Here is a 56,730-nt window from a genome sequence, read left to right on the forward strand (position 1 = left end):
TTATTACCTGGACAGAGGTAAGTCAATTATTACCTGGACAGAGGTAAGTCAATTATTACCTGGACAGAGGTAAGTCAATTATTACCTGGACAGAGGTAAGTCAATTTCCCATATTTTTACAAAAAATGGATATATGGATCTTTTTCTGAGACTCTTTCCATGACTGTAGACAGTCATAATGCATTAACCTTACCTCTATCAAATGATCCATAAAGGGACCAACTGAGAATACTTCTAAAATACTTTGTACTCCCCTTACATACATCTACATGTGAGTTGTTTAAGTTGCATATCATTATCACTTTATCAAATCTGTAGTAATCAATTATACACACACATTAAAACATGTTAAATTATATATTCACAGAATCCATATATAACGTTAGAAATCTTAGGTACTCACATCAACCACTCCATGTGTGTTTTCAACGTCTCTCCATTACCACAAAGTTTCAGCTGTGCAACCAAACTCCCAGTAGAACCCCAAAAAACATCTGGTCTTCAAGGACAGGCGGGGATCCAATCTGTGTGGTCTAGTGGAGTACGGCATCCCCAGCTGCATCTAATGCAACTCCCTTGCACGGTTAACCTAGATTACCCCGGGAACAATCAGCAAAATTAAGATGATCATCGCATCCTAGTCGCCAAATGGCTTTACTATGATGGCGACATTGAGATTAAGTGGGTTAAAATAGTCCTAGAAGTGACACAGGGTGCTGAATTTTGAGACTTTAGCAAGCCTTCTTTTTCATATTCAAAATCTGATTTATAGAATTTCCACGTGGTCTATATTAAACATGTTAATGCACAATTTCTACTTAAAATATTAAAGGGACACAAGGCACTCGTTTTGTGGAACGACTCACACTGTCACCCAAGTTTCCCAATTGACTCACATTCCTCCTGTCAATCCAGTCAGACCAGAACCTGTCCTTGAGAGCAGACTTCCCAATTACATTGTTGATTAGAGATCAGCATTTGGCAACCATCTCAAATGGATGCACAATGTTACTTTGTTAAATAAATTCTAGATATACAATTAAATAATCATCTTCAGACTGTCACTAACTTTTAAGTCATCATTGCCTGCAACAGATATATTTCTCTCATAAACGGTCTTGCCTGCTACAATGACATTAATGTGTCCATCCATCCATTCCCAAGGGTAGAGAAGTGGACATTAGTATGTAGGGGCAAAAGGAGGAGTATGTGGCCCTAACAGCAGCAATGGATGGAGGGCCATTGGTAATCTCTCCTGGAAGCATCTGGTACATCTGCTCACCAGCTGTATAAATGTCCTTCTCTGGCCTCCAGGGCTGTGTTTCACCTGGCCTTCCCCTGCTCAGCCTCCACAGTGATCTTCTGTTGAATCTGACAATTAATCTTAATGGTTGTACAGTCGTCTCAAATAAAACTGTGAAGGACCTCGGCGTTACTCTGGACCCTGATCTCTCTTTTGAAGAACATATCAAGACCATTTCGAGGACAGCTTTTTTCCATCTACGTAATATTGCAAAAATCAGAAACTTTCTGGCCAAAAATGATGCAGAAAAATTAATCCATGCTTTTGTCACTTCTAGGTTAGACTACTGCAATGCTCTACCTTCCGGCTACCCGGATAAAGCACTAAATAAACTTCAGTTAGTGCTAAATACGGCTGCTAGAATCCTGACTAGAACCAAAAAATTTGATCATATTACTCCAGTGCTAGTCTCTCTACACTGGCTTCCTGTCAAAGCAAGGGCTGATTTCAAGGTTTTACTGCTAACCTACAAAGCATTACATGGGCTTGCTCCTACCTATCTCTCTGATTTGGTCCTGCCATACATACCTACACGTACGCTACGGTCACAAGATGCAGGCCTCCTAATTGTCCTTAGAATTTCTAAGCAAACAGCTGGAGCCAGGGCTTTCTCCTATAGAGCTCCATTTTTATGGAACGGTCTGCCTACCCATGTCAGAGACGCAAACTCGGTCTCAACCTTTAAGTCTTTACTGAAGACTCATCTCTTCAGTGGGTCATATGATTGAGTGTAGTCTGGCCCAGAAGTGGGAAGGTGAACGGAAAGGCTCTGGAGCAACGAACCGCCCTTAATGTCTCTGCCTGGCCAGTTCCCCTCTTTCCACTGGGATTCTCTGCCTCTAACCCTATTACAGGGGCTGAGTCACTGGCTTACTGGGGCTCTCTCATGCCGTCCCTGCAGGGGGTGCGTCACCTGAGTGGGTTGATTCACTGTTGTGGTCATCCTGTCTGGGTTGGCACCCCCCTTGGGTTGTGCAGTGGCGGAGATCTTTGTGGGCTATACTCAGCCTTGTCTCAGGATGGTAAGTTGGTGGTTGAAGATATCGCTCTAGTGGTGTGGGGGCTGTGCTTTGGCAAAGTGGGTGGGGTTATATCCTTCCTATTTGGCCCTGTCCGGGGGTGTCCTCGGATGGGGCCACAGTGTCTCCTGACCCCTCCTGTCTCAGCCTCCAGTATTTATGCTGCAGTAGTTTGTGTCGGGGGGCTAGGGTCAGTTTGTTATATCTGGAGTACTTCTCCTGTCCTATTCGGTGTCCTGTGTGAATCTAAGTGTGCGTTCTCTAATTCTCTACTTCTTTCTTTCTCTCTCTCGGAGGACCTGAGCCCTAGGACCATGCCCCAGGACTACCTGACATGATGACTCCTTGCTGTCCCCAGTCCACCTGGCCATGCTGCTGCTCCAGTTTCAACTGACCTGAGCCCTAGGACCATGCCCCAGGACTACCTGACATGATGACTCCTTGCTGTCCCCAGTCCACCTGGCCATGCTGCTGCTCCAGTTTCAACTGTTCTGCCTTACTATTATTTGACCATGCTGGTCATTTATGAACATTTGAACATCTTGGCCATGTTCTGTTATAATCTCCACCCGGCACAGCCAGAAGAGGACTGGCCACCCCACATAGCCTGGTTCCTCTCTAGGTTTCTTCCTAGGTTTTGGCCTTTCTAGGGAGTTTTTCCTAGCCACCGTGCTTCTATACCTGCATTGCTTGCTGTTTGGGGTTTTAGGCTGGGTTTCTGTACAGCACTTTGAGATATCAGCTGATGTACGAAGGGCTATATAAATAACATTTGATTTGATTTGATCTCTGCATACATGTGCTCCTGATGGGCACTCCTCTTATTATGGAACTTCCTCTGACTTTACATCTTAATTCTTCTGTTTGTTGGGATTTGGGTGTGGGTGGTGTGTGTTCGGTCGGGGCCTGTGGCCGTCAGTCTGTATACACCATCCTGGGTCCTGGGGGGCCTTCAGGTGCAGTGCTGCTCTGTGTCTTGATCTTTCTCTGTGGAAGAGCAGGGAGCTCTGGCAGGTAACTCATGAGGTTGGTCTGGCTGGCCCCCGGTGACTAAGTGTATCTTTCTGGGCTTTGGCTTAGCAGTACAATCTACCTGGAATATACAGCATAGATAGACTGTATTCTTACACTAACTTAAGTTCTCTTTGATCTCAGTGGATTCAACCTGCAGACATATGTAAGCAATAAAGGCCTACAATGCTTTTGCAATAGCAATATTTCAACATTTAAAAAATAAAACTTTAACCCTATCCCCCAACAAACACACAATGTAATTCCATCATTTTTCTGATGCTTGGGTTTTGGAGGCTCATTGTGTTTAACTCTGTCTCCAGGCAGGGGTAGAGTCTTGGAGGATGGCCGTTTGGAGTTACTAGCATTTGGAGGCTGGCCGGCAGGGTCACTCAATGTGCTGGGATGATGTTGGAAGGCAGGTTAACTGTCCTCAGTTGGTTTTAGATGAGTACTACTGTTCATGTGTGGGGGGTTATTCAGCAACACACCATGATTAGGGTTCATGGGTTGTCTTTTGGGGGAATAAAAGTTTGGTATAATTAGCCCCGTCCGTTGATACTAACAACAACAAGTAGATGAAAGGGGAGAATGTTTAGTCAAAAACATGTCAATTCACTTACGTATGTATCCACAACAGTGTTCAAAGATTCAGCTCAGTGTGCTGTACCCTGACCACTGTGTGTGTATGCCATATCAAACCAACTCAATTCAAGCCTATAGGATACCTGTGTGTGTACAAAATGAACAATATGGTAGTTTACGGAATCAACTATAATTCCTCACCTGTCCACAAGCTACAGTCAGCATCTCATTGAAAGGCATGACAGGCACCCTGCAGTGAAAGTTCACCAGGTCTTGCAGCACGTCGATCCTGAAGTGCCTGCAGTGATCAGTGGCACTAGAAAAAAACAAAATAAGGAAGTGGAGAAGGACTTTAAACTACACTGGTGAATAGAACAGGGGCCTGTCAGTGGGTAATAGGTGTGACCATGGTGTAGAATCAGATAAGATACAAGCTATGGAAACAGAACACAACTAATTTGCTCATGTGCCTATTGTTAACATTTCTTTGCCTGCCTATTTATAGAAATGCCATTCTTCATGTTTCAGCTGAACAAACAACCAGTCTAATGACACCTCGCCTGGAAGTGTCTCTAATGTACAGAGGCGTACCGATAGGAGAGCGTGTATCCTATCCTGCTTTCACTTACTCTGAACAGGAAGTCTGTGGGCTTGGAAAGGATCATTTCCTCAGCAACCCTGCAGCGAATAGACACGGCCATGATAGTACAGACTTCGGTTTTAACTCACTTAACTGAAGAATATACAGCATGCAATGTCACAGAACACTACCATTCAGTGCCCTACTGTAATACAATAACAATAGTCATGAGGCATATATCGTACACTCCAGGCCACACATTTTTTGTTGTTTTGGATTTATGAAGGTATTTTTGTATTTACATTGGTCTCATCTAGACTTGGTTGCTATGGCTGGTAAGCAATGAGTGCATTTCAATGACAGAGACAATTTGAGAACTTACTTCCTAGAAATAATGCCATGGAACCATTCTAGAACTATCCCATTCTTGATTACACAGTCACGTTGGAACTCTGAACCAGGAAAGGGCATCATGTCTTCCCTGAGTCTGTGTTCTGTTCATACCCTCAGTTGTGTCCTGGAAAAATAATGAATGTTGGGAATCAACCCCAATTTCTATTGCCAATTCGACAGGTCAAATGCTGCTGGGTTTTTCACGCTCAGTAATTTCCAATGTGTATCAAGAATTGTCCACCACCCAAAGGACACCCAGCCAACTTGACACAACTGGGAAGCATTGGAGTCAACATGGGCCAGCATCCCGGTAGAACGCTTTCAACACCTTGCAGAGTCCCTGCCCGACGAATTAAGTTCTGAGGGCATAAAGAGGTGCAACTCAATATGAAGGTGTTCCTAATGCTTTGTACACTCAGTGTACAGTCGTGGCCAAAAGCTTTGAGAATGACACAAATATTAATTTTCAAAGTCTGCTGCCTCAGTTTGTATGATGGCAATTTGCATATACTCCAGAACGTTATGAAGAGTGATCAGATGAATTGCAATTAATTGCAAAGTCCCTCTTTGCCATGTAAATTAACTGAATCGCCAAAAAACATTTCCACTGCATTTCAGCCCTGCCACAAAAGGACCAGCTGACATCATGTTAGTGATTCTCTCGTTAACACAGGTGTGAGTGTTGAAGAGGACAAGGCTGGAGATCACTCTGTCATGCTGCTTGAGTTTGAATAACAGACTGGAAGCTTCAAAAGGAGGGTGGTGCTTGGAATCATTGTTCTTCCTCTGTCAATCATGGTTACCTGCAAGGAAACACGCGCCGTCATCATTGCTTTGCACAAAAAGGGCTTCACAGGCAAGGATATTGCTGCCAGTAAGATTGCACCTAAACCAACCATTTATCGGATCATCAGGAACTTCAAGGAGAGCGGTTCAATTGTTGTGAAGAAGGCTTCAGGGCGCCCAAGAAAGTCCAGCAAGTGCCAGGACCGTCTCCTAAAGGTGATTCAGCTGCGGGATCGGGGCAGCACCAGTACAGAGCTTGCTCAGGAATGGCAGTAGGCAGGCGTGAGTGCATCTGCACGCACAGTGAGGCGAAGACTTTTGGAGGATGGCCTAGTGTCAAGAAGGGCAGCAAAGAAGCCACTTCTCTCCAGGAAAAACATCAGGGACAGACTGATATTCTGCAAAAGGTACAGGGATTGGACTGCTGAGGACTGGGGTAAAGTCATTTTCTCTGATGAATCCCCTTTCCGATTGTTTGGGGCATCTGGGAAAAAGCTTGTCCGGAGAAGACAAGGTGAGCACTTACCATCAGTCTTGTGTCATGCCAACAGTAAAGCATCCTGAGATCATTCATGTGTGGGGTTGCTTCTCAGCCAAGGGAGTGGGCTCACTCACAATTTTGCCTAAGAACACAGCCATGAATAAAGAATGGTACCAACACATCCTCCGAGAGTAACTTCTCCCAAACATCCAGGAACAGTTTGGTGATGAACAATACCTTTTCCAGCATGATGGAGCACCTTGCCATAAGGCAAAAGTGATAACTAAGTGGCTCGGGGGAACAAAACATCGATATTTTGGGTCAATGGCCAGGACACTCCCCAGACCTTAATCCCATTGAGAACTTGTGGTCAATCCTCAAGAGGCAGGTGGACAAACAAAAACCCACAAATTCTGACAAACTCTAAGCATTGATAATGCAAGAATGGGCTGCCATCAGTCAGGATGTGGCCCAGAAGTTAATTGACAGCCTGCCAGGGATTGCAGAGGTCTTGAAAAAAAAGGGTCAACACTGTAAATATTGACTTTGCATCAACTCCTTTTAATTGTCAATAAAAGCCTTTGACACGTATGAAATTCTTGTAATTATACAGTATTCCATAGTAACATATGACAAAAATATCTAAAGTCACTGAAGCAGCAAACTTTGGAAATGAATATTTGTGTCATTTTCAAAACTTTTGGCCACGACTGTACGTACATACCACATTGAAAGCTATATTTATAGGATATGAAAATCATTACATTTTACTCTGGTATCCGTATGCAAATATTATTTTAACGGAGGCAAAAACCTGATACAGCGACAAATAGGCATACAAATTTATACAAGGCAGAAGGTTACTTAATACAAAAACAAAAGGAGGGTGGTTGGACAGGGTAAATGGGTGGGCATATAACATGAATGTCTATCAACCCAAAGTTTGCATGTTTGAATCTCATCACAGACAACTTTAGCAGTTTAGCAACTACTGACAACTGTTTAACTACTTTTCAACTACTTAGCATGTTAACTAACCCTTTAACTTCTAGATGCACCCATCCCGTTAGCGGGATCATTTTCGTTAACATCCGCTGAATTGCAGAGCGCCAAATTAAATGACTAAAAATATTTAATTTTCATAATCACAAGTGCAATATAGCAAAACACAGTTTAGCTTGTTGATAATCCACCTGGCGGTGGATGTCAGATTTCAAAAAAGCTTTTCAGCGAAAGCATACCAAGCGTTTATATAAGGACATCTCTCTCAGCAGACAAAACATTACAAACAGCTAGCAGCAAAGTAGATTGGTCACAAAAGTCAGAAAAGCAATAAAATTAATCGCTTACCTTTGATGCTCTTCGGATGTTTGCACTCACGAGACTCCCAGTTACACAATACATTTTCCTTTTGTTTCATAAAGATTATTTTAAAATCCAAAAACCTCCATTTGGTTGGCGCGTTATGTTCAGAAATCCATAGGCTCAAGCGGTCACGACGGGGCAGACGAAAATTCCAAATAGTATCCGTAAAGTTCGTAGAAACATGTCAAACCTTTTTTATAATCAATCCTCAGGTTGTTTTTACAATGTATAACCGACAATATTTCAACCGGACTGTAGCTTCTTCAATAGGAGAGAAAGAGAAAATGTCTGCTCCACTCTGTTGGCGCATGCAAAACGCTGCTGGCACCCAGCCATCCAGTGACGCGATGTGATCTTTCTCGCTAATTATTGAAAATAAAAGGCTGAAACTATGTCTAAAGACTGTTCACACCATGTGGAAGCCATAGGGAAAGGAATGTGGTTGATATCCCTTTAAATGGAGGGAAGGCATGCAATGGAACAGGGAGCTTTCAGGAAAAACAGCACGTCCGGGTTGGATTTTCCTCAGGTTTCCGCCTGCAATATCAGTTATGTTATACTCACAGACAATATGTTGACAGTTTTGGAAACTTTACGTGTTTTCTATCCTAATCTGACAATTATATGCATATTCTAGGCCTGAGAAATAGGCAGTTTCATTTGGGTACATTTTTCATCCAAACATCAAAATACTGCCCCCTACACTCAAGAGGTTAACCTAGCTTCTAACCCTAAACCCAAGCGTAGCTAACGTTAGTTACCTAGCAAACGTTTAGCGGCCCAAAGTTTGCAATTTCGAATCTCATCAAGGACAAATTTAGCTGATTAGCAACTACATACTACTTTTTTAGCTACTATGAAATTACTTAGCATGTTAGCTAACCCTTCCTCCCCTAACCCTCTTACCCAACTCCTAACCTTAACTCCCCCAGTGTTTCTCAATTTGTTATCATGACCCCAAGGGGTGCACGTTTTGTTTAATTCCCAGGTTTTGGGAACAGAAAACTGTATTGAGATCAAATGTTTAATCAATGAGAAAATTTGCAGAATGTCAGCCAAAATCCATCTCTTTTCCATCTTCTCCCATTTTCCATCTTCTCCCATACACACAGTCCCATTCCTCTTACTACCATATTTGGTAGTGAGTGGAAACGGCAAGTGGACACTTCACATTTAAATATCCAGTGAAATATCTCGTGGTTCTGTGTCCTTGGTATTACAGCTTTATCAAGCTATTTTGTTTAAAAAAAAATGTTAATATGAATTCCATATAGGATTAGGCCTATTCAATATACATTGATAACATTTGATTAAGATTCATTCAAAAATGTCTGACAAAAAAATGTAGCAAGTTAAAATAATCTCATTTTAATAAATCAAAAGGACACATCTACAAACATGTAGATCAATTCAACAAGATTTATGAAAGTAGGTAACAGTAAAATGTATTTCTTATTTACAATTGTTTTCAAAATGTGATTTTTCTCCTCCATTTAACCCATAATCAACTATGAAATCCAAATTGTCTTGAACATGGAATGCTAATTATATGTTCAAAGAAAAGTAATTTATAAACTGAAATATGTACAAATAGTTCCACCAGAAGGAAAATAAACCTTCATAATAACTGGTATTCTGAAACATTTGACAGACCTTTGTAAAGGTCCTAAAAGATACAACAGTCCGACAAACTGACTGTGCCCCACCCATTGGAATTGAATTATTTTATGTCCTCTCGTGTAAAACACGAGGACAAATAAAATAATTCAATTCCAATGGCAATTTACTTCATTGTCACAACTAGAGAAACAATTTGTGATAATTCATGGGGAAGTCACTGTTGTTCCTTTGCTATGATTTAACATGTGCTCCATTCCCTATAGATTTGCATTGAGAAAAGCAAGTTCAAGGTGACAAAAAAAAGTAGAACAGAAAGCTATACAAGAATGATCCTTTGCACATTTCTAATCTCAAAGAGAAGCTCTTCTTCAAGTCAAATATTAAAAGCCTCAAGAGGTCCAACAGTCTCATGATGAATAGTTCCAAAGCCCATTATATCAAGCATCAGGTGAAAATAAGCCACTTCTGTTGCGAAGTCACTTTCCTCCAGCCATCCATTTAACATCGACACACTGAAGGCGACTTAAATTAAGTCTTGAGGATAGAATCTGTACTGTAGAATATCGCAACTCATTCATCATAAATCATTTGGTCTTTCATGACAATGGAGAATTATTGAAAAGTGCATAATCAAGAGCAGGCTTTCTACAAGGGCACTTTCATACTTGGATGTTTTTTTTCTCCACTCTGACTACACATTCTCTTGCTTGTAACATTTTAGTCCATTGCCATGTCACTACAGTGGTATGCCGATGTCTTGCTTCGAATACAGTACGCAATGCAAATACCTTCAACTCAAAACACTCCAAAATAGATTGTGGTCTTAATACTGGCACATCAAAAAACCAACATTTGGGCCTTGGCGTTAAATTAGGACAAACAGATACCGCTCTTGACTAAAGAAGGGGAGCGGCGATAAGGACACTAGTGACCATCAAAATGACTAACCAGAATCAGAACCCTTACCTTAGCGGCCATGCATTCATATAATCTCCGTCCAGCCAGAAGAGTACTGGACATCCCACAGAGCCTGGTTCCTCTCTAGTTCTGATATTTCTAGGGAGTTTTTCATAGCCACCACACTTCTACATCTGTATTGTTTGCAGTTTTAGGCTGGGTTTCTATTTAAGCGCTTTGACATCTGCTTAGGTAAAGAAAATATTTAGAAATAAATACATTTGATTAAGCCTAACCTAATTTGAACCAATTCTTCAATTAAATATCAGTTTGCAGGTCAGGAGTGTCCTTGTAGCCTTTTCCCTAAAGAAGCAGCAGGAATGGTTCTGGAATGTCACAGCATATTGATAAATCAACAGAAAAAAAGAACATGGTAATAAACCTGGAAATTAATATTCATGGCATTTGTTTCACCATACAGTAGGTTGACATTATTCAATTGAGTTCTTATAGGCAGCCTACTTTGGCGCAATTGTCACAAATGTTGTCACAAATACTGACAAGCATGAAAACAGCTTACAAAAGTCAAAGGCCACACAAACCTACATGGTATTACAGTATCACAATTAAAACAACCAGTTAAAAAAAAGGAATAGGCTGAGCGGCTGGAATTTGAAAAGGGTGCTCAAGAAGTTAAAACATGACATCAAGCAATTACCACCCAAAGGACTATAGCTCTATTTCAATGGTCTCTACATCATACATAACGTGAATATTTGGGGCAATGAGGTGCTCACAATTTTTGGGGGTGGAGTGGTATAAGATTAAACACATTCTGGATGCCAAAACTAAAAATATGGTAAACGTATGCATTCATTTGTTAGATTGCAATTCATTTCCTAACTAGACTGATGTTATTGTGGAACAGATGATTTTAACTTCTAGCCTCTGGAACAATTCTGGAATGTAATAGTTCTAATGAATACTGATATTCCTATACAAGGGACTGGAATAAGACATACTTTTGCAAATTGCAAGATGTGCAGCCAATTTCACTACTAAAGTGCAAGAGTACACATTAAAACAGGGTTCAACTCAATGTGCAGTTGCCGGCACATAAAATTGTTCTAACACACAGTTTGCAAACCTTGTGCATAAAAATAATCTGAACTACATAATGGTAAATACTGAACACAGATGAAAATTTTCCAGGTATGTCGTTAAGATGGTATGTCTTTACTGTTAACATTAAGACTAACACTTCAGAACTGTATTATATTATCTTAAGGAAATAAGTGGCTTTCTGGTCTATTTGTTGGATGGCAAAAGGGGATTTAAGGTAGAATACAGACAATCACTAATTTGATCAAGGAAAAACAAGATGCATAGATGACACATTTGGAATAAATCTCCATAGTAGCTAGATGACGCAGAAGTCAATCTCACAGAAGATGTATGATGGTTAACTAGTCTTATCATGGAATTAAGCCACTGCTTTTAAGGATAAGGTCAATCCATGTTGAGACAAAACCTCACAAAGGATCAACTTTGGCAGCAGTACGACCACAGAGCAACATACAGTATCTGTGACAACCGTTGCAGAGAACAGAGAGAGGAGAGGGTGAGCAGAAACCTAAGTGTAATTACGAGAGACGATATAAGAGCATGATGGTACAGAAGAGTGCCTGGTATAGAGATCTCAATCTAAAGCCCATCCAACAACACTGATTGATACACCTGACCAATGATAGCTACAGTTTGTAAACTGGGGGCACATGGTGAAGCAGAAAAAAACAAAGCCCAAAGAGGCCTGGGATATCAGGAATGAGAACAGGGCGAAAGAGGAAAGCTCTGAGCAAGTCCAGTTCTGTCCAGCTGTGGACAATGGTCAGATCGTTGTCCTCACAGGAGGGTGCAGCGGAAGAAACTGCTCTTCTTGGGCTGTTCTGTGATCTTCACACCATGACTGCTGCCCTGAGGATTGTTGCCCTCCTGGAACACACACACAGTCAGAACACACACACACACACACAATACCGCATCTAAAATAGATTTGCACATAACACACACACACACACTTACCAGTTTCTTGTCCATTTTCGCCTTGATGTCTCTGGCAAGGGTCATAAATGCCTGAAATTTCAAGGGGGGGGAAAAAAAGACAGGACAAATTAAGATCAAATAGACAAAACAATGTGCAGTCTCTTTCAACCTAACAGAACAACAATTACTGTACAGCCATTGTTGTTTTTTAACTGCTGAGAATTAGTGAACTCACATTCTCCACGTTGATATTGGCCTTTGCACTGGTCTCCATAAACTTGATACCGTACTCCAACGACAACTGCCAAAGGTCAGTAAAAAGGGACGCACAAAATATACTCAGCGAACATTGACAGTAGCTCAATCACAAGTCTACATCTGTAGATACTCAAGATGTGAGTCATTGATTATAATTATTGATAATAGCCTACATAACATTTACTGATCCCCCACCTTCTCACATCAGTCTTTGGACAACTGTCACTCAGCAAACATGGACAGTAGCACAAAACATCTACTGTATAGTAAGTTTGATATCAGTCAGGTAGTTTGATATTTTTCATTTCCTGATCAGTGATGATCACCCACCTGCTCCCCTCTGTCTTTGGACACCTGTCGCTTGTCATTGACGTCACACTTGTTTCCCAGAACCATCTTCTCCACGTCAGCAGAGGCATGCTGGACAGGAAGACAGAAGGTTAGCAATTACATTGCATGATCACTTTCAGAAAAACGTACAGACTTCAAAGATATACCGTGCATTCGGAAAGTATTCAGCCTAGGGTCAACCGATTATGATTTTTCAACGCCGAAACAGATTGGAGGACCAAAAAAAAGCCGATACTGATTAAAATCGGCAGAGTTAAAAAATATATATATATTTTTTTGTAATAATGACAATTACAACAATACTGAACGAACACTTATTTTAACTTAATATAATACATTAATAAAATCAATATAGCCTCAAATAAATAATGAAACATGTTCAATTTGGTTTAAATAATGCAAAAACAAAACGTTGGAGAAGAAAGTAAAAGTGCAATATGTGCCATGCAAAAAAGCTACGTTTAAGTTCCTTGCTCAGAACATATGAAATCTGGTGGTTCCTTTTAACATGAGTCTCCAATATTCCATGGTATGATGTTTTAGGTTGTAGTTATAGGAATTATAGGACTATTTATCTCTATACCATTTGTATTTCATATACATTTGACTATTGGATGTTCTTATAGGCACTTTAGTATTGCCAGTGTAACAGTATAGCTTCGGTCCCTCTCCTCGCCCCAACCTGGGCTTGAACCAGGAACACGTCGACAGACATCCTCGAAGCATCGTTACCCATCACCCCACAAAAGCAGAGCAAGGGGAGCAACTACTTCACTGTCTCAGAGCGAGTGACGTCACCGATTGAAACGCTATTAGCGCGCACCCCGCTGACTAGCTAGCCATTTCACATCGGTTACACCAGCCTATTCTTGTGAGTTGATAGGCTTGAAGTCATAAACAGCGCAATGCTTGAAGCACAGCGAAGAGCTACTGGCAAACGCACGCAAGTGCTGTTTGAATGAATGCTTACGAGCCTGCTGCTGCCTACCACCGCTCAGACTGCTCTATCAAATCATAGACTTAATTATAACATAATAACACACAGAAATACGAGCCTTAGGTCATTAATATGGTCAAATCGGGAAACTATCATTTAGAAAACAAAACGTGTATTCTTTCAGTGAAATATGGAACCATTCGGTATTTTATCTAACGGGTGGCATCCATAAGTCTAAATATTCCTGTTACATTGCACAACCTTCAATGTTATGTCCTAATTAGGTAAAATTTGGGCAAATTAGTTCGTAATGAGCCAGGCGGCCCACACTGTTGCATATACCCTGACTGCGAGCAACGAACGCAAGAGAAGTGACAATTTCCCTAGTTTAATATTGCCTGTTAACCTGGATTTCTTTTAACTAAATATGCAGGTTAAAAAAAAATACTTCTGTGTATTGATTTTAAGAAAGGCATTGATGTTTATGGTTAGGTCCATCCGTGCAACAATTGTGCTTTTTTTGCAGATGCGCTTTAGTTGACTCATCCCCAGTTTGGAGAGGTTGGAAGTCTTTATTGGGAAGAAACAGTCTTCACACAGTTTGCAACGAGCCAGAAGGCCCAAACTGCTGCATATACCCTGAATCTGTTGCACAGCACTCAAGAGAAGTGACAATTTCTCTAGTTAAGTCATTATTTTAGCAGGCAATATTAACTAAATATGCAAGTTTAAAAATATATACTTGTGTATTGATTTTAGGAAAGGCGTTTATGGTTAGGTACACATTGGTGCAACGATAGTGCTTTTTTCACAAATGCACTTGTTAAATCACCCGTTTGGCGAAGTAGGCTATGATTCAATGATAAATTAACAGGCACCACATCGATTATATGCAAGACAAGCTAGATAAACTAGTAATATCATCATCCATGTGTAGTTAACTAGTGATTATGTTAAGATCGTTTTTTATAAGATATGTTTAATGCTAGCTAGCGCCTTACTTTGGCTCCTTGCTGCACTCGCATAACAGGTAGTCAGCCTTCCACGCAGTCTCCTTGTGGAGTGCAATGTAATCGGCCATGATCGGTGTCCAAAAATGCTGATTACCAATTGTTATGAAAACTTGAAATCGGCCCCAATTAAAATTAATCGGCCAACCTCTAATTCAGACCCCTTGACTTTGTACACATTCTCTTATGTTACAGCCTTATTCTAAAATAGTTTTTTTTTTATTCCCCTCAATCTACACACAAGACCCCATAATGACAAAACAAGAACAGGTTTAGACATTTTAGCAATTTAATTAAAATAAACGGAAATATCACATTTACGTAAGTATTCAGACTCTTTACTCAGAACTTTGTTGAAGCACCATCGGCGGAAATTACTGCCTCGAGTCTTCTTGGGTACAACGCTACAAGCTTGGCACACCTGTATTTGGGGAGTTTCTCCCATTATTCTCTGCTGGTGCTCTCAAGCTCTGTCAGGTTGGATGGGGAGCATTGCTGAACAGCTATTTTCAGGTCTCTCCAGAGATGTTAGATCAGGTTCAAGTCCGGGCCACTAAAGGACATTGAGACTAGTCCCGAAACCACTCCTGCGTGGTCTTAGCTGTCTGCTCAGGGTAGTTGTCCTGTTCGAAGTTGAACCTTTGCCCCCAATCTAAGTTCCTGAACGCTCAGTTTATCTTTTACTTGATCCCGACTCGTCTCCCAGTCCCTGCCGCTGAAAACATCCCCACATCATGATGCTGCCACCACCATGCTTCACTGTAGGGATGGTGCCAGGTTTCCTCCAGATGTGATGCTTGGCATTCAGGCCAAATAGTTTCATCAGACCAGAGAACCACGTTTCTCATGGTCTGAGATTCCTTTAGGTTCCTTTTACTGAAGAGTGGCTTCTGCCTGGCCACTACATAAAAGGCCTGATTGGTGGAGAGCTGCAGAGATGGTTGTCCTTCTGGAAGGTTCTCCCATCTCCACAGAGAAACTCTGGAGCTCTGTCAGAGTGACCATCGGGTTCTTGGTCACTTCCCTGACCAAGGCACTTCTCCCCCTATTGCTCAGTTTGGCCGGACGGCCAGCTCTAGGAAGAGTCTTGGTGGTTCCAAACTTCTTCCATTTAAGAATGATGGAGGCCACTGTGTTCTTGGGGACCTTCAATGCTGCAGACATTTTTTGGTACCCTTCCCCAGATCTGTGCCTTGACACAATCCTGTCTTGGAGCTCTACAGGAAATTCCTTCGACCTCACGGCTTGGTTTTTGCTCTGACATGCACTGTCAACTGTGGGACCTTATATAGACAGGTGTGTGCCTTTCCAAATCATGTCAAATCAATTGAATTTACCACAGATGAACTCCAATCAAGGATGATCAATGGAAACAGGATGCACCTGATGTCATTTGAGTCTCATAGTAAAGGGTCTGAATATTTAGCAGGTATTGGCCATATACCATAAATCCCGAGGTGGCGTATTGTTATTATAAACCGTTTACCAACGTAATTAGAGTAGTAAAAATAAATGTTTTGTCATACCCGTGGTATATGGTCTGATATACCACGGCTGTCAGCCAATCAGCATTCAGGGATCGAACCACCCAGTTTATAATGGCCAATATACCATGGCAGTGTTTTGTAGCAGTGGGGGTTAATGGGGTCCGGGGTCCTCATTTGATCATTTTTTAATGTAGAGTGACTGAGAAGCTCAGCTCTGGTGACTTTTTTAAAAAGGACATTCTACTCCAAAATGAATTGAAATAAAATCATGCTGACACCATCTCAAATATAATTTCCACCTCCAGGAATGATTCCAATAACATATCGCTAAAAATATGGTGTTACAATTATTTTAACATATTGAACCATGCATATAGCCTATGCATGGTCAATATTATTAGATATTAGTGGAGGAAAATAATTGAGAGTTACATATCTTGATATTATATTTCACAATATATTGTATAGTTTTGACAACGTAGCAATACTATTTCTGCGCTAGTTGGATGTACCTGCACCAAAACTCCAATATTATTCCTTCATAGCTTGTTTCTCCATCTTTTTAAATAGGGAGACAATTTATTTTCAGCACTTCCATGACTGATCAAACCGTGTTTTTTCACGGCTGTCCCTTGTCCCTCTGCAGCAGACATATGGTGAGTAATATGTTTGGAATGTCAAATCACAAAAAAATCAGCTTCGAATCGCAATAGTTATTGTATCGGTGATAATAATCTTGCTCAACTAAAAACCTTAACTCCTGATTACCCATGATTGTATTATGAATTGTTGTGCATTGACTGCTTGTCAGAATGCATGTTTCCCTCCTTATGGCAATCGCAACTCGAATGCACCTTGAGATAAATATTTATCTAGCATAGAACACATAACAAGCTGACTAGGTAAATTGATAAACTATTTTACTTATGGGGTCTGTTTTTTCTGGAAATTACTTGTTTTGTTTGCAGGGAAAAAGTAAATGTGGACTGTTCTAGCATCTTTAAAGTGAAATATTTTTGACTGTAGTGGAAACACTACCACGGCTAAGGGCTGATCTTAGGCACCACGTGACATAAAATGCTGTTTCAGCAAATAAGCATCCAGGAACCAAACTACTATAATTTCTGAATTACCTCCTCTATATTCCTTATCCAGTTTTTGATGTTGTCAAACGACTTCTCATTGGTGATGTCATAGACCAACATGATGCCCTGGGGAGAAAAACAGACTTGGTAAACAACAACCACTTTAACAATGAATGTCAGATACTAACATCCTGTTAAACTTAAGACTTGTACACCTCAGTAAAAAGCGAATTGTTACGAAGGGCCTGAACAGGAATCCAGTGCGATTTTACACCTCCCATGAATGATCTCAGGTATGTAGTGCTCAATAAAAATAATAAATAAGTGACTCAAACTAGTGTGCAATCTAGGCCTAACACAAATTGATCGCCATTAATGTCTCTGAATAATATTTTTTTCTTATCTAAACTACATTCTCATCAACGGTAGTTGATATACTTTAAAGTAAAAATACTTTAAAGTACTGCTTAAGTCGTTTTTTGGAGCAACTGTACTTTATACTTGACAACTTTTACTCCACTACATTCCAAAAGAAAGTAATGTACTTTTTACTCCTTACATTTTCCCTGGCACGCAAAAGTACTAGCTACATTTTGAATGCTTAGGAAAATTGTCTAATTCACGCACTTATCAAGAGAACATCCCTGGTCATCCCTACTGCCTCTGATCTGGCAGATTCACTTAACACAAATGCTTTGTTTGTAAATTATGTCTGAGTGTTGAAATGTGTCCAGGCTATCCATACATTTTAAAAATAAAATAAAATCAAGCCATCTGGTTTACTTAATATAAGGAATTTGAAATTATTAATACTTTTACTTTTGATATTTAAGTATATTTTATCGATAACATTTACTTTTGATACTTAAGTACATTTAAAACCAAATACTTTTAGACTTTTATCAAAGTAGTATTTTACTGGGTGACTTTCACTTGAGTCATTGTCTTTTTAAAAAGGTATCTTTACTCTTATTCAAGTATCTTACTGATTCTCATGTAGGTATATGTGCTTTGTAGTACATTTGCAAAATTTGTGAGAGGGGCATAGTAAAGCAAAGCGACTGACCATGGCTCCTCTGTAGTATGCCGTTGTGATTGTTCGAAACCGCTCCTGGCCAGCAGTGTCCCTGGGAGAGAACAACACAATGAGATCCTTTCATTCCCATCCCTGATTTTAACCCACTTGTAGAATTATAGGCCAATTGTGATCATTCCCAATGTGCACTTTTTCAAGACATCATTTCAGAGACATTCTGTGAAGTCAAAGGGCTGTCTTACCATATCTGTAGCTTGATCTTCTTACCATCTAGTTCTACAGTTCTAATTTTAAAGTCAATACCTGAAACAGGAATAGAAAAAGTGAGACAATTATTGCACTTCTTCTACCCACTTAAAATGTGATTTCACTATTGTCTAACCACAGAGCTCCAAATGACAAAGGATCATTGAAACACAACCATTTGAGTTGAATGTATTTTGTAGGCCTACAGAACTGTTTATGCACAAGTGGCAAAACCAGACTGGATTCAACATTTGCTTGAAGGCTAGCTAGTAATTATTTGGATTATATCATGTCCAGAGAGTTCTGTCTAGGGAGGCCCAAATTTTTAGATGATGCTGCAGGCCACACACAGGAAGTGCACAACTTCGATTTGAGCGATGGCTTGTCTAATGTAAATGGCTGCATAACTTCAGGGAAGACCTCCCCAACATGTATCTACTAAAACGTACCTTTCTGTAATGTTACAGTGACTGGTTTGAACTAGCAAAGTCGCTCATGTGTTGCTTGCTGGGAAGTGAACTTCACTGTTATCTAACGTTAGCGAGCTAAGCTATCTAATGAGTCAGTAAGCTTGTTCTTGCTCACTTGACAGCTAACGTTAGTTAGCTAAGGAGTCAGGTGACGTCGCCTGCTAAAATCTCATGAAAATATCAATTTGAGGAATGTTGGGGATGCTGTAGTGCTGGTTTTATTGCCAAGCGAGCAGTTTGAAAAGCCGGTTAAATTAACTAGCAAGCTAGTCCTGAATGCTAACAAAATAAGCTAGCTAGCCAGCTAACTTTAGCTAACTAGCGTTAGCATGACAGGATGGGCGCACACTATTATTGCTGCTAACTAGCTACCCGTCATACGGTATAACTTTTCTAACCAGAAAACTTACGAAATTCACATACCTATTGTGGAGATAAATGTTGAGTTAAAGGCATCTTCTGAAAACCTGAACAACACACACGTCTTTCCGACGCCAGAATCGCCGATTAACAGTAGTTTAAACAAGTAATCGTATGTCTTCGCCATATTATTAGCAATTGCGGAAATCCCGCCCGGTAGTTGTGCAAAGAGATACGTTACTGCTTTACTCGATTTACTGGACCAGTGATTGGACAAACAACATTTCACTCTTGACTGCTCTGTATCCGTGAATTACCCGCTGTCAATCAAAAGGGTAACGTCAGCTGATTGTGCTCTTGAAGTCAATGTCCCACCCATGAAAATGTGATCCCACCATTATCTTCTCATCTTAACAACGATATCAGTCTGCAAAGGAGTGCTGTAATATTCTAATCAAAGTTGAAAGTACAGTGCCAGTGAGTGAAATAACAATAACCAAGAGAAGCAATGTCGGTAAGTGGTTTTTCTTTGCTCATGCGAGGATTTCTTTGGAATAGCCAGTCAAATACTGTACAACGTGTACATGTTTATTGGTGGTCTTGTTTTGACCATGAACATTGAAGTTAGTAGCTAATAGTGCTGCGCTATTAGTACTTTGAGGTTGCTTCGGTTTCAGTTCGATTATAAAAAAATTATCATGGTTTTCGGTTTTGATCCTTTTTTTTTTTTACATGAAATGCAATATGAAATAATAGCATTACAATGATTTTAGACCATTGTAATGGAAATTCCAAAGTCAAGTAGTAAACATTCATTTGTCAAAACATTGAAAATGTTGCTTTGTCTCTCAGTTCCACATGAGGTAGATATCAATATAAAATAAGAAAATACAATGAAATACAATATTTCCGGTGTGTATATTACTTTTTATTAAATGAGATTATTCGTTTTAATATCATAATAATATTTTCTCTGCTAAGGCAGTAACAGTCAGCCGGTGGGATCTTGGTTTCAAAGAATTTCGTATTTTTCTGTTATGAATTCTATCTAGGTGGCTAACGTTAGGCTTAAGGTTAAGTTTAGGAGTCATGTTTAAAGGGGTAGGGATAGCAGACATGTTAAGTAGTTATAAAGTAGCTAAAAAAGTAGTAAGTCGTTTTAAATTAAAAAACGTCAAGTTGTCCGTGATGAGATTTGAACTCGCAACCTTTGGATTGCTAAGACCTTCGCATTATATACGGCCACCCACTAAAACCGGACTAAATGAATTCAAGTAATTGACCGACGTTGCAAATAACCAGAAAATATGTCGGTTAATCGCTCAGTACTGGCTAATGATTCAGTCAATTTCAGCAATAAGTTATGAATACTATGATTTGGTTTAAAACATGACCATTTAGCAAATATAAAATAGTGCCTGTTCTGGGAATGGAATACATGCCCGGGCAAGCCTCAGAAATAGTTAAGCTGCAGTTCTTGTATCAGACATGAGAGGGTGCCCTTGACTTATTTCCCCCTTCAGATGGTTTTATATTTTTTTAATGGTTCTAATGGTGTGAGCTGTGAAAACAAATATTTTTATACATTAATCCATATTGCAGCTCACTAAGGACCTAATGCACCCTACTTTGGAGGCTGAGAGGCAAAGACACAAGAAGAAGAGGTTGGTTCAGAGTCCCAACTCCTACTTCATGGATGTAAAATGCCCTGGTGAGTATTAAGGATGTAGTTTACATCAACTGCCCAAACTATTTACATGTAGTGTTCACACTATTATTAAATTAGCTTTCCAATTTCCTGATCTATAAGAATTATAATTTACAACACAAAAAAATAAAGCATGAAAATAAATAAAGCATTTACAAAGGATTATTAAGGTTACAGAAAACATATTTGTTTTAAACTTTATTCCAGGCTGCTACAGGATCACCACAGTGTTCAGTCATGCCCAGAGAGTGGTGCCCTGTGGCGGCTGCTCCTTCGTCCTGTGCCAGCCCAGAGGGGGGAAATGCCGCCTCACTGAGGGTAAGAAGACTGTTGCACAATCACATTGCTCAAGTACTTATACAGTAGCATAGGCCCATATCAGTGTAGAGCTCTATCGAATATCTACTGATTTTTGACTTTACCAGTCCCTTTCTCACCCCTATACAGGCTGCTCCTTCAGAAGAAAGCAACGCTGAGTGAGACTTCAGTAGTGAGCTTTCAACTGTGATAGTTGTAAATTGTGGACCATGGATGTTTTGTAAATTATTACATTATATGGAATGGGGATTATTCAGCTGAGCTGATTGGCAGTGTTTCGTCCTTATGATATAAACAGATTACAATATTGTTCAGATACAATATGCCTTTTTGTAATGAATAGGTATAATATACTGTATTCTGAAGTGGTTTGTCTGTGTTTGACATTTCTATTTTTCTTACTAAATAATACATTAAATAATCTCTTGAGCCAGGTTGTGTAAAAATTTATTAGACTGAAAGCTGGAAAAGTGAATGAATCATTTCAACACAGACTCAGTCAAATAAGGATGAGAAGCCTTGATTGATTACCTTCACAGACAACAATAAAACCTTTTGACGGTTCACCTTCTGTGGTTTGTGTATTCTTTGATTTCGAGAGTTCCCCTGACTGAAAGTTTTGTAAAACTGGAGCAATACATCAATAACTAACATTATTCTACTATATACAATAAGTATCCATGTTTTATTACCTTGATTGAGGCCCCAGTGGTGCTTTTTTTGGTTTAACTTTTAAATATGCTACCACCACAATATAATACCAGGATTATGATTTTACACCTAGGCTAGGCAGCCAAATGCAGAGCTGGGATAGTGGCAGGCATGTCAGGCCATAGTGGAAAGGAGGTGCTATGAAGCTGCATGTTCAGCATATGGTGGCACTTTAAGACCATACAGATAATAGGTTAGGTCAGAAGAGGAGTTGTAGTTCCTTGAAAGATTTGTGTAGAATACTCTTTTCACATAAAAAATGATTTTTTAAATTCGCTTTGGCAATCCCTCCACCTGAATGATAGTCACAGTATTTTAGCACCACCAGTAGCACCACAGACATGTTCACCATCGTTTCCATGAGTCTTCCTCTAGTGTCAATGACCATGTTAACACACACATATACACCAAAGGTAGAATATTGGCTCATTTTTAAAAGGCACAGTCCAACCTGTGGATATGTTCACATACATTGTGCATGCACTAAATTACCATGTCAGTTGGTAAAAGCTGATTCCTGTCAACTGTTTGCAAAATAACTCTCGGTGGAGCTCATTAATCATACATAAATGAAGGCCATACATATAACACAACCTATTTCAAAACATGCTTTTGAGTGCACATGTCAAATATGAGTTGTTTTTTTCTATTCTTGACTCATTGGTTTAAAAAACAAAGGGTACAAGTTAAGTTAATCCCCTTTCGCTGAATAAGACTTTACAGCTCAAAATGTGGAATGAAATGTAATATTTATGGAATGTTGCAAGACTTTTATCTTCCTCCTCATCTTTATAAGCTGTTGAGCTCTTGCAGTGTTTGATCCAGGACTTGATGCATTCCCAGGTTCTCTTCTTTGGCTCCTGCTAATTTTTCTAAAAAATAAATAAAATAAAGACATATTGAAGACATATAGAATGAAACCACACATGACAGGACCATCATACAGTTGATTAATATGAATTCATTCTCCTTAGGTTTGGTAAACAATATTCTACACAGAATCCAAAGCCATTCCTATACAGGATGTACAACTGCTGCTTCCTCGCCACTGTGCTTCTACATCTGCATTTCTTGCTGTTTAGGGTTTTAGGCCAAGTTTCTGTATATCACTTTGACATCAGCTGAGGGCTTTATAAATACATTTGATTGATATTACATACTGTAACTGCTGTGGTCGTGTTAAGTTGTTCAATATGCAAAACAACCACACTAAAGAACACTACCCAAAACAAAAGGCAGATTTGCATTTATAAAACTGATGACAGTAATGTATGGAGTTGAGCGACAAATGTTATGTAAAAAGGATGTGAGGGACACTCAGTGTGAATGCATGCCACACTCCATAAATTCTCACCTTCTTAAAACAGTTGTTTATCCTATTATAAAGATTGTAATATCAAAACTATTTAATTAAAGAAGGATAGTTGAGATAGTTAGCTTTTAATGAGTTTCATTACACAGTGAGATGGACAGAAGGCACAGAGAAAAGGAGAAAGGGTATTTCAGGAGGCTAACCCCAGGACACAATAGCCTAAAGTGGGAAGGGTGAGAGGACAGACACCCTGGAGGGACAGGCATCCTGGAGGGACAGACATCCTGGAGGCAGCAGGAGGCCGGCAGAAAGAAATGTCTACAAGGAGGTCATGTCATTGAGCTCCTCGCTGATAGCCTTGTACTTCAGCTTCTGAGTGTAAAGTTCATCTGGAGGTCAAAGGGCAGCAGGAAGTAGCACAGGTAAGGCAAAAGGAAATCAGCAGCCGAGAGAGGTGGAGGACAGGACAGGGAATCAAAAAGGAAATGGTGGCAAAAAGAGAGGGAAGAGAAAGAGAGGACAGGTCAGTGGATGCAAAAGAGAAAAGTCATACAGTATAAAAATGAAAGAAGAGAATATGCCAGAAAGATAAGACATCTTAGTCTACCTGTGAGCATTCTAAAATTGAAATATGTTGCAAATCTTTTTTTGCGGGGGGGCAAGAGATGACTACCTTAAGCATTTAAGCCTATTTCAAGGTTTCCATAAACGGACTTCATACCGGTAAACCCATTTCATGTGGCTCTAGGACCAAAAATGCTGATCTTAAAGGAATTTGAGCACTCTGTTCTTAGTGCAGACATCAGACACCAAAATAGGTGCTCTTTGGTTAGTAGAAAATGGGCCTACATATTTCTTTACACTGGAGACCAAGGCAGTGTGTTTTATTAGCTTGTCTGAGAAGTTTCCATACGTTTGGCAGGGTACCCTTTCTTCTAGAGAAATATTTCCAGCTAGTTGAATTTTTGTATTTTTAACTGGGACCATGTCAATGTGAAACTGTGCATAATAAGATGATGTTTCATTGCTCAGGGAGAGGATTAAATATCCAGACCTCTTGACGTTCTCTTCTATCGAAATGCCATAGAGCAGTTTGCAACAGCGTTTTTAGCACTCATACCTTCCAGGTCATCAATGAACTTTTCCAGTTTGGCCACTGTCCTCTCTGCAAACTCTGCACGAGTCTCAGCCTGAGGGACACACAGGGAGGAGGGTGTCAGAACAGGACGCCGTTTTGACATGGAGCAAATTGGCTTACTACTGTAGGAACTAAGAATCCAATAAGCTGCCAGCAGCTGCTTACCTCCTTCAGCTTGTCACTAAGAACCTTGATCTCCTCCTCATACTTGTCCTCTTTTTCTGAGTACTGTCAAAAAACAACGACAAAGTCTATTCCAGGCAAGCTCTGAAATCTTGAACATGTCAGACCATTCATCTCAAAGACAGAAACGAGTACAGAAACAGACAGACATGAAAGTGCATAGACAGCGATGATCTTGCGGCACTGTTTGTCAACCATGCTTTGCTGTAATACAACTAGGGTTGCAAAGGGAGGGTATATTACTGGAAACTTTCTAAGTTTAAAAGTAAACTACCAACATTTTGGTATATTTCAATGTTTTTATCACAAACATTTTGTGGCCCTTTTGGGTACTTAAGATTATCACAGGTGTCTGTAATAATCTCTTAGCTCTGTATGGCCTCATCACATGTAAAATATATTAAATAATTAAATAAGATGATTTTAAAATAAAAAATTGAATGACAAAGATGTAAAACATTATCCTAAATGTAAAACATCAACTTCTTGAATACCATTGGTGTTTAATAGGAGGGTTTCAACATGAACTATCCTTCATCTTTTTACAAACCTTTATTTATTTTACTATGTCAATATGTATTTGCTAATTTTTTGGCGTCAAACTAGTGACAGTTGTGAAAAATGTCAATAGTTGGAAGAGTTGCAGAATTAATTGAAAATAATGCCAGTGTTGATTAGATGCTTTTTTCATTAATTTGGCCATTTTCTCTTGAACCATATGGTCTATCTAATAAGAAAATACCAAAATTCCGATACATATTTTCTGTTAATTACCAAAATGACTAATTACCAAAATTACCAACTTTTGTAAATTACAGGTAGCTTTGCAACCCTAAATACAACTCTTCAGGTTTGATAAACTGGCTGTGTGTTAGCATGGGTATAAGGAACACATCGTGCTGTGATGCCAACCATGAGAAGGGCAGTGATTTAAACAGCACCGGGCAACTGCTTAAGTGGCTGAGGGAGATTCATGTGGCGTGACTGGCACTAAGCTGGCTAGGTAGGAATGCAGAGTCTGTTTTGGTCCAGGGCTATTACACCTTCCTGTTCCATCAACATTATCAGAATGAAATCAACATCCAATTTGTCAGGTGACACCAGGATCTTTGTTCAGATGTCTTTGAAGATAAAAGTGTGTCAGGTAGTGATTATACTAAAAATAACTCTGCTATGTCAACTAATGATTTGGGACTGACTTAAGTGGATGCACTTACCCAAAACATGCAGATATCCAGAATAAGTTTTTTTAAAATTATGTATTTGAATTGGGACTGGTGATTTACACTGCACTTAAACGGAGTTTGCACACATCAGTAGTTGGCTGTATTTACTTGTATGATGTAATAGTATGCACACTGACCTTCTCAGATGAGGCTTCTAGGGATTTTAGGTTGTTGGTCACATTTTTCAACTCCTCCTCCAGATCACTGCATTTACTACCGGGGAATAAAGGAAGAAAAGTACTTAGCATTGGCATCTCAATACTTAGATACACAATACTGGAAGGATCTTCACATGTTCATTTCAAGAACCTTTGTTTACCCTCTTATTTTAGTGTAGGAGGCGTGTGCTGCACTTACAGTTCTGAGACCTCGGCCCTCTCCTCAGCTCTCTCCAGTTCTCCCTCAAGGATTACCAGCTTACGGGCCACCTAAGGTAGAGAGATAAACATGTTAGTGGAACAGTATGAGTATGTTAAGGGATACTTCTATGAATGGATTATACCCCAGACAGAACAAACTCTATGGGACCATGTGAAGTCTCACCTCCTCGTATTTGCGGTCGGCCTCCTCAGCGATGTGTTTGGCCTCCTTTAGCTGCATCTCCTGCATCTCCATCTTCTCCTCGTCCTTGGAGGCCCGGTTCTCGATCACCTTCATGCCTCTGATAGGACAGGACACACAGTAATGTCAGCAACACCCAAGATACAATCAATTTCAAGTATCATTTACACAGCCCACCCAATATGGAGGCACATTGAATGGTTTTACACATTCAAGATGGCTTTCCGGAAATATCGCTTTCAGTACGCTATTGAAGGGGCTGGCAATGGACATGGCATCAAAACCTATAACAATAAATAAAAAATGTCAAAGCAAGTCACATGTGCCTGGTACTATCGAATGGAAAATGGCATACACAGTGCATTTGGAAAGTATTCAGACCCCTTGACTGTTTCCACATTTTGTTACATTACAGTGTTATTCGAAAACAAATGAAGTAGTTTTTTTTCTCCCCTTAAACTACACACAATACCCCATCATTTATTTAACTAGGCAAGTCAGTGAAGAACAAATTCTTATTTACAATGACAGCCTTGACAAAGCAAAAACAGGTTTTTAGACATTTTAGCAAATGTATTAAAAATAACAAACTGGAATATCACATTTACATACGTTTTCAGACCCTTTACTCAGTACTTTGTTGAAGCACCTTTGGCAGAGATTACAGTCTCAAGTCTTCTTGGGTATGACACTACAAGCTTGGCACACCTGTATTTGGTGACTTTCTCCCCTTCTTCTCTGCAGATTGGCTGGGGAGTGTTCCTGTACAGCTCTTTTCAGGTCTCTCCAGAGATGTTCGATTGGGTTCAAGTCCGGGCTCTGGCTGGGCCACTCAAGGACATTCAGAGACTTGTCCCAAAGCCACTCCTGCATGGTCTTGGCTTTGTGTATAGGGTTGGTGTCACAGTCTTAAGTCCTGAGTGCTCTGGAGCAGGTGATCATCAAGGATCTCTCTGTACTTTGCACCGTTCATCTTTCTCTCGATCCTGACTAGTCTCCCAGTCTCTGCTGCTGAAAAACATTCCCACAGCATGATGCTGCCACAACCATGTTTCACCGTAGGGACGATCCCAGGTTTCCTCCAGACATGACACTTGGCATTCAGGCTTCATCAGTCCAGAGATTTTTGTTTCTCATGGTCATAGAGCCTTTAAGTGCCTTTTGGAAAACTCCTAGCGGGCTATCATCTGCCTTTTAGGAGTGGCTTCCGTCTGGGCACTCTACTATAAAGGCCTGATTGTGGAGTGCTGTATAGATTTTTGTCCTTCAGGAATATTCTACTATGGGACCTTATATATACACAGGTGTGTCTCTTTCCAAATCATGTCCAATCAATTAAATTTATCACAGATGGACTCCAATCTAGTTGTAAAAACATCTGAAGGATGATCAATGGAAAGAGGATACACCTAAGCTCAATTACAAGTCTCATAGCAAAGTGTCTGAATACTTATGTAAATAAGGTATTTCTATTTTTTATTTTTAATACATTTGCAAAAATGTCTAAAAACCTGTTTTTGCTTTGTCATTAAGGGGTATTGTGTGTAGATTGAAGAGGAAAAATATTTATTTAATCCATTTCAGAATAAGGCTGTAACGTAACGAAATGTGGAAAAAGTCAAGGGGTCTGAATACTTTCCGAATGCACTGTAAATATAAAGATTAAAAGGTGAAAGATTATAAATACGTCCGTTTCTGTGGCTGGCTGGTACTGACCTCTCGCTCTCATCCGCAGCCTTCTCTGCCTCCTCCAGTTTCTGCAGCGCAGTGGCCAGCCTCTCCTGGGCCCGGTCCAACTCCTCCTCCACCAGCTGGATCCTGCGGTTCAGACCCGCCACATCACCCTCCGCCTGGGAGAAGAGAGGGGGATGAGGTCAAAGGTTACACATATCAGGGTCACACTGACACAGTAATGTGTTGTACTAGAAAGAAGCACATCCTGCTAAGAGGATGTTCCCTGGATGGTACCCTCACATGGTCTCCTATCATTGCTATGCAGATGACACTCAACTACTTTTCTCCTTCTACCTTCCGACACACAGGTGGCGACACTCATCTCTGCGTGCTTGGTAGATATCTCAGCTTAGATGTCAGCCCACCACCTCAAGCTCAACCTTGACAAGAAGGTGCTGCTCTTCATTCCGGAGAAGACCAGCCCGCTCAAAGACCTCTCCTTCCAGATTGACAACTCCACAATGGTCCCCCTTCCAGAATGCAGAGAACCTTGGGAGTAACCATGGACAACACCCTGTCGTTCTTTGCAAACATCAAAACAGTGACTCGCTCATGCAGGTTCATGCTCTACAACATCCAAAGAGTACGATCCTAGCTCACACAGGAAGTGGCGCAGGTCGTAATCCAGGCACTTGTCATCTCTCGCCTGGGCTACTGCAACTTGCAATTGGCTGGGCTCCCCGCTTGTTCCATTAAACCCCTACAACTTATCCAGAACGCTACTGCCCACCTGGTGTTCAACCTTCCCAAGTTCTCCCATATCAACCACTTCTCCGCACACTGCAAAAATGCCTTTTGTGAACTAACATTTGATCTTGACTTCCTTTCCTCCCCTTACTACCTCGGACTTTGCTGATAGCTACTTTATTGAGGAAAAATGGACTTAATATGACTGTGATGAGATTGTCCCACCTAGTTATTTTAAGATGAATGCACTAATGAGCTGTAAGTTACTCTGTATAAGAGTGTCTGCTAAATGTAAATGCTAATGTAATGGAAGCCTTCATATGGGGGGGTAAAGACATCCTCAGTCACCCATAACCATGTGTCAGGATCCAACGACAGGGGAGTACACAAAGAGCCCATATCCTCTTCATGGTCCCTTTCCTATAGTAAAATTACCAAATCGCCCTGTAGTGGCCTCATGGGTGAAATTATATTAATATTTTTCAGAATTTTGTAATTAAACAGAAAGTCCGGTGTTTCTATGTCGGTTTTGTTATATTTCAGTGTTCTGTGATGTATATAAAGTGTAATATTGGGATGTAAACTCAAAATGTAATACATTTCAACTCTATATCTGACATGGTACAGTTGCCTTAATTTGTTTAAGTCAATAACCATATGTGTAAGGTGTATACATTCAAAATAGATTTGTTTAAGACTAACAAGAAACACTCTGTGTGACCCTGATTTAGCCCACTGCAGTAAAAGGTCAAGCCAAGGCAATCTATTTGGCTGAGTTCTTGGATGTAAAATTAGTCATGCATTCAGTGTCTAAATAATTAATAACTCATTTACAAAGTGAATTGGAGACAGATGGAAACATTCAAATGGATAGAAGCAAGAGTCTTAAAGTCAGTAGGTTTAATGATGAATGAGCATCAAACATAACTACTGATTCCATTCAGTGGAATCCATTTGATTTGATTTAAGACAAAATAAGTGGGTCACATGATGGATTTTTTGGGGGATCCTCTTTACTTGATAAACAATCCCGTTTCGTAGAAAGCAAACAGAAAATCAAACCTTTATTCCCTCTCTCAGTCCATAAGCATATCCACCTCCCAGGGAGTAGGCCTAATATAGAAACACAGATTTCAGACAAATACAATGGAAGCTCTCCAGCCAACTCTGACTCAGGTCTTACTACTACTACTTCTCACACAGTTCAATACAGCACCCACAGGCCTGCCCTTGGCTGACCATGTCCAGACCCAGCGTACACAACTAGGCCTCAGGCCTAGAGCCTGGAAGAGAAGCTCTACAGAGATAGAGATGGGGGTTACTGTTGGAAAGTGAGGCATAGAGAGAGCTAACAGAGGACAGAGGAAAAGGGCAATTAGGATTTATTTGTGCAGAGTGAGTGCCATTCCATTCTCTCATGGGCTGGATATTTCAGCTCTGCTCTGGGATGGCTGTGGGAGAGACATGGCTTCCTGCTCTGCTCAGGGCCTGGCGGTTAGTCAGCACTCTCCTTTCTATGCCTCTCTTTTGCTTTCTCCCGATCTATCTTTCAGGCCTGACTGACACCCCCCCACCCCCTCTCCCTAGTTAATATGTGCTTAGCATGTGCTTAGAGAGGCAGTGGAAGCGGGCAGGAAATGTCCATTAAATGAATGATAGATCAACAGCCAGCCAGCTAAAAGTCAATTGAATCCAACGAGACACTGAGCGTTTTCTAAACTGGTGCATAAACTGACCACAAAATGAATCATTGTGGATAATACATCTTCCCCTAACTTCTTTATGGGGTTGTATGGACATCAGATCAACTGCCAGACAGTTTGAAAGAAATGAGGCCTGAAAAAACAGATACAGTTATAAGGCAATTGTCTGGAGAAAGCCTCCACACATAAACAAACATCAATTCTATTCATGAGCGCAGGTCAGTTAGGTATGCATGTCTGTATGTGGCTATGAAACTCGTTCTGATACAGACAGGCAGGCAGTTAGCAATAGAACCACAATTGCTACCTGAACAGTTGAATGGCTGTTGTGTTGACCAAAAAAATCAGCAGCATAGAAATATTTTTACTAGCGGATTTACCACTAAAACAATGAGCGATAGAGTTGAGGCACTAGTTTATAATGGCTATCTAACATCAGACGTTGATTATCATGTGGGGAAATCTCCCCCAGACAATTCTCTGTGTGTTTTAAAGCTTGCTTGTCCATCTACAGATGTAGGATCTTAATTTGATCACCCTGTTGCAGGATAACTTTTCTGCAATGCAGGAAATTTAAAAGTTCTAGTGTATTTGAGGTTTTAAAAGGATTCAGACAAAAATCTGCATAATAATTTACATTTCCTATTTCTGCAGGATTATTTTCCTGCTATAGCAAACTGGCTCAAATAAAGATCCTACATCGTTATATAGTATGTTCCAAAGGTAAATAATTCAGCCATGTCAAGGGAACCAGGCATTCTTCTTCGAGATGCATGATGATGTAAGGTGGACAGTTTTTAACATCTCGTCCCGTGTTTTATGATTCTTGCATTCAAAAATTGAAGTCTCTCAGAGTTGGTTGGAAAAGCATATTGTTAGTTAGATTATTTACTGTGTAGCTGAACGATGGACCAGGCCCATACCATATGGATGGTCGCTAAGGAATACTCTGGAGACCTGAAAAGTACCACAAAGAAAAGTATGCAAATATCATAGCTAATTACCAACTATCTGTCATAACAACTTACAGTCACACCCTATACAGTACATGAGCACATTCCTGTTATTTAGACGAAAATGTAAAGACCCTATTTGAGAGAAAGGAAATGGAGTCGGTTTAAAGGGGAAAATGGTAGAAAACGGACAGGAAACCAATCCACACTACATCCTGACCTTCCTCCCTCCCCTCTTTCTCTCACAGTCAGTTCAGGGTCAGAGGAGAGTGCTTTCTCTTTCTCCCTCTTTCTCTCTCCCTTTCTCTCCCTCCATTCTCTCTCTCGCCTTTTCCCTAGCCATGCCCTTCCGTAGTCAAATAGCATTCTCTGGCTGCCTGAGACACACACCTTATATGGTAAAACATACTCGAGAGAATGTTTGTGGTGCAGTGCCAAGACGATGTTAGAGAGCGCACGCACACACCACACACACACACACACACACACACACACACACACACACACACACACACACACACACACACACACACACACACACACACACACACACACACACACACAAAAAGAGACACACATAGGAAAAAAATGCTAGGAAAAGGAAAGACACCAAGCTAAGGAGGTGCTCTGTTAGTGCTTCCTCTCTCACATATAAATAAGAGGATCCAATTATGAATGGAAGATAGAAAATGTCTAGTGAGAAACTCAACAGACTAAAGTTATGCTAATGGAATGTCTATTATTATGTCATGGCATTAAATACATCAACAATAGTGCATAGAATGAAAAGCGTATCAGTAGTGACAAATGTAGGATCTTTATTATTGTGTGGATAATAATTAATTACATTTTTGTTGGGGTCGATTCCTTTTTTTGGAAGGGAAAATCAGATCTGAAATTTCAACGTGTAAATTACAAACTTCAGAAGCTTTTTTAACTCCATTAGCTTCTATATATCTGCTGTACCAGCTGACTGTGTTCTGTTGTATTGAGGCCGTTTGAGTCTAGCTGGCAGCTCATGACACAACGAAGCCCCACTGACACTAATAACCCACTGCCACAGCATCCTTATCAAGCGCCAGCAGCTCACTACAATACGCTTGATATTCCACCAGCATCTGGAGCGCTAACTCGCTGAATCGCTCACTTTGTCCCCTGCTCTGGACAAAGTTCTATCTCCCTCCCTGTGGCCACGCGACCAGCTTTCTTTACGCTTTGGAGACTTTATATCAATACCAGAGCCTTTTCATTGGCTGTGATTATGTAAATGCTGAGCCAAAGATGACAGGGATATACCATTTAGCGTGTAATTTTTTTATCCAAAGGGACTTACAACAGTGACAGAATACATTTTCGTATTGATGGCCCCAGCGGGAATCGAACCCAAGACCCTGGCGTCACTAATGCCATTCTCTTATGAATTGACTAACTAAGAACGAAGGAGGTGAGAGTGAGACATGCATTCATTATAAAACACATGCCTGTTGTCACTCTCATCCTGAAGAGTCATAAGCATTGAGAGGGAGCGAGGGCTACTGCACATCAGGAATCTAATTATTGCTTCATTTGAGGACAGTGGTGTAATGAAGAGCATAAGGATTGGGTTTCTATGGAAGTGTTCCAGGCTGGAGCTGTGTTATAGTGCTGGTCCAGTCCTGTTGTGATCCCATCTGTTAACAGAGACTTGACATACAAAGACAGCCTCATATAACTAGGCATTTCAGGAGGAGATATGTAAACATCAGCCATGTGCTTCTAATGCAGTGCCACAAGCCTTTTCAATGCAAATAGTACACTAAATGAACAGAGTGGTCAACTCCATCGTATTTCAGCCACATTCAGACCCTGTCCTGTTCCTCATCCTGACTTAAGCCAGCTTCAGAGTAGGGATGGCTCACTGATTTGTTTATGGGTCTGAGAACATGTGCAAAACAAAAGCCCTGTGCTTCAGCAGGGTCTCGGTTGCTAGCCAACACCAGGAAGTAGTGCCGGTATGCAAATAAGAAAGTGAAAGCTCAATTGGGTCTTAGACTGGAGAGTTAAGTACCAGCAGGTAAAGTAAACATTCTGCCTGTGAAACTATTTACTGGTTTATATATTATGCTGGTCTAAAGCAGTGGACAAGCTTAGGCCTGTCACTATGCGTGGCAGTGGGATCCCTGGTCAACACTAAGTACAAGCCAACATCCACTCCCTCAAATACTGTACTTTTAAGTTCCAAGGGAGGGCTCTGTGCCCAATGAATGCCAAAATGTATTACTGTTAAACTTAAATTTGAATAGTCGTGATACTCCCATGGGGAAAGTCCAAAGTTAGATCTTTTTTTTCTTCTTCAGTGGAACCAGGAAGTCATTCTTTCCGTAGCATGCAATGCATCATGGTGCTATTTGTGGCAGGAAACCAGTGGCTAATTACCAGACAGGCCAGTCAACAAATCTAGACCTATTTGGCATTCACTACGGTATATTTACGTGGCTGTCAAAAACATACAGATCTAAGCAAACAAATGTTATTTAAAACTTGGTGAGAGGGATAGACTGCCCAGCTAGCACATTTGTTTCCTTGGAAGTTGTGGGAACGTCCGTTTTTGGTTTCCCATTGGTTCTGGGAACAAAGCCATAAGTATCCTGACCAGTAAAACTGAATGTTTTTGGGGCCTTCTGAGTGACGCAGTGGTCTAAGGCACTGCATCGCAGGGTTTGGCCGGGGGGTCTTTACTTGGCTCATCGTGCTCTAACAACTCCTTGTGGTGTGCCGGGCGCCTGCAGGCTGACCTTGGTCGTCAGTTGAATGCCGTTTCCTCCAACACATTGGCGCAGCTGGCAGGTGTTAAGGAGCGCGTTTTGGTGGGCCATGTTTCGGAGAACGCATGACTCGACCTTTGCTTCTCCCAAGCGGGTTGGGGAGTTGCAGCGAAGTGACAAGATCATATTTGGATATCACGAAATTGGGAAGAAAAAGGGGGTAAAATAAAAATATATTTTTATGTTCTAAGGACGGAAGTGAACATTCAAAGGAAACAAGCACTCATTAAGATCAGGTGTGGCCAACACACCTGAACACACTTAACAAGATAGAGGAGAGAGAGTTTTGTCGATGCGGAGAATGGATTGTATACATTATTATTAAAACGTTCTCTGAACGTTACTAAAGTTTTCATGTCAATGGTCTTAACGTTCTGAGAACAGAATGTATGTTTTTGTATTCTTAGAAGTTCTCTGAATGTTATTAAAGTTCTCTTGTGGTTTTTATGTAAAGTTTTCTTAACGTTCTCGGAACAATTTGAGAACATGACTTTAAATACAACCATGAGAACACCTGTAGGAAACGTTATGCTGAAGTACGGAAATTCCGACAGACGAACGTTGTTTCTTAAGGGTCTAGAACATTACCAAATTTTAAATGAAATGTAACCATGTTTGAACTTTTAGGAAACGTCCTGTTAAAGTAATGAAATACAAAGAAAATACATTTTTGTCAAGTTCCTTAAATGTGCTGAGAATGTTCCAAAGCCATGTAACTATCCAGCACCATTCCCAGAAAGTTATGTTAAGCTTCTATGCTAAATAACCATAGGACAACCATGCTCATATGGTTCTCAGAATGTTATACGCTAGCTGGGTGTGGTCTGCTCTTTACACTTTTATAATAAGTGATTATAAATATCACATTATTCTAGAGAAGTCTTTTGATAAGAAATATTTGCAGCACCAAAGTCAGTAGCCAACTTCATATAGCAACTGGGTTCTCTTTTAGACCCCCCAGATAATCAGGATGTGTCTGTATCACAGAGTCCAGGCCTGGGAGAAATGTCCAGCATCTGCTTATCTTCCTGCTGATGTGGGCTGAAGCTGCGGCACAGGAAGTGTCGGAGTGGAGCCGACAGGCAGTATCCTGGGCCTGTTCCTCAGGGGCAGGGAGTAGAGAGAAGCTGTGTCTAACCACTGATACTGGGTCAGATACTGTTTCATCCCCCTAATGGTTAAGGCTAGGACTGGGGGGTAGGGTCATCTGATCCTAGCTCCGTGGTTTGGAGCACTATGGTTTATATCGAGCCAGAGGCAGTCCCTCCAGGAAGGAAGCTAGCTCCGCTTGGGATAGATATCATCCCTCTCCTCTACATACATAGAATATGGATAATAATCTGAAGTAGGCCTAGAACCTCCAACCTAATCTAAATACTGTACATACTGTGAGAACTGTTGATATGAATATATAGAACCTCAATGAAGCACATCTTGTTTTTGTGACCAACTTTTTATTTTGTTTTGACATTCCTTTTTCAGAGGGGGTTTACAAGTACAAAAACAATCAAACAAAATGCATACAAAGATAAACCTGACCCATTCCCCCCTTAGTCCCCATCCACTCGCCCTCATCCTCCCTCCCCACCCGGAAACCATGCTTCCCATCCTGAAGAAAGCATGCATGCTTCCCACCCCTTCCCTTCCCATCCCATCCCATCCCACCCAGCAACCAAGGTTGCTTATCAGTTCATCTCCCTCCCATCCATCCCCTGAGTCTCCTCTTAGAGACTCTCACCTTACCACCCCTGTCCAGTGGGCCTGAATACTAAGAAAGCAACAAAAGTCAAAATAAATATATATTGTATAATTGGTCTGTATGTGTGGGGCTTTACCTGAGATTGTTTTTTACAACGTCAAGTATTTCTTGATAATCATTCCATGGTGGTTCAACAAAGGCAGAGGGTGTTGTGTGAAGTTAAGTTACGCCTTGCAAGACAAGAATGCCACTTCACTCCAAAATAACATCAAGACATTCATTTTAGGCCAATAGTCTCCATGTTTAAACTATTCAAAAGAAGATTCATTACCTCAAGAAAGATAACAATGTTCCCTCTTTTGTGCAGCTTGTTCCAATGAAAGAGTTTGTTGTGCCAAGAAATCACCCTGGTTTGCCCCAATTATTCACACATGGGCCCATACACCCTTGAGGTTAGCCACACAAGTGCTTACTCAAGACTCAACCACTTCAAGTCTTTTCATCCTTGAACACAGACTAATGGCTTGAGCTTGAAGGGATAGTTTGGTATTTTGGCAATGAAGCCCTTTATCTACTTCCCCAGAGTCAGATGAACTTGTGGATACCATTTTTATGCCTATGCGTGCAGTTTGAAGGAAGTTGCTATCTAGCGTTTGCGATAGCGCAATGACTGGGAACTTTTGTGAATTACAAACTCCAGAAGCCTTTTTAACTCCTAGCCATTAGCTTCTATATATCTGCTGTACCAGCTGACTGTGTTCTTCCAGTCATAGCGCTAATGTTAGTTATCATTGGTTTGTGAAACTTCCTTTAACTTTTTTCATGCTTGAGTGACATAAAAATGGTATTCACGAGTTTATCTGACTCTGGGGAAGTAGATAAATGGCTTCATTGACAAAATCCCAAACTATCCCTTTAAGAGGTACATTTCAAATGCTTTGAGGCTGAGAAGACCGACATGATGTAAGGTCTGATTCTGTGACTGAAGAAACTGTGAATGTAATAGCAGCCAGGTTGCAGACTTGGGGTCAGTTCAGGGGATGAAATGAAAATGCATCCCCCACCATGCCTGGTTTTTAAGCTTCTCACAGACCCACTATGGCCTCCCTGCTGTCCAATCATGAGTCAGTACTCATGTCCATTGAGCCCTGAGGTTCTGTCTCTTCTATATGCATCACCATATGTCAATGAATGCTGCCTCTCTACAAGGCCTATATCTGACAACAACTACCAAGAAGCCATTCGCACACATTTACATCCTGGGCCTCTCGTGGAGGACAATGCTATCCATCAAACATCCATTTCACATCCCTCTTTCTTTTGCTTCCTTTGATGGATTGCACTGAAATGAAGGGGAACTCCCTCCTTTAGCCAGATCCTCTCATTACCTCACCTCTTGCTGCTTTCCCAATCAAGACCTGACAGCTCAATCTCTCTACTCTTATTAGGCCCCCCACAAGTAGCCATTTAATGATTCTATTGCAAATATGTTTTGATGATTCAGACATATTTCAAAAGCAACAGCATTTGAAATACTTTTTGAACCATACAGCTATTTTACAAGAAACTAAAGTTTGTGCTGGCCCTCCAGATTGACCAATTTTCTATACTAACATCTTGTTCCAGCATTAGACTCATACAAACCTAAATCGGGCCTTATTATTAAGCCTAGCCTAGTTACAGCGTACTCCTTTATAATGAAAAGGAAATGTCCAAAGAGAGGAAAGGACCATATATTTAGGTCTTGAAAATATGTCAATAGTGGATGGTCTAAGACAAAGATGGATGATTCCTACTGTAGCACACATCTGATGATTAATGGGCACGCGCTAGGACCTTTAGCAATTCAGCATTTTTTGGAGACCATTGTGTCTTCATTACCGGCGGATCAATTCATTAACGTGTATCTTCCACACTATTACAGAACGTAACATTTTGGCAGACGTGGTCATGAGGAGAAGGACAGATAAGCGAAGTTTTTAAAAGGAGTAGACAGAGGAAAAAGATAAGTATTCGATTGTCTCACTTTCTCCCGAAGTTCTCGTTCCCCATCCAGTTCTCTCTGTAAAACCTGGGCTCGGTCTTCTGCATCGTCGGCTTGCTGTTGCAAACACTGGATTTTTCTTTTCACAGCGTCCAAAGAATTCAAACCCGACATTCTCGTACTATTCGTTAAAAAATACTTTTGGTTTCGAAAATTGTAATATTGTGCAAAGGTTGCTTTGGTCTATTCAAACAGGATATAATAATAGTACTCAGTCTTTGAAATGGACCGAAAAAGCAGAATATAAATCTTCAAGTGCAGTGCAATAAGAAAAGTTGTATAAACCAAGACAATAGGTTTTCCAGGTGGTTATTTAGTTCAGACTAAGAGTAACTTTTAAAAAAGTATTCAAATATATACTTTCGAATGAAATATGTATGAACGCATTAGCGAGGCGTTCCAGTTTTGAACGGCAGAGAATAAATAAATAAAAGGAAGGAATGAATGATGAGGAAAGTTCCTCCAATACAGAGAAGTGTGATTCAGATGAGGTCACGGTTTTAGGATAGGCGGGGCGTTCCCGTTCTGCGTGATTCTTGCGGGTGTAGGCAAAGGGGACTTTCAATGAACAGCTTCAATGGCAAGAAATCAATCCATTTTGTAGCCTATAAAGAGTCTTATGTACGTTAACAGTTGCCAATGCCATAGTAAATAATGTATGTTCTTCAAATTCAGGGCTTCAATTTAGTCACCAAAGACAGGGAAAACAGGAAATCCAGTCCAGCAAACATGAGGCTAAAATGTGACACTTTTAAGTGCCTATAAATAGCTCTTCTCTCTGGTTTGATATGGAAAATTCATACTTGAACTTTAAGAGATTATTCTGAACAATATTCACAACAGTTCATTCTAATTATCTATTACAGTGTACAAAAATTCCAGGTTTTATCAACAGTTGTTAAATCAAAGTCTAAAGCATTTGATTTTAGGCTAAATGTTGTGGTGTTTTTGTGTAGCTCTGGCGACTCCTATTTGTATTGGTTACTGTAACTTGATCGTTGAATACCTCATCAATATGTGTGTGGGTAGCAATACACAAAACAATTCACATGATTCAGTTGTCTATACTCCAGCAAGCAGATGGAATCAGCAGGTTTTGATTTATGGTGTCTCGGGTGAGTGTCTTGTGGAAATGTGGTCGGTACAGCTTCAGCTCTGTGAGTGCCTATGTGAATTCCCCACCGGAAAAGCTTGGAGCATTTATTTCATTAGACACTGGAGTGTGGGCCTATCTGTTTGCTTTAGCTGCATTCCTGACATTCCAGAACTGCTGCTCTGCCCTGCTGCTCCACAGCCCTTTTCAACCCGTATCCACTACAGCCCATTCTCTTAAGGTTACCATGCCCCACAGACACAAAGGAAATACCACACGCTTCAGGTTGGAGTTCCCCCTAGGCACTGATCTAGGACCAGCTTTACCTCCCTAAAATCCTGATGTTAAATCATTAGCTGGGAAAATGTACCTTAGACCAGTGTCTAGGGGCAACCTCACCATACTGTTAATTTACAATGCCTCACAGACACAGGCTAACATTAGCAATCAGCTGTTGTCTGGCTTATAGGGCAGTTATTCTCTGCCTACTCATCTGATTTGGCTGTGTTAATTCAGATGTGTAATGAGTTGACCGTTGCCTCTAATAAATGACATGTGGCGGAGTGTTCAGGAGCATATTTTCATGGGAAGCCTGGCCTAAATTCCCCAGAGCTGCCATGTCAGTCCTGCCTTTCTGCGCCTGGTCAGCCACTTCCTCTCTCTCTGTCTTTCTCTCTCCCTGTGCAAGACAACAGTGAGTTTCTCTGGGATATCCGGAATCCCAAACAATACGGTCTCCTTGTTGAAGTTGGGGCACACACGGCTCAGATAATCTGACTTTGTTGTTTTATCTACAAACCGCTATCTCTTACGTTCGAGAATTTTAAAAAGTGTTACAGGAACTGTATTGTTACTGCTAATTGTTTTCTTGCATAGATTGTTTATTGTATAAATATTGGTGCTCATTCTTTCTGTCTGCTTGCAGATCTCAGACACCAGGCCTACTGTGTTTGGGAAAATGAAAAAGTGGGTCTGGTATGAGAGATAATATCTCATAATGACAGCAGGATAACATCATTCTAGCCACAGGCAAAACAGACACTGCCTTTCTTTGACGAACAGTCGTTCAGAGAGCACATAACTAATATCAAAAACAGCCTTTCCTCTTATGAAAAGTTGGTGAATTTCTACATTTTAATAGATCATCTTATTAGATAATCAGATTGTGGATATTGAAAAACAACAATATGGGCTTATTCATACTCAACTTCAAAAATATCCATCTAAAGTATGACGAGCACACACTTGATCCTCTTTGAAATGAAGCCTAAGCCTGTATTTAAATGTAACCTTTATTTAACTAGGCAAGTCAGTTAAGAACAAATTCTTATTTACAATGACGGCCTACCAGGGAACAGTGGGTTAACTGCCTTGTTCAAGGGCAGAACAACAGATTTTTACATTGTCAGCTCAGTGATTTGATCCAGCAACCTTTCAGTTACTGGCCCAACACTCTAACCACTAGGCTACCTGCTTGTAAGTACAGTCAAAGCAGCCACCCAGCCATACATACAGTATCTACTATCCAGGGTTTACCAGCATTCCTGTATGTTAACCAGTGTGGTTGTGTTTAGGCGGAACATAGTGGCTGAGTGTGTATGGGGAGTTGGTGAGCTCATCTTTCAAGACTAGGCGCCCAGAATGATATACACATTATGATCTCCACACAGACAGGCCTGATCAAAGCACACTCACAGCTGGCGCTGGGGCAACGGACCAGCCATATAACTAGAACAAGTAGAATGGATATCACCATTCAAAACAATGGCATGTGGTGGGCAGCCAAGAACATTGCTGACCAAATTTGGTGTAGGCCACTTAACACAAAGGCCCAGGTCCCAACCAATGATGTATATAAACCATTGATTGCTGATGCTATGCATTGGCCATTAAGAGGCTTTGAAGCCGCCGGTCGGCCATATTGGCACTCTCCAGTAGGAGCAGTCCTCTATAGAGCCCCACAGTGGAGGCGTCATAAAACCTAGTGGTTTTATGGGTATTAAACAGGGAAAGGGTTCCAATTGTTTTTCCACCATACATTTTACCCATAGAGGATTTTAGGAACACTAAAATAAGGGCTATGTTTTGTGTAGGCTTATTATGGCATGACATTTTGATAACTATGTAAATATCTCTCAGACAAGATAACTTTTATCAATATATTCGGCTCTTATTTACTCTCAGATTCGAAAATGCTAATTAGCATCAAAGTAGACGTCATGCAAAACTACAAATCCCTGCAAGCTCCTGCACGTCATCTCTAGCTGACACCTTTGCTAACAGGTATTGTGTCAATTTAAAACTTGCACAAGACAGTTCACAGAATTGTACATTTAGAGAAATGTTGCCAATTTATTTATTACTACATTTAGCTAACATTAGTTAATCCAGAGATTCTTACCTTTGCCTCGATTCGTCAGTCTCATCCAGATCATCATAGCGTTTGTACTTCTTTATGATAGCCACATTAGCAGCTATTTGGCTTTTCATTTTTGAGGGGTAAATACAGGCAAATATATTGATAAAAGTCACCTTGTCCTAGAGATTTACACAGCTATTTGCATTTTTTAAATTTAACTAGGCAAGTCAGTTAAGAACAAATTCTTATTTACAATGACAGCCTACCCCAGCCAAACCCAATCCCGGGCAACGCTGGGCCAATTGACTCCCAATCACAGCCGGTTGTGATACAGCCTGGAATCAAACCAGGGTCTGTAGTGATGCCTCTAGCACGGAGATGCAGTGCCTTAGACCGCTGCGCCACTCGGGAGCCCAAATCAAAATGTCACACCATGGTAAGCCTACACAAAACAAAGACTTAATTTTAAGTGTTTCTAAAATCCCTTAAAGGCAAAATGATTGGTGGAAAAAACAATTGGAGCCATTTCTCTGTTTGACTTCTAAGTTTTATGGTTATTATGCCACATACTGTGGTACTCTATGGGAATGAATAAAATTGTGCAGTATTTCAATCAAATGTTTCAAGGACAAAATTACATCTATTTAAGTATTTTTGTTGTTGTATTGGAGACTGTAGCATTAGTAATCTAAAAATGTTTTACTTTTAAGAACATTTTTGCTCACATAATATTATTTAAAATTATACAAAATGGTGTGTGTAATATAATACATGCATAAACAAATGTAGACATTAATAAATTCATTTCTATAACTTCCAAAATATTTTTTTAAACGGTGGAAGAGTGCCAAGATAGAAACATGGTGGTTTCAACACATCGCCCCCTATCAGTCATCTAGTGTATATATAAATCATCCCAACAGGTGGGAACCATTCCAATAATGCTTAATATTGTAAAGGAGCTGATCGCGGACTACAGGAAACGGAGGGGCGAGCACGCCCCCATCCACATCGATCGGGCTGTAGTGGAGCGGGTCGATAGCATTGAGTTCCTCGGTGTCCACATCACTAACAAATTAACATTGTCCACACACACCAACACAGTTGTGTAGACGGCACGATAGCACCTCTTCCCCTTCAGGAGGCTGAAAGGATTTGGCATGAGCCCTCAAGTTCTACAGCTGCACCATTGAGAGCATCTTGACTGGCTGTATCACCTCTTGGTACGGCAACTGTAAGGCCATACAGAGGGTGGTGAGTATGGCCCAATGCATAATGGGGGGCTGATCTCCCTGCCATCCAGGACCTCTATACCTGATGGTGTCAGAGAAAGGCCCCCAAAATTGTCAGAATCCAGCTACCCAAGACAGGCTGTTCTCTGCTACCGCACGTCAAGTGGCACCAGTACTGCAAAGTCTGGAACCAACAGGAGCCTGAACAGCTTCTACCCCCAAGCCATAAGACTGCTAAACACTGAGCAAATGTTATGTCTTGTGAGCTAAATGTGTTTTTAAACTTCCGGCGAGTGTTTACAGTGAACACTGAGGATGTACCCTTGCAGTTTTAGACAGTAGCCAATTGACTATTCTGGCTATTTGATCATAATGTAGGCCTACCAACAAAACCAATGCAGCAAATCCCATAACATTTTTATGTGGAATTATCATTTGATTTCTATGATATACAGTGCATTTCACTTCAGACCCCTTTACTTTCTCCACATTTTGTTACGTTACAGCCTTATTCTAAAATGGATTACATAAATATTGTTCCTCCTCAATCTACACACAATATCTCATAATGCCGAAGCGAAAACAGGTTTTTAGAAATGTTTACAAATCAGGCATCTATGGTCGAATTGCTGCAAAGAAACAACTACTAAGGGACACCAATAAGAAGAGGAGACTTGCTTGGGCCAAGAAACACGGGCAATGGGCATTAGACCGGTGGAAATGTGTCCTTTGGGCTGGAGTCCAAATGAGACAATTTTTGGTTCCAACTGTCATGTCTTTATGAGATGTGGTGTGGATGAACAGATGATCTCTGCATGTGTATTTCTGAACGTAAAACATGGAGGAGGATGTGTGATGGTGTGGGGGTGATTTGCTGGTGACACTGTGTGTGATTGATTTAGTATTCAAGGAACACTTAACCAGCATGGCTACCACAGCATTCCGCAGCGATATGCCATCCCATCTGGTTTGGGCTTAGTGGGACTATCATTTGTTTTTCAACAGGACAATGACCCAACACACCTCCAGGCTGTATAAGGGCTATTTTACCAAGACGGAGGGTGATCGAGTGCTGCGTCAGATGACCTGGCCACCACAATCCCCCGACCTCAAACAAATTGAGATGGTTTGGGATGAGTCGGACCGCAGGGTGAAGGAAAAGCAGCCAGCAAGTGCTCAGCATGTGTGGGAACTCCTTCAAGACTGTTGGAAAAGCATTCCAGGTGAAGCTGGTTGAGAGAATGCCAAGAGTGTACAGAGCTGTCATCAAGGTAAAGTGGCTAAGAATCTCAAATACTTTTTTGGTTAATACATGATTCCATATGTGTTATTTCAAAAGTTTTGATGTCTTCACTATTATTCTACAATGTAGAAAATAGTAAAAATAAAGAAAAACCCTTGAATGAGTAGGTGTTCTAAAACTTTTGACTGGTAGTGTACTTAACCCACGCGCCCAACCTCCTCCTAGTCCCCTTCCTCCTAACACCACCCAGTGGGTGTGTAATAGGGGCTCTACCCAGGGTGCTTTGCTGCCCACTCACGTCTGTGGCGGTCTTCTCAGACTGTTCCAGTTTCTCCTGGGCGTCTTTGAGGGCCTCAGAGTATTTGTCCAGCTCGTCTTTAGTCCCTTTCAGGTTCTTCTGCAGGCCCAGCAGCTCGTCTTCCAGCTAGAGCAGGGCAGATGTTTGTTAGTTAATAGTACACGCAGTTAGCTCTCTCTCTCTCACTCGCTCGCTCGCTCGCACGCACGCACGCACGCACGCACGCACGCACGCACGCACACACACACACACACACACACACACACACACACACACACACATATATATAAGCTCTCCTGCATGCACACACTCACAAACTTGAGCGCAAAATTGGTGTCTTTTCTTCTTTCAGTATATTAGCCTACTCATCTTGCTTTCTTATATTTCTATTATGATAACTCTTATTATATCACCGTTTTATCAAAGTCAACGTAAGGTTGTTAGTATCAAGTTTCCATCATATGTTGCCGTTCTTGTTTATCTTCTTTAATGAATTAATAAAATGTGAGATTGTGTTTCCAAATTTCTACAAGACAATATGTTGGTATGGGTAGGAATGTTTATGCTTTGTTCAGTTCTGTCCTTCAGTTACACATCTAGCTGTAAATCCCCCGAATGCAGCTCACTTTCCAGTCCATTTTCCAGCTCACACTCTCAAACACCTAGATCCCCTGAACGCAGCTCACTCTCCAGATTCCAATCACCTGAATTCTAATCACCTGTTCACATACCTGTATGTCATTATCACACACTATTTAGGTCAGTTCTTTGCAGCCCATCGCATCACTAATGACGCCTTTTGCCCATTCCCTGCCTGTACTTTAGCCAACGGCTACAGGACCACCATTGCTACGGTAAGGCTGAGAAGAGTGCCTTTCACATTACCACAGTAACCTTCCTAGGGTTCGTGCTGACACCAGGAGGGGTCAACATGGACGAAGGCAAAGTCACGGCTGTGCTTAACTGGCCCAAACCTACCACCGTAAAGGAACTACAATGTCTCCTAGGATTCTCCAACTACTACTGCCGGTTCATTCTGGAACTGCAGCAGCACAACCGCTCCTCTCTCAGCTCTCACCAGTCAAAACCCATACCCTCCAATGGACCGACACCGCTCTTACTGCATTTGAGACCTTGAAATGCCTCTTCACCTCTGCACCCATCCTTAGGCAGCCAGATCCCACCCTTCCTTTTGTTCTGGAGGTGGATGCATCGGAGGTCGGCGTGGGAACGGTTCTCTCTCAGCGGGTCGGGACACCTCCCAAATTACTCCCATGTGGCTTCTTTTCCAAGAAACTGTCACCCGCTGAGAGGAACTATGATATTAGGAACCGAGAGCTCCTCGCCATTAAGCTGGCTATTGAAGAGTGGCGCCACTTGTTAGAGGGAGCTCATCACCCATTCCTTGTCCTCACCGCCCACTGCAATTTGGAGTACTTAAGTGCTAAGAGGCTCAACCCCAGACAGGCTCGCTGGGCACTCATCTTCAACTTCACCTACTGTATCTGCCAAGCAAGAAAAATGTGAAGGCTGATTCCTTATCCCGTCTACTTGACACCCCTTCCTCTAACCCAGCTCCTGAGCCCATCCTGCCTCCATCTTGTGTTGTGGGACCCATACAGTGGGAAATCCAAGCAGCCGTCCAGGAGGCCCTATGCCACGACCCAGCACCTCCCGACACTCCTGCAGGCAAGACCTATGTTCCTGCATCCGTCAGACCCCAACTAATGCAGTGGTGCCATACCTCGCTGAGTTCTGGCCATCCCGAAATCACCCGGCCCACGGAGCTACTGACACGCAAGTTCTGGTGGTCATCCTTAACAGCTGACGTCCGAGATTACGTTCTTTCCTATCCCGTCTGTGCTTGGGCAAGGAGCCCTCGCCAACTACCTACCGGTAAGCTCGAGCCTTTACCTGCACCAAAGAAACAGATCCCCTGAATGCAGCTCACTTTCCAGATTCCAATCACCTGAATTCAATTCACATGTTTGCACACTTGTATTTCATTAACACACTATTTAGTTCAGTTCTTTGCACCCCATCACGGAGGTATTGTTTTTCCTGCGATTTACTGCTCCCGTGTATGAGTTTTTGCCTGCCTCACTAACAATGCCTTTTGCCTATTCCCTACCTGTACTTTAGCCTATGGATTTATAGGACCGATGTGTCTACCCAGAATCCATCTTGATATTAAGGGGACCTATTTAGCAGCCCGAATGTTACACCTCTATGATTTGATGGTAAAACATTAAATAAATGAATGCCTATAAAGTTATAACTCTGCAGCTGGATTGATAATCTGCTCAAAGCAACAGGGATGAGAGAAATCTACAACGTGCATGGTAACTTCCCTCAGGGTGTTGACAGTGGATTTCATTTTTTGTCAGAACAATAAAGCGCTAGCATGCAGAGCCTGCACACTGGGGGCTAAGTAGTAATCAGAGTTCCCCTCTGTGCCTTTGGGGCTCTGAAGTGCTGATAATCCCGCTGGATTCCACACGGCCATCTCCTATTGTCTAAAAATACAGCTGCTATCCTTGGTTGACTGTGTTCTCTCAGGCAATGGAGACGCATGTCAGGCACTTGGATGGACTCCCGTACAGACGCCCTTGGTCTACCAGTGGTTCTCTGCTACAGCTATACCTCTCCAGAGCCCCGTCACGAATCTCCAAACTCGGGGTGAATAGGATCTGGGGCCTGGGTCCATCTCTGTGGAATTGTAGGACCCCGACCACCACTGGGCGTATCCTGATTTGGGCTGAGCCTTGTCAACAGACCATCAAGACGATGCTGCATCCAGCACCTATTTGTCCTTTTTTAAATACATTTTTTTCAGTTGGCATCAGTTTAGTCCAAGCCTGGGGGATAAAGTACTCGGATCATCATTAATCTTTGGACTATGTAACTAAAGCCATAATCGGAGGTTATACTCCGTTTTAGCTGTGTTTTATTGCTCTTGTCAAGTCCCAGTGGTACTGTGTGTTGTCCATTGAAGGAGTTGTCACCCGGTCCTCTTTCCCTCCCAAGGCTGCTGTGGGCTGTTGGTAAGGGATCTTTCCTCATAGGTCAACGTCATCTTTCATTTGTTGATTTAACCTAAACACTTCCACTGAGCTGTGCTCTGGTCAGCTGCAGACATTACAGGCATATGCACACTGGGTCCACTTTGATTCTTTCATTAACTTTGATTGACTTGGTCTCACATCTTTTATTACAATTCCTTAACAATACATTTGCTAACACTGTCAATCTTTGATTTGGGTCTACACTTTAATCAAACCTATTTGCATTGGATTAATTACACACAATTTTCTCCGAAATACATCTGGTATGGAACAAATGTTTAGATTGGCTTACAGAGTGTAGAGCAGTATGAGACATCAGAGCCCGTACATGGTTTGAATTTATCTCTTGTGATATCCCTTTATGAACAGCTTTTGATTAAATCCTGCACTTTATCCTTCTGTAGCTAAGTGCCATTTTACTGTGTCAACTGAGTGATGTTTCATAGATTCATTTGCATGTCTCTTTCTCAACTCACCTGCTTGCACTTGTCCTCTGCTGCCTTCTTGTCGGTCTCAGCCTCCTCTGCGCGGTCAATGGCGTTCTCCTTGTCCAGCTTCAGCATCTGCATCTTCTTCTTGATGGCCTCCATAGTGCCTGGTTAGTGTGCTCACTGAGAAGAGAAATGTAGCTGAGAAAGTTGTTACCCCTGTAGTTTGAGATAGAGCCTGTCCTATGCAGTAATGGAGTGACTACTAGATCCTGAGTCCACAAGTCAGAGGGCTAGAGAAACAGACAGAGGTAGAGAAAGAGGGAGCGCAATGGAGTGCGAGACAAGAGGTTGCAAGCGCAGCACAGAGGGATGCAGACTTGAGCCTAGGGCTGCTGTCAATGCTTTAAACTCCCAACCAAACCTGAGTGTAGTCTCCGATGCTTCCCTCTCCCTTCATCCCTCCACGCACCACTCTGCCCCTCTTACCAGACATCCACCCACCCACGCCACCACCCAATCAAACCACTCATACGAGGCCTTTCTAAGGAATGGCTTGGACCGCTGTAAACACTCACTTACACAGCAGCTCTCAGCCAATCTCCTTATTTGGGTTGCTATGTTTTCACAGAAAAAAAGACAGATCAGACAGGAGAGAGAAACACAGGGCCTAATTCAACATTTAACCCTGTGGATGGAAGAGTTGGCATGTGACGCTTAACACACCTCTTGTCCTGCTCAAGAATAGGGTTGGCTCTGTTATGGGTGAGCCATAGAGAGAGTTAACAAGTTGTGATTGCTTGGTGAAGACGTCTGTGGTCTGTTGTTGGACAGTCCGCCCAAGTCACTAATAAAGGATGCTTAGCAGCTCCACATACAACAGAGGACAGGTAATGAGTTTACATTGATGAAGTTTCCCCTCACCAGCTGATATTAGTTGGAATGCCAAGGTTTTGAGGTTTGGATGAGGGGATCAGATGTCCTGTTGATGGGAGAGAATGGAGAATAATGTCTGCCATTGAAATAGGAAGATATACACAAATAAATATGATTCTTATTATTGATTGACATACATCTACTGTACTGTACTAAACATATTGAATAATTCAGCATTCTGCTACCAAACGCCAACCTCTGAAAGATACCGTTTTGCTTTGATTTCTGAACACCTGACATTTGAGTTTGAGTCGCAGAGAACTGTGGAGAGGTTTTGTCTTATAGGGAGTGGAAAGATGTGCAGGAGGTAGGAGTGTCCCCCCCTAAACCTGGACCCACAGCCTGTCTGTCTTCACAGTTTAGTAGCATACCAGCTGCACTAAAACTGTCTCAATAAAGGACATTGCCCGCTGACTAGCTGTGGTAAACCACTACAACAACAGCCTTTTATCGATTGACTTTGCATCTTGACACATGCCAACCAGATTCTAGTGAGGAACCTGATCTGATTTACAAGAAAGTGTTTTCACTTTCAGGTGTGCCAAAGGCATCCTACTTGCCCCAACTCACCTCATTCATGGAGCGGTATTGTTTACAGACACATCAGCTGCTTTGACATGGCTGACACTGAGGTGAAAAGGTGCTATATATCAATCGTTCATATTTCCTCTGGGCTGTGTGAAGGGAGTTGGCCCAGAAAAGCTCACTGGGGATGAAGTGAAAAATGTCACACCATGTGCCGTCCAGCCTGCCTGTCAACCCAGGCTAATGGCTTTATCATAGAGGAATAATAAGTAGTTCAAATCCATAACAATCATCGTTTGATATCTGGCAAAGAGCATTTGATGATAGGCTGATATGATAATACAATTGATTTATAGGGAACGAGTCGTTTCATGTAAGCACTTTAAGGTACCTCCCCACTAAGTAAACAAGTACTTATACTCAGAGGGTCTTGTCATAACGAATCTCATCCAATAAGGAATGAGACGTGAGGATTCCAAATCCATAAGGAATTCAGAATTTATCCAAGGGAATATTTACAGTTGAAGTTGGAAGTTTACACCTTAGCCATTTAAACTCGGTTTTTCACAATTCCTGATATTTAGTGTTTTAATGCTTCTTTGTTGTGGCCTTTTCTCCTCTTGAGAATAAGACAATGCACTGCTGTTTAGCTCACATTGCATTTCTGCATGGATGGATGCCACTGGAATTTCCTGACTACGGAGCCCATTTCTGAATGTGGATTGAGAACTAGAAGGATCACATATCATAGCTATTCAAATATGTGTTACAACTGGCTTCCTCTGTACCTTCCCTGTCTGTCTCTGTAGGAATAGGCCTGAATTCAGACAGGCAATTGGATGGACTGTATGGAGCTGTTACCAAATACAGTGCCTTCTGAAATTATTCATACCCCTTGACTTATTCCATATTTTGCTGTGTTACAGGTTGAATTCAAAATGAATTAAATCTATTTTTTCTCTCTCACCCATCTACCCAATAATGAGAAAGTGAAAACATGTTTTTAGAAATTTTAGCAAATTTATTGAAAATTAAATAGATTTTTTTTGGATTGTGAAACATTATCTCATTATTCTGGTTGTTGATCAATGCTATTCAACCATTTACAGGTCTTGCCATAGATTTAAGTCAAAACTGTAACTCAGCCACTCAAGAACATTCACTGTCTTCTTGGTAAGCAACTCCATTGTAGATTTGGCCTTGTTTTAGGTTATTGTCCTGCTGAAAGGTGTATTCATCTCCCAGTGTCTGGTGGAAAGAAGACTGAACCAGGGCCTCCTCTAGGATTTTGCCTGTGCTTAGCTCCATTCCTTTTCTTTTTATCCTGAAAAGCTCCCAAAGATTACAAGCATACCCATAACATGATGCCACCATGGGGAGTGGTACTCGGTAATGTGTTGTATTGGATTTGCCCCAAACATAACGCTTTGTGTTCATGACAAAAAGTTAATTGCTTTGCCACATTTTTTCTGTATAACTTTAGTGCCGTTTTGCAAAAAGGATGAATGTTTTGGAATATTTTTATTCTGTACAGGCTTCCTTTTTTCACTCTGTCAATTAGGTTAGGGTTGTGGGGTAACTACAATGTTATTGATCCATCCTCAGTTTTCTCCTTTCACAGTCATTAAGCTCTGTAAATGTTTATTAAAGTCACCATTGGCCTCATGGTGAAATCCCTGAGCGGTTCGCTTCCTCTCCGGCAACTGAGTTAGAAAGGATGCCTGTATCTTTGTGGTGACTGGGTGTATTAATACACCATTCAAAGTGTAATTAATGACTTCACCATGCTCAAAGGCATATTCAATGTCTGTTTTTGTGTTGTTGCCATCTACCAATTGGTGCCCTTATTTGCGAGGCAGAAAACCTTTGTGGTTGAATCTGTGTTTGAAATTCACTGCTCAACTGAGGGACTTTACAGATAATTGAATGTCTGGTCGATTGATTAGCATAATACAAAACATCCCCATAAAAATCTGTCAGTTTAATGTAGAGATATCTGTTTTTTTGCATTGGATGCATCTCAATCCACCTCATATGCCTATGTCGCTCTTCCACATCTGTGGTGAAAGATGACAGAGCTATAAAGGTGTTTGTTAGACCATGGAACATCCCGAAAAACGGTCTGCTCACAAAGTCGCCTGTAGCTTCCGAACTATTATGACCCCTCTGTGGAAAGGTGAGACTCTCACGAACATGTAACTGATTGTTTTGCTCTAGGACGCCCACAGGCCTCACAAGACTCGTTTGAAGGTCCCCCGTACCAGTTGAACAATTTATGGAAGCACATATGGAGACTATTTAGTGCCAAAAATAAGGAGTTAAATATATAATAAGTGTTTCCTGATCCTTTCTTATATCTCTCAAATATAGAACAGACACTTCAGAACAAACTTATTGTTGCACACAGTGTGTCCGTGCTTATTATGTGACTTGTTAAGCACATCTTTTTCCTGAACTTATTTAGGCTTGCCATAACAAAGGGGTTGAATACTTATTGACTCAAGACATTTCAGCTTACATTTTTTTCTTGATTTGTAAACATTTCGGGAAACATAATTCCACTTTCACATTATGGGGTATTGTGTAATCCAATGCGGTATTGTGTAATGACAAATGTAATCCATTTTGAATTCGGGCTGTAACACAACAAAATGTGGAAAAAGTCATAGGGTGTGAATACTTTCTGAAGGCAATGTAGGTTGATGGGGCCTCAGAACACTCTGGATCCAGAGATCAGAAATACTTCTGAATATTTCACCATGTTCCCTCTCTCAGCCTCGGTGGCAGAAACTCTGGTACATAATTTAGTGCTTTTAATATGCTGTCCCACAGTTCCAGGCCCGCCTTCTGTTTCAGAAGAGAAGCCACAGAAATGATTCAAAAGATGTTAGACCAATATGAAATATTTTGCCAACTGAGTTTGAAAAGCTGGTCTAGTATGGTTTTGATTCATAACCATGAATTCTACTGGCCTGACGTAAGTAATGGGGTGCGTGTGTAGGAAAGGGGGGAGAGTTGTGATGGAATTGATGGATATTCATTCTGACATTGATTAGGAATCTGCACGGCTCTAAACAACTCTTAGACGTACATTTGTTTTCATCATTTTATCTGCTGATCTTTTTCTCTCAAGAGGAAAGGAATCCTACCATAACCATACGATTTTATGACTGATAAACCTATATGAACATGTTCATTTCCACTATTTAAACAATTAATGACAATGTAGTTACACTTCTCTCAATTTTTAAAACAGTCATGCTTTTTCGGTCTTCTTCCGTATCATAATGTTGAACACAAAACCATGGAGTCATGGCTCTCATTCTCTCCCAGGCATAGAAATGAAAGCAGGCCTGAACTACACCTTCCATTCATCTCCTTGTAAACCCTCCTCTCCCTGACTCTCTGACTATGACTCATCCTGGACAGTAAACCACCTGGTCTCTGTTACTAGCCATGATGTTCTCCTCCTCTATAACACACACACACACACCTGTTGGAATTATGTCATGCACCCCCCTCCACCTGTCAATGCACTTATGTTTGGATCGCATTTAGCCAATCAGACATGAGCTCACCTATGAATTTCCCCTTGAGCACTAGAGCAAGAGGATGACGTCATGTACCATGGTACACTTGCAGAATAACACAAACACATATACGCATTCACTGACACAAATGTTCACCAGCATACACACACACACACACCTGTGTGACTCAACCTTTGTTCACCTCTCTTTCGAGGACAAAGCCTGTTCCTGTGCATGTCATCGTGTGACAACTATAGGATCCCAAATCAACATCTCACCATCACCTCCTTACTCTCCCTAGAATTTCTAAGCAAACAGCTGGGGGCAGGGCTTTCTCTTATAGAGCTCCATTTTTATGGAATGGTCTGCCTATCCATGTGAGAGACGCAGACTATGTCTCAACCTTTAAGTCTTTATTGAAAGCTCATCTCTTCAGTAGGTCCTATGATTAACTTTAGTCTGGCCCAGGAGTGTGAAGGTGAACGGAAAGGCTCTGGAGAAACGATCCATCCTTGCTGTCTCTGCCTGGCCAGTTCCCCTCTCTCCACTGGGATTCTCTGCCTCTAACCCTATTACAGGGGCTGAGTCACTGGATTACTGGTGCTCTTCCATGCCGTCCCTGGGAGGGGTGCGTCACTTGAGTGGGTTGAGTCACTGACGTGACCTTCCTGTCTGGGTTGCCCCCCCCCCATGGTCTCCAATGTTCACATCATGTCCACAATTCTTGATTTGTTCTGATCAGCAGACAATAATCCAGATAGTTCATTGAGAATTGTCCTGAGGCATGTTGGTGACAGAACCCTATTGCACAGATATGCCTATAATGACCAGGAGGCCACAAACAGTAATCTGATCACTCACCCGTGAAGCATTGATATCACTGGAGAGAGAGAGAATGTTTATTTCACTTTTGTTTATCTATTTTACTTGCTTTGGCAGTACAAACATGTTTCCCATGCCAAAAAAGCCAATTGACTTGAGAGTGAAAGGGAGAGAGAGAGAGAGAGAGAATGAGATCTCTGCCAATTATTAATATTACCCAGATTTATACAGTAGTTATTGTATGAGTTCTGATTACTGTGTTCAGTAGGCTGTGTTTCTGTCACGATACGCTTGTGATGCTGCAATACCTATTTCCTTAACAGGGATGATTAAGTGCTCATATCCAACCTAAGGACGAGTGACTGATGACACACCAAGACCCGTGGCAATTCTCCACAGTAGTCAGTAGATCAGGAGCTTTTCTCAACATGTGACAGTATAATTTACATGGACATGAGATGACTGAGTAATTTACTATTGTCTGGTCTGAGGAGGAATCAGGAGGATGCTCCTCACAGAGGATGTTATGGACTAAGGATGATTTAATGTTTCAATGAGCACCTAGTCCTTGAAGTGCACCCCCCCCCTCCCCTCTTCACCCATACAGTGCTGTCCGCTTGATTTAATAAAGGTTTAGTTCACAACATTTTTTCCTTACAAAAATTACAAAATAATCTTTAAATGTTGATTTATCCTGAGGTTCTTCAGTACCTTCAGCGCTATATGTCTCTGTTCATTTCTCACTGTCTCTTCCACCCATCCCCACCCAGCCTCTCATTATTGTGTAGTTGCAATGGGCAGTCAAAGGGTTTGGAAATATCTACAGTATCCCTCTTAAGGCATTTGAATCATTGGGCTCTGACTTTTGGGTTCTTTAGTGAAATATGTAAAGCATCATGAGAGAGATGAGGAACGCCTTAAAGTATATTTAACCTCTGTTAAGTAAGGGGCCAGGTCAGCCTGGACTGGAAGGGACAGTGAAGACAGAAAGAGTGCCGGCACGTAGGGCCACACACCCGCTGTGTACAGTACATCTGGCTCTGTGGGGACTGTGCTCTACTCTGCGTAGAACAGGAAACAGACCAGAATGTGTGTGTGTGTCTGTGGGGGGGGAGTGTGTGTGGGAGGAGTGGAGGGGGTGTATGAGGGAGGAGCAGAGTGGAGTAGCCAGGACTTTCCTTGGGAAAGGGAGAACGAGAGAGAGAGGGACAGGGGAGGATGGGCAGGTCCAGGCTCTGTTCCACAGGCGGAGAGAGGAAAGGCCTCCCACAGGAAACCACAGCTCAACTAGGCATGTCCTTTTAAGGTAAAAAGCTACCCAAAAAGCTGGTCAACTGGGGAATAGAGGTAAGATATAGCTGGATTTAAAGCTACAGAGTCACAGTAAAGTGAGGGCAGAGTGTATTACTGAGGGAGAAAACAGGGCTTGGACTGTCACACTGCTACAATGAACATTGTAGTCTCAAAGTATTTTTAGCGTAGATAAGATACTCTTAAAGACCAAAAATGTAAATGTTAAGGAGCAGACGATACCCAAGTAGTCACTGGCTTCATAAATAAGTGCATCGATGTGCATCTGTGACGTTGTCCCTCCAGTGACCGTGTGTACATACCCCAACCAGAAGCCATGGATTACAGGCAACATCCTCACTGAGCTAAACGGTAGAGCTGCCGCTTTCAAGGAGTGGGACTCTAACTCGGACACTTATAAAAGATCCCTCTATGCCCTCCGACGAACCATCAAATAGTCAAAGCATCAATACAGGACTAAGATTGAATCCTACTACAACAGCTCCGATAAGCTCTGCAAACTATTACGGACTACAAAGGGAAGCACAGCCACGAGCTGCCCAGTGACACGAGCCTATCAGATGAGCAAAACTACTTCTATGAGTGCTTTGAGGCAAGCAATACTGTAGCATGCATGAGAGCACGAGCTGTTCCGGACGACTGTGGGATCTCGCTCTCTGTAGCCATTGTGAGCAAGACCTTTAAACAGGTCAACATTCACAAGGCCGCAGGGCCTGAAGGATTACCAGGATGTGTACTCCGAGCATGCGCTGACCAACTGGCAAGTGTCTTCACTGACATTTTCAACCTCTCCCTGACCGAGTCTGTAATACCAACATGTTTCAAGCAGACCACCATAGTCCCTGTGCCCAAGAACACCAAGGTAACCTGCCTAAATGACTACCAACCCTTAGCACTCACGTCTGTAGCCATGAAGTGGTTTGAAAGGCTGGTCATGGCTCACATCAACACCGTTATCCTATAAACCCGAGACCCACTCCAATTTGCATACCACCCAACAGATCACGCAATCTCTATTGCACTCCACACTCCACACTGCCCTTTCCCACCTGGACAAAAGGAACACCTATGTGAGAACTCTATAATTGACTACAGCTCAGCGTTCAACACCATAGTGCCCTCAAAGTTCATCACTAAGCTAAGGACCCTGGGACTAAACACCTCCCTCTACAACTGGATCCTGGACTTCCTGGCGGACCGCCCCCAGGTAGTAAGGGTAGGTAACAACACATTTGCCACACTGATCCTCAACACGGGGACCCCTAAGGGGTGCGTGCTCAGTACACTCCTGTACTCCCTGTTCACCCATCATTGCATGGCCAAGCACAACTCCAACACAATCATTAAGTTTGTCGACGACACAACAGTGGTAGGCCTGAACACCGACAACGACGAGACAGCCTATAGGGAAGAGGTCAGAGGCCTGGCAGTGTGGTGCCAGGATAACAACCTCTCCTTCAACGTGATCAAGACAAGGAGATGATCATGGACTACAGGAAATGGAGGGCCGAGCACTCCCCTATTCTCTTCGACAGGGCTGTATTGGAGCAGATTGAGAGCTTCAAGTTCCTCGGTGTCCACATCACCAACAAACTATCATGGTCCAAACACACCAAGACAGTCATGAAGAGGGCATGACAACGCCTATTCCCCCTTAGGTGACTGAAAAGATTTGTCATGTAACCGATGTGAAATGGCTAGCAAGTTAGCGGGGTGTGCGTTAATAGCGTTTCTATAGGTGCCATCACTCACTCTGAGACCTTGAAGTAGTTGTTCCCCTTGCT

The 56,730-nt window shown here is 41.6% G+C and overlaps 3 protein-coding genes across 8 annotated transcripts; 1 reads left to right on the plus strand and 2 right to left on the minus strand.

Moving 5' to 3' along the window:
• Nucleotides 1–8,870: 8,870 nt before the first annotated feature.
• Nucleotides 8,871–19,638, minus strand: LOC118375117 (ras-related protein Rab-8A-like). The gene is made up of 8 exons (XM_035761615.2): nt 19,387–19,638; nt 18,490–18,550; nt 18,278–18,338; nt 17,260–17,337; nt 12,672–12,761; nt 12,319–12,384; nt 12,123–12,173; nt 8,871–12,032 (listed from the first exon to the last, which is right to left on the minus strand). The coding sequence occupies exons 1-8, from the start codon at nt 19,508–19,510 to the stop codon at nt 11,943–11,945; spliced, it is 621 nt and encodes a 206-aa protein (XP_035617508.1). The 5' UTR covers nt 19,511–19,638; the 3' UTR covers nt 8,871–11,942.
• Nucleotides 19,639–19,668: 30 nt separating this feature from the next.
• Nucleotides 19,669–21,913, plus strand: LOC118375118 (40S ribosomal protein S27-like). Of its 2 annotated transcripts, XM_035761617.2 has the most exons (4): nt 19,669–19,837; nt 20,926–21,034; nt 21,239–21,349; nt 21,479–21,913. In XM_035761617.2, exons 1-4 carry the CDS (start codon nt 19,832–19,834, stop codon nt 21,505–21,507), a joined length of 255 nt encoding a protein of 84 aa, XP_035617510.1. In that variant the 5' UTR covers nt 19,669–19,831; the 3' UTR covers nt 21,508–21,913. The 2 variants fall into 2 exon arrangements, with proteins under 2 accessions (XP_035617510.1, XP_035617509.1); XM_035761616.2 differs by lacking the exon at nt 21,479–21,913 and having other exon boundaries at nt 19,675–19,837; nt 21,239–21,417.
• Nucleotides 21,780–48,365, minus strand: tpm4a (tropomyosin 4a). 5 transcript variants are annotated; one of them, XM_035761611.2, is made up of 10 exons: nt 48,247–48,365; nt 47,871–48,005; nt 44,330–44,455; nt 28,197–28,330; nt 26,463–26,580; nt 26,277–26,347; nt 26,057–26,132; nt 24,676–24,738; nt 24,493–24,562; nt 21,780–22,932 (listed from the first exon to the last, which is right to left on the minus strand). In XM_035761611.2, the coding sequence occupies exons 2-10, from the start codon at nt 47,982–47,984 to the stop codon at nt 22,850–22,852; spliced, it is 855 nt and encodes a 284-aa protein (XP_035617504.1). In that variant the 5' UTR covers nt 47,985–48,005; nt 48,247–48,365; the 3' UTR covers nt 21,780–22,849. The 5 variants fall into 5 exon arrangements, with proteins under 5 accessions (XP_035617504.1, XP_052331082.1, XP_035617506.1 ...); XM_052475122.1 differs by having other exon boundaries at nt 47,871–48,286; XM_035761612.2 differs by lacking the exon at nt 21,780–22,932 and adding an exon at nt 23,021–23,761 and having other exon boundaries at nt 47,871–48,291.
• Between the last annotated feature and the right edge of the window lie 8,365 nt (nt 48,366–56,730).

Source organism: Oncorhynchus keta, chromosome 22 (genome assembly GCF_023373465.1).
Source record: "Oncorhynchus keta strain PuntledgeMale-10-30-2019 chromosome 22, Oket_V2, whole genome shotgun sequence".
In the NCBI taxonomy this organism is placed as follows: domain Eukaryota; kingdom Metazoa; phylum Chordata; class Actinopteri; order Salmoniformes; family Salmonidae; genus Oncorhynchus; species Oncorhynchus keta.

What these genes read in the sequence shown, in the direction of transcription:
- LOC118375117 (XM_035761615.2), bottom strand. Translation starts at nt 19,510, where the DNA reads ATGGCGAAGACATACGATTACTTGTTTAAACTACTGTTAATCGGCGAT. An exon ending in AAGATCAAGCTACAGATATG is followed by an intron (nt 18,339 to 18,489) that starts GTAAGACAGCCC and finishes GTTCTCTCCCAG; the next exon opens with GGACACTGCTGGCCAGGAGC. An exon ending in CCAAAGACAGAGGGGAGCAG is followed by an intron (nt 12,385 to 12,671) that starts GTGGGTGATCAT and finishes GACCTTTGGCAG; the next exon opens with TTGTCGTTGGAGTACGGTAT.
- LOC118375118 (XM_035761616.2), top strand. An exon ending in CATGGATGTAAAATGCCCTG is followed by an intron (nt 21,035 to 21,238) that starts GTGAGTATTAAG and finishes ACTTTATTCCAG; the next exon opens with GCTGCTACAGGATCACCACA.
- tpm4a (XM_035761611.2), bottom strand. Translation starts at nt 47,984, where the DNA reads ATGGAGGCCATCAAGAAGAAGATGCAGATGCTGAAGCTGGACAAGGAG. An exon ending in CAGAGGACAAGTGCAAGCAG is followed by an intron (nt 44,456 to 47,870) that starts GTGAGTTGAGAA and finishes GCCCTGCTCTAG; the next exon opens with CTGGAAGACGAGCTGCTGGG. An exon ending in AGGGCCGAGGTCTCAGAACT is followed by an intron (nt 26,133 to 26,276) that starts GTAAGTGCAGCA and finishes ATTCCCCGGTAG; the next exon opens with TAAATGCAGTGATCTGGAGG.